The following is a 72,089-nucleotide window of genomic DNA, read 5'->3' as shown; positions in this document are numbered from 1 at the left end:
ACCTGATGATAACAAGGTCTTATCTTCTCTACAAGTAGTTCACAGCACTCAATAGAAATAATTGAATTTTTGTTGCTATTGACTTGACTGATTTATTAATTGGATCCATGTAAAAAGGAAAAAAAATATCTATATCTATATTTGAAGGGTTGTGTAGCAGAGCATACCAGATCTGTGAGTATATCAGGAGGCCTGGGTTGAAGTTCCAGAAATCTATTATTACCAACATAAACTTTTTTTAAAATTTATTTTTATTAAAGATATTATTTGACTTTTATAATTTTCCCCCAATCTTGCTTCCCTCCCCCCCCAAAAACACTCTGTCAGTCTTTACTTTGTTTCCATGTTGTCCCTTCATCCAAATTGGGTGTGATGAGAGAGAAATTATATCCATAAAGAGAAGAGAAGTCTAAGAGGTAACAAGATCAGACAATAAGCTATCTGTTTTTTTTTTCCTAAATTAAAGGGAATAGTCCTTGTACTTTGTTCAAACTCCATAGCTCCTTCTCTGGATACAGACCGTGCTCTCATTTGCAGACAGCCCAAAATCGTTCCCAATTGTTGCACTGATGGAATGAGCAAGTACTTCAAGGATGAACATCAATCCCATGTTGCTGTTAGGTTGTACAGTGTTTTTCTGGTTCTGCATCTCACTCAGCATCAGTTCATGCAAATCCCTCCAGGATTCCCTGAAATCCCATCCCTCCTGGTTTCTAATAGAACAATAGTGTTCCATGACATACATATACCACAGTTTGCTAAGCCATTCCCCAGTTGAAGGACATTTACTGGATTTCCAATTCTTTGCCACCACAAACAGGACTGCTATAAATATTTTTGTGCAAGTAATGTCTTTACCTTTTTTCCTTATCTCTTCAGGGTATAGACCCAGTAGTGGTATTGCTGGGTCAAAGGGTATGCACATTTTTGTTGCCCTTTGGGCATAGATCCAAATAGCTCTCCAGAAGGGCTGGATGAGTTCACAGCTCCACCAACAGTGTAATAGTGTCCCAGATTTCCCACATCCCTTCCAACAATGATCGTTATCCATCCTGGTCATACTGGCCAATCTGAGAGGTGTGAGGTGGTAACTAAGAGAAGCTTTAATTTGCATTTCTCTAATAATTAATGATTTAGAGCATTTTTTTTTCATATAGCTATGGATTACTTTGATCTCCTCATCTGTAATTTGCCTTTGCATATCCTTTGACCATTTCTCAATTGGGGAATGGCTTTTTGTTTTAAAAAATATGACTCAGTTCTCTGATTTTAGAAATGAGTCCTTTGTCAGGACCATTAGTTGTAAAGATTGTTTCCCAATTTACTACATTTCTTTTGATCTTGGTTACATTGGTTTTATCTGTGCAAAAGCTTTTTAATTTAATGTAATAGAAATCATCTAATTCATTTTTGCTGATGTTCTCCAACTCTTCCTTAGTCATAAACAGGTAGACTAGTCCTTGATCTTCTAATCTGCTTATAGTATTGTTTTTTATGTCTATGTCCTGTTACCATTTGGATCTTATCTTGGTAAAGGGTGTGAGGTGTTGGTCTAATCTAAGTTTCTTCCATACTGACTTCCAATTATCCCAGCAGTTTTTATCAAAGAGGGAGTTTTTATCCCAATGCCCGGGGGGAGTTTTTATCCCAATGGCCTGGCTATTTGGGTTTATCAAACAGCAGATTACTATAATCCTCTCCTGCTTTTACACCTCCTCTATTCCACTGGTCCACCTCTCTATTTCTTAGCCAATACCAAACAGTTTTGATGACTGATGCTTTATAATATAATTTTAGATCAGGTAGGGCTAAGCCACCTTCTTTTGCACTTTTTTTCATTAAGCTCTTGGCAATTTGTGACATTTTATTTCTCCATATGAATTTACTTACAATTTTTTCTAACTCATTAAAGTAATTTTTTGGAATTTTGATTGGTAGGGCACTAAACAGATAGTTCAGTTTTGGTAGAATTGTCATTTTTATTATATTAGCTCACCCTATCCATGAGCAGTTGATATTTGCCCAGTTATTTAACTCTGATTTAATTTGTGTGAGAAGTGTTTTATAATTGTTTTCAAAAAGATTCTGAGTCTGTCTTGGCAAATAGACTCCCAAATATTTTACACTGTCTGAGGTTACTTTGAATGGGATTTCTCTTTCTAGATCTTCCTGCTATTTCTTGCTAGACATATATAGAAAAGTTGAGGATTTATGAGGGTTTATTTTATAACCTGCAACTTTGCTAAAATTGCTAATTGTTTCTAGTAGTTTTTTAGTTAATTTCTTAGGATTTTCTAGGTAGACCATCATATCATCTGCAAAGAGCGAGAGTTTTGTCTCTTCCTTCACAGTTCTAATTCCTGAAATTTCTTTTTCTTCTCTAATTGCTGATGCTAACATTTCTAATACAATATTGAATAGTAGTGGTGATAATGGGCACCCTTGTTTCACCCCTGATCTTATTGGGAATGCCTCTAGCCTCTCCCCATTGAATATAATGCTTTTTGATGGTTTCAGATAGATACTGCTAATTATTTTAAGGAACAGTCCATTCATTCCTACACTCTCTAGTGTTTTTAATAGGAATGGATGCTGTATTTTGTCAAAACCTTTTTCAGCATCTGTTGATATGATCATATAATTTCTGATAGTTTTGTTGTTGAAGTAATTGAGTATACTAACAGTTTTCCCTATATTGAACCAACCCCCCACATTCCTGGAATAAATCCTACTTGATCATAATGTATTATCCTAGTCATGATTTGTTGTAATCATTTTGCTAAGATTTTATTTAGGATTTTTGCATCTATATTCATCAGGGAAATAGGTCTATAATTTTCTTTCTCTGTTTTAACTCTTCCTGGTTTAGGTAACAGTACTACATTGGTTTCATAGAAAGAGTTAGGCAGAGTTCCATCTTTCCCTATTTTTCCAGAGTTTATATCATTAGAACCAATTATTGTTTAAATGTTTGGTAGAATTCACTTGTGAATCAATCAGGCCCTGGAGATTTTTTCTTAGGTAGTTCAGTAATGGCTTGTTGATTTTCTTTTTCTGAGATAGGGTTGTTTAGGTATTTAATCTCTTCTTTATTTAATCTGGGCAACTTATTTTTTGTAAATATTCATCTATTTCACTTAGATTATCAAATATATTGACATAGAATTGGGCAGAATAATTTTGAATTATTACTTTAATTTCCTCCTCATTGAGTTCACCTTTTTCATTTATGATACTAGCAATTTGGTTTTCTTCTTTCTTTTTTTTTAATCAAATTGACCAGAGGTTTATCAATTTTATTGGTTTTTTCATAATACCAACTTTTGGTTTTATTTGTTATTTCAATAGTTTTTTGCCTTTCAATTTTATTAATTTCTCCTTTAATTTTTAGAATTTCTCATTTGGTATTTAATTGTGTATTTTTATTTGTTCTTTCTCTAATTTTTTTAGTTGCATGTTTAGTTCATTGATTTCCTCTTTCTCCAATTTATTCATATAAGCATTTAGAACTATAATATATTCCTTAAGAGTTGCTTTGAATGAATTCCATTGGTTTTGGTATGATCTTTCATTATTATCATTATCTAGGATAAAATGGTTAATTCTTTCTATAATTTGTTTATTGGTCCACTCATTTTTTAAAATGAGGTTATTCAGTTTCCAATTTGTTCTGGGTCTGTATCTCCTTGGTCCAGTATTGCATATGACTTTTATTGCATTGTGATATGAGAAAGATGTATTCACTATTTCTGCCTTTCTGCAGTTGATCATGAGGTTTTTATGTCCTAGTACATGGTCAATTTTTGTATAAGTTCCATGTACTGCAGAGAAAAAGGTATATTCCTTTCTATCCCCATTTAGTTTCCTCCATAAGTCTACCATATCTAATTTTTCTAACAATCTATTTACCTCCCTAATTTCTTTCTTGTTTATTTTATGGTTCGATTTATCTAGAGGGAGTTTCAGGGTCTCCTACTAGTAGAGTTTTGCTGTCTATGTCTTCCTGTATTTTTTTCAGCTTCTCCTCTAAGAATTACGGTGCTGTCCCACTGGGTGCATACATATTCAATACTGAAATGACTTTATTGTCTATGGTACCTTTTAGGAGGATAAAGTTCCTTCCTTATCTCTTTTAATGCTATCTATTTTTGCTGCTGCTTTGTCTGAGATAAGGATTGCTAACCCTGCTTTTTTTACTTCAGCTGAAGCAAAATATATTTTGCTTCAACCTTTTACCTTTACTCTATATGCATCTCTCTGCTTCAAATGAGTTTCTTGTAAGCAGCATATTGTAGGATTCTGGTTTTTAATCCACTCTGCTATTTGCTTACATTTTAAGAGAGAGTTCATCCCATTCACATTCAGGGTTAGGATTATTAATTCTTTATTGCCCTCTGTGCTATCTTCCCTCTGTTTGTATTCCCCCTGCTTCTATCTATATTCCCCAGTATTTTGTTTCTGTATACCACCCCCTTCAGTGTGTTTGCCCTCCTATATCACACCCTCCCCTTTCTTTTCCCTTTCCCTTTTCCCCTTTTCCCTTCCCTTCCTTTTGTTATTTCTCCTTATTTCCCCCACTCCACTTCCCTTTCTCCACCCCCCCTCCCCTTTTCCCCTTTTAATACTTGAAAAGTTAGATGTTTTATAAGTTAACTGAATATGTGTTGGTTGACTTTAAGCCAAGTCTGAAGAGAAGAAGATTCAAGTGTTTCTCCTCTGCTCCCTTCTACTCCACTATTACCATAGGTATTTTGTACCTCTTAGTGTAATGAGATATACCCCATTCAATCCCCTCCCTCCTCCCATCTCTTTCTTGTCATGCTTTTTAGGGAGGTAGTGTTTTTAGATCATTCTATCTAAGTCATAGAAAATTCTGAGTGTCTGTCCCTTCTAGTTCTTTATATTCTATCGAATAGAGTCAAAATTCCTGAGAGTTATTAGAGTCTTTCTCCCAAGTGGGGTTAAAGCCAGTTACATCCCATTAGATAGTAGTCTCATGGATACGTCATGAATGTCCATCATTTCTGGCTAGGTGTATTCTCTCTGTTAGAGTTACATTTCTCAGGGTTTATGAGAATCTTTTTTTCGCCCCATGCTGAGATATTGCCAGTTTCAACTTACTGGATTGCATTTTTTTTCTTTTACCACCCCCCCTTTTTTTTTACCTTTTCATGTGTCTCTTGAACCTCCTGTTTGATGTCCAAATTTTCTGTTTAGCTCTGATCTTTTCATCAGGAATGTTTGGAATTCTTCCATTTCTTTAAATGTCCATATTTTCCCTGGAAGAGAAGGCTCAGCTTTGCAGGAAAGTAGATTCTTGGCTGCATTCCAAGCTCCCACACTCTTTGAAATATCTCGTTCCAGGCCCTTCAGTCCCTTAAAGTTGATGTAGCCAGGTCCTGCATGATCCTTACTGTGGCTCCTTGACATTTAAATTGCTTCTTTCTGGCTGCTTGCAGGATTTTCTCTTTTATCTGATAGTTCTGGAGTTTGGCCACTACATTCCTTGCTGTTTTCATTTTAGGATCTTTTTCTGGTGGGGTTCAATGTACTCTTTCAATAACTACTTTGCCCTCTGATTCCATGATATCAGGGCAGTTTTCCATCACTAGATCCTGTAACATTAAGTACAGCCTTTTTTTTTCTCTTCAATGTTTTCAAGAAGTCCTATAATTTTCAGGTTCCCCCTCCTCAATCTATTCTCAAGGTCAGTGGTTTTGTTGATGAGGTATTTTACATTTGCTTCTATTTTTTCTATTTTTTGATTTTGTTTAACTGACTCTTGCTGTCTCATGGAGTCATTAGTTTCTGTAGACTCCATTATATTTGGGGGGAGGAGTTTTCTTCATTAACCTTTTGCAACTCCTTTTCCAATTGGTCAATTCTACTTTTTGAACGAGCTTTCTATTTGACCAATTGAGGTTTTGAGAGAATTAATTTCTTTTTGCATTTGCTCATTTGAGGATCTGAGAGAATTATTCTCATTTTGTAATTGTCCAATTGATGATCTGAGAGATTTATTCTCCTTTTGTGTTTTTCCAATTGTACTTTCTAAGGTTTTGTTTTCTTGTTGCAAAGTATTAATTGTCTCTCCCAAATTTTTAAACTCCTTCCTTATTTCTTCAAGGAAGTCTTTCTGTACTGGTGACCAGATTGTATTCTCCTCAGAGGTTCCAGGTCTCTCTGAGTTGGGGTCTTTCCTTTCCAGGAATTTTTCTATGGATCCACCTTTCCACTGACCCTTCTTCATTATGCTAAGACCTTGAGTTGGGGGGGGCTGGTTCACCTGGACTTGGGATCGCTAAAGGCTTTACTGAGTGCAGTTTCTCTGGCTGGCCAGTAGGAGGTGCTCGTTGCCCTCTCTGGAGTGTCTGTGACCTTGGTTGAGAGGCCTTCTCCCTTTGCTGGAAGGGAGGAGTTGGAGCTATTGAATTCTCTTGTCTTCAGTCAATGGTGGGCTTTACCCTGGCCTGAGGTCATTCCTCCTCTGGGCTGTTTCTTTTGCTCACACACCTGGGCCTGAGACAGAAGTAGTTTGCATTTCTTTGTTTAGGAAGAGGCCTCTGTGCAATGGAGACATGGACTCAAGATTTTCTCAGACCAAAGGAGCCTAGGGATGGTGTCCACAGCTCTCCTGCACCAGAACTCTCCCCCCAGCCTGGTCCCCAAGCTCCAGGGGGACGGCACCAACACCAGCACCTCTGCTTCCCCGCGGACCCAAGCCTCTTTTGTCCAGTCCCATTGTTGACCCAGCAGGTCTAGCTCTCAGACCCTCAGACTCCAGGTTCCAATTCAGCTGTTAATCTGGCTGATCCAGGGCTGATTCTCCCTCTGAGCCCAGACTCACCCACCGGAATTCTGCCAAAGCTGCTTTGGGAGACAAATCCTGAGGTAGATATTCTTTCTCCTGGCTTTTCTTTCTGCATTTTGTGGGTCGTATTTCTTTTAAGAAGTTTGTTTCATGTGATAGATGGGGAAGAGATCAGGAGACTTTAGAACTGTGCCTGTCTTCTCTCTGCCGTCTTGGCCAGAAGTCTCCCAACATAATCTTGGGAAAGATTCTTTCACCTACTTTGTACTCTTTCTTCATTGGTGAAATTAAATTGCCAAACCAACCTCTTAGGTACCTTCTAGAATTAAATCTTATATTCCTGAACTATAGAACACTATTATAATAGTTTGAAAATATTTAAATGTGTCCTTAACAACTACAAAAGAATCCAAATCACTGAGTTTCTATGTTTTAATACCCTAGAAATATCTTAAAGTCTATTTGCTATGATTTTAGATAGGAGGAAGCAGGAGCAGTCACCATCAGAACTGGATTCAAACTTTAGAGAGTTCTAATCCTTCATTGAGTATCACAATTCAAACCAAATCTAAACTGGGTAATTGGGAATGTTTCCAATAGGAAAACTACTATTTGTGCCCCAACTGAAAGTCAAGTGATAGAATCTAATAAGTCCCATTGGGACATTCTTTGGACTTCCCAACCTATTTGCACAATCACTTGAATCTCATAGAGCTATTGCTATTGCTACTGATAACATAGGAGCTTTTCTAAGGGGATGATGGTGTGAGGACAAAAAATTATAGGAATTCGTGAATGCATAACTAGGTCAAACATTTTCAAATTATAAAATTGGAACATGATTATTCTTCTTTCCTAGAATCTCAACCCTCAGGATCTCCTGAAAGTTTAACATTCCTAAATTTTCCTCCCATAGAATTACCTTTTTGATTCTCTGTGAAGAGTAGGCTGATGATGGGGAAGTATTTTAGTCTCCCACCATCATTGAATCCTTAGTAGTGTAAATTTCTCAAGATAAACATGAAACCATAGAGAGTGAGTTCTTAAACTCCTGAAGATCCTCAGGCTCAAGAAAGCTTTGAACCTATCTCAAAAGATCACCTTTCTAGGACATGCTCCAGTTTCCCTTATAGTCTGCCAGTGAGCAAACCCAGGTAACCTTATAACAATTAGCTTTGAGTTTTGAGCAAACAATTCCTTCTATCTAATTCTACGTACAATATGTCATTTGTTCTCACATTTCTTTATGTATTGAAAAGTACAGTGTTTGCTCCTTAATTTTTTAGCTTAAGAACAGGGCTCAAATAAAATTTATTGTAAAGGTTACATATATAAAATGTGAGCAAGGAGCTCTGGTAACTGATTTTTTTTAATGGGTAAGAAACATCTTTTGAAAATTCAGCAAACTATGATTTTAGGAGATGGAATGTGAGAGATTTATTTGTAAAAGACTATAACGCAATAAGCAATCCATGATTTCTTTGGGAGATATCAAGAAGTAGGACTTATGTTTGATATAAGAAAAAGTCATATTGTTAAAAGTTGGTATATAGGAATCAATTAATTGATAATATACATTTTGTTAAGTATCAATCACTTTTCAGCACCTTTAAATTAATTGGTGATAGAGAAAATATTTAGCATTCCTTATCTACAAGGAGCTTTGATTCTACTTGAGTTATTGAAAAATGACAAGTTATTAGTCTTTTCTATCTTATCCACTCAACTAATGTGCACAATATGTGTATGTATGTTTATGTATAAATACATATATATTTAAGTATATACCATTTAAACATGTACAAATACAGGTATAAGCATGTGTACACACAAATATATACATGTGTTTACCTATGGTTGTGCATGCATGCATATTTGATATACATTTACTTACATGTATGTGTGCCAAAGAGGCTATCTGGTCTAATGGATAGAGTCTGGTACAGTGAAACCTAGGTTCAGATCCATACCTCTAACCCATGTTGGTTCTAAAACCCTGAATATGCCATATAAGTGAGTATGGGATTTAGATCAACCTCTAAGACAACATGTGGAATCATCAGTGATCTGCATAATTGGAGAGTTTCCATACTTGGCCACTTCTAATAAATTACAACTCTTTGTAAACCATATTCATAGAAATACAAATGTACATAAAGTTTTGGAACATATACTGGATCATTATACATATATATACATATAGAAATAAATGTTCATATACATATGTTTGCATATATACACATATATATCTATAGTCATAGACATATTCTTAAGTATAAACACACATGTCTGTATACCTAGAAGTAGTTTATTCCTGTATCATTGCTGTGGGGAATTCTTGGTAAAGAAACTCTAGCAACATAAATCAAAAACTTTTCTTAAAGAGTTTCCAGGGTTACTATTGTTGTTCCTTTTAATGTGTGTTTCTCTTAATTTTATTTTTTTTAAATTCATATAAATATCACTCTTTGAGAATTTCAGAACAGCTACATTCCCCTTGTGTTTTGTTTTTTTCTGTTGTTTTCTTCAGTTTCAGTTCTTCTTCCATAAAGGACCCATATGTGTCAGAGGTGGAGAGCTGTGTCAGGATTGCATAGACTCTTTTATATACTAAATCAAGTTGTCTCCTAGGTTACAAAATATACACATGGTATGACATTGATTTATTCTCATAAAGATGTGAGGACAGGGTCCTAAGTATGCTGTGTGATGATAACAATTTAAAATTTGTAGGATTCTTTGTGATCTATATGAACTATTCTTATTCCTGACAACATATTTTCATCATAAAAGTGAAGTGAATTTTAGTGAGGATAAGAGCATTCTTTATTGGAGCTGGAAGAAAACTGAGGGTTTTACTGATCAAATCTCCAGTCCAATAGGAAAATTTTCACAAAATCTTATGTCAATGCTCACTGATCTCCCTTTATATATTCCAGGGCAGTTCTCCTTTAGCATTCAAATTGTTAAAGCTGTTTACCTATTAGTCTTCTGGAGCAGTCTAACAAAGTGGATTTCATTCCTTTATGACAGCGCATTAAAATTGATAAAGGGGAATTTTGGAGAAAGACTCAATGAAGACTGTGACTTTAAAAATGGTCAGGGAAATTAGTGAGCTGGAGAGATGACTAAAAGTGGATAGAGATTTCATGTGCTCTACAATAAGCATAGTATTTGAAAAATTTTCCATCTCAATGAATATATGGATTTTTGAAGATCCAGAATTTATTAGCAGTTTTACATTTGGATTGCCCAGTGCTTTAAATATTCATACTTATTTCAATTGGCTTTAATTTCTTCCTCTCACATTTAAAAGCTGCTTTAGGGCAAATGATAGAATTGGTGATAAAAGATGATCGAGTAAGATGAGTAAAAAATGTCATGATATTCTATATTTAGAGAAAACTATGAATATTAGATATGAAAGTGGATTCATTACATATGAGAAAGAGTTTGGTGGCTATAACTATAGCAAACATTTTGGTTTTTGGATCTTTGATACATAACAGGATATGAAGAGAGTTTATATCTTCTGCTATTTCCTAGACTTTGCTTTCTTAACTCTCAAAAGTATTGTTACTTGCCATACTCTTAAGCTTGTTGCTCTGCTTTTCCTTCATCCCCTACATGAGAAAGGCCTGGTTTCAATATTAATTAATGTCAGAATTTTATTCTTATGTTTAGATTTAAAATGAGTATTGCATGTGATGAAATAATATTTTGAAAAAATTCTGTCTCTTCTCTAGATTTCCTAGATGGGATAGGATATAAGGGGCTATAAATTTTAAAAGTTGCAATAATACCCTAATGACCTATTAATGCATTACAGAATAAAGAAGGTAGAAGATTTTATAATTTTTATTGAAGACTAAAGGGTCAAAATTATTGTGCTCATGAAAAAATATATTATTTCAGTTGACTTTTATGTTGAGTTTTTAAAAATTTTCCTGCTTATATTTACTTTAACATTTTATTTTATTTTTAATTTGTGGAATAAAACATTCATTTGTGAAAAATATAAAATGATAAATATGGAATTGCAAATAATCTGTGTACAATTTGATATTACTTTTAAATATAGAGAAAAGTTATCGTAAATTTTCTCCTTTCCATTCTCCCCCCAAGGCCTTGATATGGGCACAATAGACCTAAATATATACATACACACACACACAAATATATACACATACACATATGCAAAATTATCCTATATTTAGTTTTATTTATTAGTTCTATATCTGGATGCATCTTTTCTGGTCCATTGCAAGTCATTCTTTTTTACAAGGAAATGGGGTTAAGTGGCTTCCCCAAGGCCACACAGCTAAGTAATTATTAAGTGTCTAAGGCCTGATTTGAACTCAGGTACTCCTGGCTCTAAGGCTGGTGCTGTATCCACTGTGCCACCTAGCCTCCCCTGCAAGTCATTCTAAAACAATATTGATGTTACTGTATACAATGTCCTCTAAGTTCTTCTAATTGCACTCTTTACTGTGTGTACAAATCTTTCCATGTTTTGCTAAGATCACTGAGGATTTTATTCTTATTACAATAATATATCACAATTTACTCTGCCATTTCCAAAATTATGGACATCCTTGAAAAATTCAGTTCTTTGCCACCACAAAGAGAGCTGCTATAAATCTTTTAGTACATATATGTTCTTCTCCCCACCAGACCCCAATCTCTGTAGGAACTAGACATAGTAGTGGTATTACTGGATCAAAGATATAAGTAATTTAATAACTCTTTGGATATAATTCCAGATTGTTCTCCAAAATGATTGGATCAGTTCACAATTCTACCAACAATTAAATAGTGTTCCAATTTTTCCATCTATTCTCAAAGATTTATTGCTTTCCCTTTTGATTATTTTAACTAGTATGGTAAGGTCGAAAATGATGCCTCAAGGTTGATTTTTGGGCCTTTCTGATGTAGTGCATTTTTTCATATGATCAAAAATTGTTTTAAATTTCTTCATTGAAAATTGCCTTTTTTGAATCCTGGGCCAAGATGGTGGAGAGAACACAGGCACAGTTCTAAAGTCTCCTGATGTCTTCCCCATCTATTACATGAAATAAACCTCTTAAAAGAAATCCGAACCAGGAAACCCAGAAAGAAAAGCCAGAAGAGGAAAATCTACCTCAGGATTTGTCTCCTGCAGCAGCCTTGACTGAGTACCGGCAGGTGAGTCTGGGCCCTGAGAGAAGATCAGCCCGGGATCAGCCAGATTAACAGCTGAATTGGAACCTGGAGTCTGAGGGTCTGAGAGCTAGACCTGCTGGGTCAACAATGGGACTGGACAAAAGAGGCTTGGGTCCGCGGGGAAGCAGAGGTGCTGGTGTTGGTGCCGTCCCCCTGGAGCTTGGGGACCAGGCTGGGGGGAGAGTTCTGGTGCAGGAGAGCTGTGGACACCATCCCTAGGCTCCTTTGGTCTGAGAAAATCTTGAGTCCATGTCTCCATTGCACAGAGGCCTCTTCCTAAACAAAGAAATGCAAACTACTTCTGTCTCAGGCACAGGTGTGTGAGCAAAAGAAACAGCCCAGAGGAGGAATGACCTCAAGCCAGGGTAAAGCCCACCATTGACTGAAGACAAGAGAATTCAATAGCTCCAACTCCTCCCTTCCAGCAAAGGGAGAAGGCCTCTCAACCAAGGTCACAGACTCATTTGAAGCAGAGAGATGCATATAGAGTAAAGGTAAAAGGTTGAAGCAAAATATATTTTGCTTCAGCTGAAGTAAAAAAAAAGCAGGGGTAGCAATCCTTATCTCAGACAAAGCAGCAGCAAAAATAGATAGCATTAAAAGAGATAAGGAAGGAACTTTATCCTCCTAAAAGGTACCATAGACAATAAAGTCATTTCAGTATTGAATATGTATGCACCCAGTGGGACAGCACCCTAATTCTTAGAGGAGAAGCTGAAAAAAATACCGGAAGACATAGACAGCAAAACTCTACTAGTAGGAGACCTCAAACTCCCTCTAGATAAATCGAACCATAAAATAAACAAGAAAGAAATTAGGGAGGTAAATAGATTGTTAGAAAAATTAGATATGGTAGACTTATGGAGGAAACTAAATGGGGATAGAAAGGAATATACCTTTTTCTCTGCAGTACATGGAACTTAGCAAATTGGAAAAAGAACAACCTCATTTTAAAATCAAGTGGACCAAAATACGAATTATTTAAAGAATTAACCATTTTATCCTAGATAATGATAATAATGAAACAACATACCAAAACCTATGGGATTCATTCAAAGCAACTCTCAAGGGATAAGTTATAGCTCTAAATGGTGAGATGAATAAATTGGATAAAGAGGAAATCAATGAACTAAACATGCAACTAAAAAAATTAGAGAAAAAACAAATCAAAATCCCCAATTAAATACCAATTAGAAATTTTAAAAATCAAAGGAGAAATTAATAAAACTGAAAACAAAAAATCTATTGAATTAATGAATAAAATCAAAAGTTGGTATTATGAAAAAACCAACAAAATTGATAAATCTGGTCAATTTGATTAAAAAAAGAAAGAAGAAAATCAAATTGTTAGTATTATAAATGAAAAAGGTGAACTCACCACCAATGAGGAGGAAATTAAAGTAATAATTCAAAATTATTTTGCCCAACTCTATGCCAATAAATTTTACAATCTAAGTGAAATGGATGAATATTTCCAAAAATATAAGTTGTGCAGGTTAAATGAAGAAGAAATTAAATACCTAAACAATTCTATCTCAGAAAAAGAAATTCAACAAGCCATTATTGAACTCCCTAAAAAAAATCTCCAGGGCCTGATGGATTCACAAGTGAATTCTACCAAACATTTAAGGAACAATTGGTTCCAATCCTATATAAACTCTTTGGAAAAATAGGGAAAGATAGAACTCTGCCTATCTCTTTCTATGAAACCAATATAGTACTGTTACCTAAACCAGGAAGAGTTAAAACAGAGAAAGAAAATTATAGACCTATATCCCTGATGAATATAGATGCAAAAATCCTAAATAAAATCCTAGGAAAACGACTACAACAAGTCATCACTAGGATAATACATTATGATCAAGTAGGATTTATTCCAGGAATGCAGGGATGATTCAATATTAGGAAAACTGTTAGTATACTCAATTATATCAATAACAAACCTATCAGAGACCATATGATCATATCAATAGATGCTGAAAAAGCTTTTGACAAAATACAGCATCCATTCCTATTAAAAACACTAGAGAGTATAGGAATGAATGGACTGTTCCTTAAAATAATTAGCAGTATCTATCTGAAACCATCAACAAGCATTATATTCAATGGGGAGAGGCTAGAGGCATTCCCAATAAGATCAGGGGTGAAACAAGGGTGCCCATTATCACCACTACTATTCAATATTGTATTAGAAATGTTAGCATCAGCAATTAGAGAAGAAAAAGAAATTTCAGGAATTAGAATTGGGAAGGAAGAGACAAAACTCTCACTCTTCGCAGATGACATGATTTTCTACCTAGAGAATCCAACGAAATCTTCTAAAAAACTACTGGAAACAATTAGCAAGTTTAGCAAAGTTGCAGGTTATAAAATAAACCCCCATAAATCCTCAATTTTTCTATATATGTCTAGCAAGAAACAGCAGGAAGACCTAGAAAGAGATATCCCATTCAAAGTAACCTCAGACAGTGTAAAATATTTGGGAGTCTATTTGCCAAGACAGACTCAGAATCTTTTTGAAAACAATTATAAAACACTTCTCACACAAATTAAATCAGAGTTAAATAACTGGGCAAATATCAACTGCTCATGGATAGGGTGAGCTAATATAATAAAAATGATAATTCTACCAAAACTGAACTATCTGTTTAGTGCCCTACCAATCAAAATTCCAAAAAAATTACTTTAATGAGTTAGAAAAAATTGTAAGTAAATTCATATGGAGAAAGAAAAAGTCAATAATTTCCTAGAGCTTAATGAAAAAAATAATGCAAACAAAGGTGGCTTAGCACTTCCCGATCTAAAATTATATTAAAAAGTATCAGTCATCAAAACTGTTTGGTATTGGCTAGGAAATAGAGTGGTGGACCAGTGGAATAGACTAGGTGTAAAAGCAGGAGAGGATTATAGTAATCTGCTGTTTGATAAACCCAAAGAGTCCAGCCACTGGTACAAAAACTCCCTCTTTGATAAAAACTGCTGGGATAATTGGAAGTTAGTATCGAAGAAACTTAGATTAGCCCAACACCTCACACTCTTTACCAAGATCAGATCCAAATGGTTACAGGACATAGACATAAAAAACAATACTATAAGCAAATTAGAAGATCAAGGACTAGTCTACCTGTCAGATCTATGGAAAGGGGAAGAGTTTATGACCAAGGAAGAGCTGGTGAACATCACTAAAAACCAATTAGATGTTTTCGATTACATTAAATTAAAAAGCTTTTGCACAAATAAAACCAATGTAATCAAGATCAAAAGAAAAGTAGTAAATTGGGAAACAATTTTTACAATTTATGATTCTGACAAAGGACTCATTTCTAAAATCAGAGAACTGAGTCATATTTTTTAAAACAAAAAGCCATTCCCCAATTGACAAATGGTCAAAGGATATGCAAAGGCAAATTACAGATGAGGAGATCAAAGTAATCCATAGCTATATTAAAAAAATGGTCTAAATCATTAATTATTAGAGAAATGCAAATTAAAGCTTCTCTGAGGTATCACCTCACATCTCTCAGATTGGCCAGTATGACCAGGATGGATAATCATCATTATTGGAAGGGATGTGGGAAATTTGGGACACTATTACACTGTTGGTGGAGCTGTGAACTCATCCAACCCTTCTGGAGAGAAATTTGGAACTATGCCCAAAGGGCAACAAAAATGTGCATACCCTTTGACCCAGCAATACCACTACTGGGTCTATACCCTGAAAAGATGAGGAAAAAGTGTAAAAACATTACTTGTACAAAAATATTTATAGCAGCTCTGTTTGTGGTGGCAAATAATTGGAAATCCTGTAAATGTCCTTCAATTGGGGAATGGCTTAGCAAACTGTGGTATATGTATTTCATGGAACACTATTGTTCTATTAGAAATCAGGAGGGATGGGATTTCAGGGAAACCTGGATTGATTTGCATAAACTGATGCTGAGTGGGATGAGCAGAACCAGAAAAACACTGTACACCCTTAGCAACACGGGAGTGATGTTCAACCTTGAGGGACTTGCTCATTCCATCAGTGCAACAATTGGGAACAATTTTGGGCTGTCTGCAAAGGAGAGTACCATCTGTATCCAGATAAGGAGCTGTGGAGTTTGAACAAAGTACAAGGACTATTCCCTTTAATTCGGAAAAAAAAAAACCAGATATCTTATTGTCTGATCTGGTTACCTCTGAGAATTCTGTTCTCTTTTAGGATATGTTTTCTCTCTCATCACACCCAATTTGGATCAAGGTACAACATGGAAACAAAGTAAAGACTGAGGGAGTGCTATCTGTGGGGTGGGGGTGGGGTAGGGAAGCAAGATTGGGGGAAAATTGTGAAACTCAAATAATATCTTTAATAAAAAAAATTCTAACTGAAAAATAAATAAAATGTGTAAAAGAAAGAAAATTGCCTTTTTATATCTTTAAACATTATCAATTGGAGAATGAATCATATGTTTATAAATCTTGTAAAATTTTCTAATATATTTTTGATATGAGACCTTTAAATAAGAAATGTCTCTAACATTTTCCTAATTTTCTCTCTCTCTCTCTCTCTCTCTCTCTCTCTTTTTTGCAAGGCAAATGTGGTTAAGTGGCTTCCCCAAGGCTACACAAATAGGTAAATTATTAATTGTATGAGGCCTGATTTGAACTCAGGTACTCCTGACTCCAGGGCTGGTGCTCTGTCCACTGTGCCACCTAGCTGCCCCTCTGATTTTCTCCTTTCCTTCTCATAATGGGTACAAGTATTTCAGTTATATGAAAATATTTACATTTAATGGATGTTATGTATTTTATATATGTAACTTTGCTCTCTAATTTTTATTAATAAATTGTTTAACTTTTCATAATTCTGATAAATTATATAATTCTATGTTCTTCAACTTTTCTTATATTATTTCTTTAACTAGGACATGTTTCTGTTTCGATCTTCTGTTGATAAATTATGTAAGATATTGTTCTATACCAACTTCATGCCATAATGTTTCTCAGTTCCCCCCTCCAATTTTACTAAATAATGAATTCTTATCCCAAAATATTAAGCATCTACACTTGTCAAATACAAGGTTAATATAGTTATTTGGTACTGTAAATTGTATGTGTACTCTATTATATTGATTTGTCATTCTATTTTTGGTCAGTAAGATAGCTTTTATAATTACTGCCTTAAAACATAGTTTAAGATATAGTATTGTACAACCTCCTCCTTTTACATTTATTTAATTATTTCCTTTGATATTCTTGACATTTTTTGGAAGATTTTTACTTACTTATTCTTATTTTTGTACAAATGATTTTTTATACATTACTAAAATATTCTTGTTTAAGAGTAAATATAATACTCCCTCCCCCAAAATATAGACATTCATGAGCAATAAAATGAATATAAAAATTTAAAAGTAAAATTAAAAATAACAATAATAATAGGGGCAGGCAGGTGGTACAGTGGACAGAACATCAGCCCTGGAGCCAGAAGCACCTGGGTCCAAATCCAGCCTCAGATACCCAACAATCACCCAGCTGTGTGGTCCTGGACAAGCCAATCAACCCCATTTGCCCTGCAAACCACCCCAAAATAATAATAATAATGATAATGAATAAAAATGTTCTTCAGTCTGTGTTCCAACACCTACAGCTCGGTCACGGGTGGATCACATTTTTTAGAATTCCATCCCAAAAGCTACTTCCATATTTTTCCACCATTGCCATTGCTGATTGCAACTCCCTCTACTCGTACTTCCCCGCAACGATATACTATATTTTCTCTATCCTTTAACTCTGTCCCTCTTCTTAAATGTACTGTAGGGTAGCTGAGTGGCACAGCAGACAGATCCCCAGCCCTGGGGCCAAGAGGCCTCAAGCCCACATACCACCCCTGAGACCCAGTAACCACCTGGCCCTGTGGTCCTGGACAGGCCATCCAATCTCCAATCCCAGTCCCTCGCAAGAAGTGAAAAAGAAAATGTGTTAAATTTGACCACTCTCCCCCATGGTACACCCTCTCCTCCATCACTCACATCCCCCCTCCCCCCTGTCCCCTTTCTCTCCTTCTTACTCTCGATGTATCTACCCCATTGAATATATATATATATATATATATATATATATATATATATATATATAGATGCTGTTTCCTCTCTTAGCCACCTCTGATGAGAGCGAAGGTTCCCTCATTCCCCCTTACCTTCACACTTTCCATAATATTTCAATAGCTCATTGCAATAAAAAATCTTATTATATGAAATATCTTAGCTTATTCCACCTCTAATTTCTCTTACTCCCATTACATTTCCCTTTTAGCCATTGACTCCATTTTTACAATATATTATACCTTCAAATTCAGCTCTCTCCTGTGCTTCATCTTTAAAAAACTCCTTCTACCTGCTCTATTAGATGACAAGTTTCATATGAGTATTTTCAGTATCATGTTTTTTCTATGCAGGAATAAAGTAGTTCATCATCATTAAGTCCCTCATATTTTCCCCTTCTCCTCCACTCTCTATGCTTCACCTGAGTCCTGTATTTGAAGATCAAACTTTCTGTTTAGCTCTGGCCATTCCAACAGGAACATTTGAAATTATCCTGCTTCATTGAAAGTCTATCTTTTTCCCTGGAAGAGGATGTTCAGTTTTGCTGGGTGTCTGATTCTTGGTTGCATTCTGAGCTGTTTTGCCTTCTGGAATATTATATTCCAAGCCCTGCAAGCCCTTAATATAGTTGCTACTAAGTCCTGTGTGATCCTGACTGCAGCTCCACAATATTTGAATTGTGGCTTTCTGGCTGCTTGTAATATTTTCTCTTTGGCTTGTGAGCTCTGGAACTTGGTTATAATATACCTGGGGGTTGTTTTTTTTGGATCTCTTTCTGGGGGAGATCAATGAATTCTCTCAATTTCTATTTTGCCCTCTGCTTCTAGGATATCTGGGCAATTTTCATGTAGGAATTCTTTTAAAATTATGTCAAGGCTCTTTTCCTGATCATAACTTTCAGGTATCACAATTTTTAAATTATATTTCCTGAATCTGTTTTCCATATCAGTTGTTTTTCAATGAGATGTTTCACATTTTCTTCTAATTTTTTATTCTTTTGATTTTCAAGTATTGTGTCCTGACTTCTCATAAAGTCATCAGCTTCCCTCAGTTCAGTTCTACATCTGAAGGATTTGTTTTCCTCAAAGAGCTTTCTTATCTCTTTTCCCATATAGCCAATCATGCTTTTTAAAGCATTCTTCTCCTCATTAACTTTTTGAACTGTTTTATCCATTTGACCTATGCTGGTTTTTAACATGTTATTTTCTTCAGCATTTTTCAGATTGCCCTGACTAAGAAGCTGGCTTCTTTTTCAAGTTTTTCCTGCAACTCACTCATTTCTTTTCCCAATTATTCTTCTATCTCCCTTACTTGATTTTCAAAATCTTTTTTTGATTTTTTTCATAGCCTGAGCCCAATTTCTGTTTTTCTGCAGGAGGTTGTGCTTCCTCATCTTCCAATTGAGTATTTTGATCCTTCTTGGGATCATAGACAAAGTATTTCTCAGTGGTGTTCCTCTTTTTTCTCTGTTGACCCCATTTCCCCAGCCTGTGCGTGGTTTGGGGGTACTTCCTGAGTTTTTGAGTATTACTGGGATAGCCCCCACAAGGATCTCCTTATGTGAAGCTCGGTCTTCCCTCCTGGTCTGCAAATGACCACAAGCGCACCCCCTCTGCCATGGGACTGAGGTGGGGGGGGCCTGCTGTTCTATGGGGGGGCCTAGATTGCAATCAATATCTGATTGTGGTTATAGCTCCAGAGACCTGGGAAGTCTTTCTCCACTCCCCTACCCTAAGTAAGCTAAACATTCAAGCTTCTGTTGCCTGGGGGCTCCTGCTTACTGGCTCTGCCTGCTTCTGTTTCCTGGATTTGGGCTGTAGGGGCCACACTGCCCTGAGGGCTGGGTTTCACGGCTTTCTCTGTCAGAGGCCAGCCATTGATCATCCAGGTTGTGCCCAATGCTCCCTTGGATGTAGGTCAGGAAACTGCCTCCACTACTTCCAGGAGGCTGAAGTTCCTTCACCCTGCTGGGTCAACCCTCCAGCAAAGCCTTTCCACTATTTTCCAGGTTGCCTTGGTCTGGAGAACTGCCTCACTGTATCCCTCTGCAGGTTCTGGCTCTTGAAAATTTATTTAGAGTACTTATTTTATAAGTTTGGAAATACCAGAGAGAGAGAGAGAACTCTTAAGAAAGATGCTTCTCCTGTCCCCATCTTGGGTCTGCCCTCTTTTTGACTTATTCAAATGACATTTTCAGTCTCAGTTTTTGTATAAGCAAAATGAAATTTAAAAATATCACCATTTCTAGGAGTATAGTAAGGTTCAAATGACATAAAATGTGAAATGGTTTGCAAATTTTAAAGTTTTCTGTATAAACTTTAATTATTATTTTAGCTATTATTGTTTTACTAAAGATTTTGACAAACAAAAGTTTCATTAATTTTTTTCACAGAGGATTTTGAATGTGATAGAAAAGAAAAAGTTGCTCTAAGATAGATTAAAACTAATATATTCTCCCAGACACAATACCTTTTACTGTGACTAAAGAAAAATACATTACTCTGGTATAAGTTAATTTTCATAATGTAACATAGGTATAATATTTTGAGTACTTTTACATATTTCATTTTTTTCCTAAAGAAGTAATACAGTTAGGTAGTCCTAGATGTTATTTCTGTGTTATTCTATTTCTAACAAATGAAGAAGTATCTGAGTATCTGACAGTGATTCGTTTTCACTATTTAGTGGTTATTCCAATTCCATATGATAACATTAATTGGTGTTTTCTCATATTACGTTCTATATCAACAACATTTGACAATTTTCACTTATTTTCCTTCTCTCAATTTCAACCAATATAAGTTATATTGGCAAAACTAGTGCTTATGAGATTGATGAGAAATAGTGGGAGAAAATGAAATGTTAAGACAATATCCTTAGATGCAATTTTTGGCTATCTCTCAATAGAAAAAATTATATCATCCTTCATCATCAAAGTGATCTAGATTTTAAACAACCTTGATCTATTCATACAGCATAGTAACACAGTCATCCATTTTCAATTGACTTTGTACTCACAGAGATGGAATGAATGGTAAATGAATTTTATTGACCAGAATATTAGAGGCAGATCTACTTAAACTTACTTAATTGATGGCAGAAATAATAACTCCTCACTTCTTTCTGCCTCTGTCCCAGACCATTTATTCTAAAGACGGAGAAATAATTCATACTCTCTGTAATTATGACCAAGGAAGAAATAGAGGATATTATAAAAGAAAAATAGATCATTTTGATTAAATTAAATAGAACAGTTTTTGCCCAAACAAAACCAATGTAGTCAAGTTCAAAAGAATACGTCAAATTGAGAAACATTTTTTTTACAATTAGTGTTGTTTTATAAAGGATTCATTTCTAAAATATATAGAGAACTGAGGCAAATTTATAAGTGGTCAGGGATATGGAAAGGCAATTCTCATATGACAAAATTAAAGTTATCTGTAGTCATATGAAAAATAGTTCTAAATCATTATTGATTAGGGAAATGCAAATTAAAACAACTGTGAATTACCACTTCATACCTATCCAATTGACCAATATGACCAAAAAGGAAAGTTATCAGTGTTGTTATGGATATGGGAAAACTGGCACAGTGTTGGTAGAGTTGTAAATTAATCCAGTCTTTCTGGAGAGCAGTTTGGAATTATGCCCAAAGGGAAATCAAACTGTACCTACCCTTTGGCCCAGCAACACCACTACAAGATCCATATCCCAAAGACATCACCATAAAAGGGTAAAAAACACATACAAAAATATTCATAGCAGCTCTTTCCATGGTGGTGAAGAATTGCAAATTGAGGAAATGCCCATCAATTGTGGAATGGCCGAACAAAATGTGGTATGTGTTTGTGTGTGTGTGTGTGTGTGTGCTGGGACAATTGTTCAAAAAGGAATCAGGAGGGATAGGATTTCAGAAAAAAGGCTCAAGGTTTACTTGACTTGACGCTGAGTGCAATGAGCAGACCCAGAAAAATATTTTACACACCATCAACAAAATTGAGTGATGATCAACCAAGATGGACTTGTTCATTTCAGCAGTATGATAATCAAAGATAATTTAAAAAAACTTGTGATGAAAAATACTATCTATATCCAGAGAGGGAACTGTGAAGATTAAATGCAGACCAAAACTTACTATCTTCAATTTTCAAATGTTGTCTTACGTAGTATATCATTTTCCCCTCTCTAATGATTTTTCCCCTTCCATTTCGATTTGATTCTTCTTTCACAACAAGATTGATATGAATCTGCATTTAGTATAATTACACATATGGAGCTTATATTAGATTGTTTTCTGGTCAGGGAGAGAAGGGAGGGAATGGAGGGAGGGAGAGAAATTTAAAACTCAAAACCTTGCAAAAATGATTAGTGAAAACTTGTTGCATGTTGTTAGAAACACAATAAATAAAATATTTTTTATAAATAACTCATACTTAATGAAGATCTGAGGGAAATCACGACAATTAGAATAATCCCCTTTCCAAAGCTAATATTATAACAATCTTCCCCTCATAGGAGGCATAAGATCTTTTTACACTAAAACACTTACATAATCCTTCTATATCCTTGTGTTGCTGCACACACACATATTAAATAAATTCATTTAGAAGAGAGTAAGTCAAATAATCATTAGCTGTGCTTCTTACAGGTTTTAGTATCCTCCCTCTTTCCTCTTTCCCAAAATTATAAAAGAAATATAAACATAAAGTTCTATAGATATTTGTTTCAAAGAATTGCGTGGAAGTGTATTAAACTATGGATTTTAATATTACTTCAAAATTTTTGTTTTCATCATGAGGTTATGGAGAACAACCAGACTACAGTGACAGATTTCATTCTGATGGGATTTCTTGTTAGCCCTAAGATGCACATGGTTCTCTTTGGGTTCTTTTTCTTGCTCTACATCCTCACTCTGCTGGGAAATGGAGTCATCCTGGGACTTATTTGTCTTGACTCCAGACTCCACACTCCCATGTACTTCTTCCTCTCACAGTTGGCTATTGTTGACATTTCTTATGCCTCAAACACAGTGCCTCAGATGCTGGCAAATCTCATGGATCCAGCCAAGTCTATCCCCTTTGCAGGTTGCATAATGCAGACCTATCTCTTTATGATATTTGCCCACATAGAATGTCTTTTGTTGGTAATGATGAGCTATGACCGGTATGTGGCAATCTGCCATCCCCTCAGTTACACTCTCATGATGAACTGGAAAGTGTGTATTGCATTTGCCATCACATCTTGGGCATGTGGATCCCTCCTGGCACTAGTGCATGTGCTTCTCCTCCTTAGGCTGCCCTTCTGTGGACCTCGGGAAATCAATCACTTCTGTGAAATCCTATCTGTATTGAAACTTGCCTGTGCAGACATATGGCTCAACAAATTGATCATTTTTGTTGACTGTGTGTTTATAGTAGTTGGACCTCTCTGCTTAGTCCTAGTCTCTTATTCACATATCCTTCATACTATCTTGAGAATCCAGTCAGTAAAAGGAGGAAAGAAAGCTTTTTCCACCTGCTCCTCCCATTTCTGTGTGGTAGGGCTTATCTTTGGGATTGCCATCATCATGTATATGATTACAAATTCCAGGAACTTTGAAAAGCATCAGAAATTTTTTTCTTATTTTACAGCTTCTTTAATCCTACCCTGAACCCTTTGATCTATAGCCTGAGGAATGCAGAGGTAAAGGGTACCCTAAGGAGATTGTTTAGGAAGGAAAGAATAGAGTAAAGAATTGAATAGAATTTTCTATTTATGGAGGAAGGGAAAGGGGTTTATAACAAATTGAGAAGTGTCAGAAGATTAAATCAAATTTTCTTTTCTTTTTTTTATCCAAATCCTCATACTCCCTTTTTTCTTCTCATGTCCCCTTCCTGGAGCACTTCCATGTATGTGAATATCTCTATTTTTTCCCTACATTTCCCTTCTTTCTTTGACATGCCTCCACACAATACTTTGTCTCTTGTCCTATCTTATCAGACCTTGGATATCAGTGCAGGACAAGGAAACTAAATTTTTCTTAAAATCAATATTGATATAATTTCTTTTATATTATATTTCTTTTTCCTTTTTTCTTTTTTCCTTATATTAAGAGCCTTCATATGTTAAAAAGAATAAAAATTAAAAGAAAAATGCAGAAAGATTAACTGAAACCTGTGACAAGATTCACTATCTGCAATGTTCTACATACATATACATTTGCATAAGCACCAAAATCTTCAAATCATACAGAGAAGTTATTTTTCAAATTGTTTTTTTTCTGGGAACCACTTCAGTCATTCATTCATTTTTCATTCATTCAACAAGTATTTACTAGGTATTTATTATGTACCAGATACTATGCTTAGCACTGGGGATACATGGGAAAACAAAACAAGATTTCTACCATCAAACAGCTGATACTTAGCAGAGAAGACAATTTTCAAGTAATCATTTACCAATTTTCAGTGTAAATGGAAGAAGACCATCTTGTAGCATATAGAATTTTATCTGGGACTCAAGGAAAACCAATGAAGACAAGAGGAAGTGATCATAGGGGAATGCCACTAAAAAGACAAAAAGTCTAGAGATAATGTGTCTGGTACAAGAACAGGAAGAACAGTGTCTTTGCATCATAGATTCCATATGGGTAATAATGTATAAGAACACAACATTCAGTTGTGTTTCTATTGGATTTTCTTGGTTATAATTTATGTATAAATTGTTTTCCTAATTCTATTACCTTTATTTTGCTTCAGTCTATATACCTTCTCAGGTTCCTCTATATTCTTCATATTCATCATGTCTAACAGAGTAATAGTATCCTATTACATTCAAATGCCACAATTTGCTTAGACATTCTACATTTGAATTGTTTTTAGTGATTTGCTTCTACAAAAAGTGTAGCTATAAGCACTTGAGTACAAACAGCATTTGTTGGGTTTTTTAAAAAAAATCTTGTTGGGATATATTTATTCTTAGTAGTGAAATTTCTAATTGCAAAGGAATTAAAACTAGTTATTTTTAAATATAACTGTCTTTTATTTTTGGAATGGTTTGATCAATACATAATTACATTAACAACGTCTCTGTATAACGTCTTCAGTATTTATCTTGAATTTGTCTCCCAATTTCCATGGAGGTTGAATAGAAGAATAATTATATCACTAATAAGAAAATTGAAATAAAATTGATATTCTTGTTTTATTATTGACCTGAGTCTTTCATATGGTTAATGACTTGTGACATTTTTAAGATTCAATTTTTCAATTGACAAAATTTTTTTTCTACTTCTAATATCTCTCCCACTGAAAGAAAGAAAAAACTTCAGATGCTTGTAACAAATTTAAATAGTCAATGACAATTTCACATTTTGGCCACATTAAAATAAATATCTTGTTCTTCCCCGTTAGTCTCTCATCCTCTGTCAGAAAATGAGTAGCATAATTCCAATTGAAATCATGACTGCCCATTTTGTTGTTCAGATTTTTTAAGTCTTTCAAAGTTTTTTTTTCTTTACAATAATGTGAAAATTTTTCTAATGGTACTGTTCATATCATTCTGGGAAAGTTTAAAGTACCTGGACCAGATATTTCTCACAAAGTAACTTTTATAATTATTTAATGCAAAATAACATTTGATCACACTCATATACATCAAGTTCCCAAATTGAAAGGAATCCCTCAAATGAATATCTTAGTATGGGTGGTTCTTTTACCTCTTTCTTTAACCCTTCGAGGGAGAGATGTAATGATAGCTTTTCTGGGTCAAAAGGTATTCACAATTTTGCAACATTTTTAGCTTAGTTCCAAAAAAACTTTTCCAGAATGAGTTTATCAATTCAAGACTACCAAACAGAATATTGTGTCCATTTCCCCAGTCTCCAATAAAATTTCCCCTTTTTTTCACTTTTTTTGTGAATCTGATGATTACTTTAATAATTGTATATTTTTGATGCTGGGCAACTAGGTGGTGCAGTGAATAGAGCACTGGCCTTGAATTCAGGAGGACAGGAATTTGAATTCAGCTTCACACATTTACCACTTTACTCACTGTGTGACCTTTGGCAAGTCACTTAACTCTGATAATCCCCCATGCAGGATTGTCTCCAGTTGTCCTGATTCATATCTGTCCACTACTCAGATGGCCTGGAGGAGAAAGTGAGGCTGGTGACTTAGTACAGAATCCTCCTCACTCAAATGCTTGTCAAAGCATCAGCTCCCTGATGTTGTGGTCTTCTTTGAAAATGAAGGACAAGCAAACATTATTATTTTTGATGGTAGATTGACTGATGGTAGAAAATATTAAATATTTAACTATTTAAACACATTTTTGATGATTCAGGATAAAGAGCCTATTTCAAAAGTTATTTTACAAATATCTTAAACTTCTTTGAAAATTAACTTGTTTTTGATATCTTAAAAATTTATCAATTTTGAAATGGTCATTCCTATTAGAAATTTGAATGAATTTCTTATATATCTTGAAAATGATATTCCAAATAAATTTGTGTCAATTTTTTCGGTTGCCTTTTTCTAATTTTGTTTCCATTTGAGTTCTCATATTTTAAAAATATGTAATTATCATTGACTATTTAATCTTCTGTTTCCATCCATATTTTTTCTCTGAGGGGTCATGAGCTATTGTTTTTCAATGGACAAACTTGAAAAATAATTTCATCTTTATTACTCTAATATTTTTCTTTTTTGTTATAAATAATTTGGGAGTTTATCCTACTATAGAGAATAATGTTTAACTGTACTTAATTTTGAATTTTATCATGGTATTCTGACTGATATATTCATGGATTCCTGTTGTCTGTGCTATTCAAGAACCTCTTTTTCCAGTTTTCTAGTTTTCTCAAAATTTTTATGTAGATAGGCAAGTTAACTTTGATCAACAATGGGTTTTTGTGTTCATTAAGCTGCTATAGGTTTTTTTTAAAGTTAATATGTTCTACTCATCAACTTCTACATTTCTATCCATTTACCAGTTATGAAAATATAACTTACAACCACTATAATCACTGCTAGGGAGATCTTACTGACCTTAAAAGAAATATAATGTCTTCAAAATGTCCTAGAATCTTCAATGGTCAAATATAAATATGATATATTGCATATGTCTGTTTTTATCAACTCAGTATTTTTTGTCTGGCAGCAGTGTTTGCATTAATTTATGGATAGAACAAGTAATTTTATTTATTTAAGGTAATGGAGTGAAGTGACTTGTCCAAGGTCACACAGTTAGGCAATTATTAAGGGCCTGAGGCCTGAATTGAACTCAGGTCCTCCTGATTCCAGGGTCAGTACTCTATCCACTGCACCACCTAGCTGCCCCAACTTTGTTTTCTTTTAAAAAATAAGAATAATTTTATCCATTTGCCAGTTTTGAAAAATAAAACTTTCAACTACTGCAATCACTGCTAGGGAGAACTTATTAACTTAAAGAAGTCAAATCAATGCCGTCAAATTCTTATCTCTTGACCACAAGTAGTGTACAGCACTCACTGGCATGCACTGATTCTTTGTTACCTAGTGGGTTGACTGATTAATTAGCTGGATTCTTGAAAAAAGAATTTAGTTTCCATTGAAGTTTTGTGGAGCAGATCTGATCAGGGGGCTGGGTTTGTATTTTAGATTTGCTGTTTATTACCAACATAGACTTGAGCAAGACTCATTCAACTCTTGGCCAGTATCTTCATTGGTGAAAAAAGTGTCTAAGGAAATGTCTTGGGCCCTTTCTAGAATTGTCTTATGATCCTATACTATAAAATCCTGCTTTAATAGATTGAACATATTTAGATTGTTACTTAGCAAATACAAAAACACCAATGGCACTGAGTTTCTATTTTTTATACTCTAGAGTGATCTCAGAGTTTATTTAAAGAGGAAGAAGCAGGATTAGTTACTCTTATGGATGGACCCAAGCTTTGGAGAGAGTTTTAAACCTTCCCTGGGGGTCACAATTTAGAGTACATCTAATTGCAGAATTGGAAATATTTCCAATGGGAAACCTGCTACTTGAGTCCCAATTGAAAGTTAAGTGACAGAATCTAATAAACCCCATTGGGATGTAGAGTTCTTTAGACTCCCCTTTCTACTTGCAAAATCACTTGGATCACAAGAGGTTGTAGCTGTTGCTACTAATAACATGTGAGTTATGCCTTCCCTCAATTTACACTTAATTCTTAGGGGAGGGTGGTATGAGGTAAAAATAAATTGTAGCAATGTATGGATACATAACATATATGCATATATAAGTAGTTTATTCAGATTTCACAGCTATAGTAAGTTCTTGATTAAGAAATTCTAGCAATATAAACAATAGACTGTTCTCAGAGAATTTCCAGGTTTATTATCAGGCTATACTATTACTTTTAAATTTTGTTTAATTTAAAATTTTGCACAAATATCATTCTTGGAGAATTTCAGAACTATTTTTCCCCTTTAATTTTTTTGCTCTATTTTCTATAATTTAAGAACTTCCTCTAGTACCTAGAACCAACAAATTTCAGATATATGCCTTGTAGAGGAAAACAAAACAAAATCAAACAGTGATATCTGTTCAGAAGAAATTGTATCCCAATTAGATGAAAAAAAGTTTGGTTCTTTCTCATTTCTTCTCTAAGTTCCTGTCCTATCAATTCCATGCCCTCCTCTCAGTATTTCTCACCATGGTAATATTTTCCAGGCCCATTACTACTAGGGTATCTGAGATGGAGAATACCATCTCTATCCAGAGAGAATAATACTAATCAACAAAGAAACAAAATGGACTAAGTAATATATAAGTTGATGAATAGAAGATATTAGCTTTTAAAAACCATATAGCAGCTTATGAAGACATTAATCTAGTGATGACTGAGGTTGCCCTGCCTAGCTACCCCCCAAATTTTGCAAAAACATGAAAATAGGAAAAAGAAACAGATAAGAATAGATAATATATTATTCAGCATATCAGTCATATTCAGATATATTATAATACATCTTTCAGCATATCAGTTTTTTTTAAAGAGAAAAGTGAATATTAGATAACTGAAAGACTATCAGGTATTTATTTATAAGAAAAAGACTAGAACTCAAAGGAAAATTTGATTTAAGGAATTGAGAAAAAATAAAAAGAAGATATTAAAGACTGATTATAAGGCACTCATTAAGGTCTTTAATTATGATACATGGTCTTTACTTATGATACATGGATATTTTATCAGTATTTTTAAAACTGTCATCATCACTCAGGAAGTTTGAAAGAAAGATTGGGACAAATTATAAGAAATAAAATTGTGTAGAAATGGTGGAAAAGAGCAATTGTCTCATAAAATGGACCATGAAAAGAAGAACTAATACAGGGAAATCAGGTACAGGTGGATGGCTGGTCATGTTGGACCCTCACTGTCATCTGGATTGCAGAGTAAAAACTTGGACATCTGGAGAACTTTAGAAATTTTCTGAACTTATAAAGAGGTATCAATACAGGGACAAATTGAAGGACAGACTTTTACAAGAGTGTGAAAATTTAAAATTAGTGGAGTGGGGGCAAAGCAAAGGGAGGGACTTTTAGAGGGGTGGGTACAATGAGGAATAATTGGTTAAGGTAGGAGATAGGGTAACAAGGATAGAGTGAAAAGAGGCTGAAATGAAAATAATAATTGAATAAATGGAGGGTAATTCAAAAATAGTCATTATTATAACTTTGAATGTAAATGAATGTAAATGAATGAACACACACATAAAATGGAAATAGGAGATGGATTAAAACTCAGAATCCAACAATATGTTGTTTTACAAGAAATACATTCAAGAATGAGACTTGCATACAGAATTAAAATGGTGCATTACAATGGAATTTATTGAAGCAAAAAAAGACAAGATCAGCATTTATGATCTCAGAGAAAGTTCTGACTGAAATGAAAGATATAATTAAAAGCGATAAATAGGGTAATTTTTTTTAATAAAAAGTACCACAGGCAATGAAGCAACATCAATTATGAACCTAAATTCATCAAATATTATAGCATCTAATTAAAAAAACTTAAATAATTTATAGGAGGAGATAGATAGTAGTACTATAATAGTAGACTTTAATCTTCCCCTTTTCAGAGCTAAATGAATATAACAAAAAAATAAATAAGAAGTCAAGGAAGTGAATAGAATTTTAGATAAGCTAGATATGAGAGATAAATGGAGAGAACTGAATGGAAATAGAAAAGAATGCACCTTTATACATATTTATCTCAATGGTTTCTGGTACCTATTCAAAGACTGACAATTTATTAATACATAAAATTTTTATTGGTAAAATTAGAAAAGAATAAATATTAAAATATTATTTAAATCATAGTACAATCAAATTATATTTAATAAAGGAACATCAAAACATTAAATTAGAAACTAAATGAGAAAAACAACTTAATCTAAAAGAGTGCTGCTTAAAGAATAAATCATATATACAATAATTTCATTAAAAAGAATGAAAATGGGGGACAGAGCCAAGATGGTTGCATGACGGAAGGAATTCCTAAGAAACTCATTCCCTCCAAAGCTACAAAAGTCATTAGATTATGACTCTAGCCAAAATTTAGAGGGGCAGAACCCACAGAAAGACTGAGTGATAAAATTTCAGAGTCCAAGACAACTTAGATGTTCCACAGGAAAGGTCTGTTTCCCCAGGACCAGGGGTTGGAAAAAGCTGCAGTTATAGCACAGCCCAGGGATCACCCAGAACAGCTTGAAGGGATGGTAAGAGAGCTCTATCACACCAGAGTGAGTGCAAAGTGAGCAACAGCCTCAGAGCAGCCCTGTGGTGAGAAGCTGCAGTGGGAAGTGGGGAAGCCAGCCTGAATATCTAGTGCACAGCCCACAGAGAGTAAGGGGGTTGGGGAAGACTACAGAGGTCTCTCTGCTCTCCTTGGGGCAGGACTCAGCTGTATGCCCACACTCAGATCTAGGTTGCAATTTGCGTCCACATACATAGCCAAGCAGGGTCTCTCCTCACAGCTGCAGGGCAGAGATATCCATCCATGTGCATGGATATGGCCATCCACATATCAAAGCATAGGCAATAAAGCATTCAGAGCCTCTCAGAAGACCTTGGAGGAATTAAAGTCCTAGTGGGATATCCTCACCCCCTCCCCAAACCTTGGAAGTGCGGTAATTCAATCATAGGGTGAGGAAATGAGCAAACAACAGAAAAAAGAAGAATCTGACCATAGGAAAGTACTTTGGTTCCATGGAGGATCAAAATACATACTCAGATGATGACAAAATAGAAGCTTCTGTATCCAAAACCTCCAAAAGGAATAGAAAATGCGTTCAGGCTATGGATAAGCTCAAAAAAAGACTTTGAAAAGCAATTAAAGTAGGAGAGGCTAGGTGGTGCAGTGGATAGAGCACCGGCCCTGGAGTCAGAAGTACCTGAGTTCAAATTCGGCCTCAGACACTTAATAATTACCTAGCTGTGTGGCCTTGGACAAGCCATTTAACCCCATTTGCCTTGCAAAAAAAACCTAATAAAAAGAAAAGCAATTAAGGGAGGTGGAGGAAAAACTGGGAAGAGAAATGAAAGCAGTGCAGATAAATCATGAAAACCAAATCAGCAGCTTGATGAAAGAAATATAAAAAATTACTGAAAAAAATAATATGTTAAAAATCAGTTTAGTCCAAAATGGAAAAAGCAACTCAAAAGGCAAGTGAGAAGAATGCCTTAAAAAAGCAGAATTCGCCAGCTGGAAAAGGAGATAAAAAAACTTTCCTGAAGAAAATAGCTCCTCAAATACAGAATGGAACTAAAGGAAGCCAATGACTTTACAAGTAATCAGGAAGAAATACAACTATTCCAAAAAAAATCCCCCAAATTAGAAGAAAATATGAAATATTTCATTGGAAAAACAACCAAACTCAAAAACAGATCCAGAAGAGATAATTTAAAAATTATTGGTCTACCTGAAAGTCATGACTAGGATAAGAGCCTAGAATTTATTTTTCAAGAAATAATACAGCAAAATTGTCCTGAGATCCTAGAAGCAGAGGATAAAATAGAAATTGAGGGAATTCACTGATCACCTCCTGAAAGAGATCCTTAAAGAAAAACTTCCAGGAATATTATGGCCAAATTCCAAAACTCCCAAGTATACTAAAAGCTACCAGAAACAAACAATTCAACTACCATGGTTCTATTGTCAGGATTACACAGGATCTGGCAGCATCTACTTAAGGGCTTATAGGACTTAGACTATGATATTCTGGAGGGCAAAAGATTTTGGTTTATAACCAAGAATCAACTACCCAGAAAAACTGGATGTCCTCTTTCAGAGGAAAAAATGGACTTTCTTACTTTTTTTATTTTTTGAAAGGTTTTATTATTTTGAATTTTACAATTTTCCCCCTAATCTTACTTCCCTCCCTCTCCCGGCAGAAGGCAGTCTGTTAGTCTTTACATTGTTCCCATGCTATACATTCATCTAAATTGAAAGTGTTGAGAGAGAAATCATATTCTTAAGAAGAAAAAAAAATAAAATATAAGCAATAGCAATTACTTCTCTGAATTCAAATGGTATTCTCCATCTCAGATACCTCAAAATTGTGCTTGATTGTTGCACTGATAGAATGAGCAAGTCCATTAAGGTTGATCATCACCCCCATGATGCTGTTAGGGCATACAATGTTTTTCTGGTTCTGCTCATTTCGATCAGCATGAGTTCATGAAAATCCTTCCAGGCTTCCCTGAATTCCCATTCCTCCTGGTTTCTAATAGCACAATAGCATTCCATAACATACATATACAACAGTTTGTTAAGTCATTCCCCAATTGAAGGGCATTCACTCAATTTTTCAATTCTTTGCCACCACAAATAGGGCTGCTATGAATATTTTTGTATGTGATGTTTTTACCCTTTATCATAATCTCTTCAGGGTATAGACCATAAAAAGATGAACTTTCAATGAAACAGAGGACTTTCCATCTTTCCTATTGAAACAACCAGAGTTGAACAGAGAGTTTGATCTCCAAGTATAGGACCCAGGTAAAACATAGAGAGGGTGAATGAATGAGAAGGACTAATTAAGACAAACTTAATGATGTTGAATTGTTTGAATTCCTGCATGGGAAGAAAGTACTGGTAAGTCACATGAACTTTATCATTTATAAGAGCAATGAGAAGGAGCATATATATACATGCATACACACACACACACACACACACACACACACACACACACATATATATATATATATTATGTGTGTGTGTGTGTGTAGACAAGTCAAGGCACCAGAGAGAGCTGAATATAATAGTATAATATAGTAAAAAGATGGAGTCAATGAGTGATAAAGGAAAGTAATGGGAGGGAGAGAAAAGAGAGGAAGAAGGGGCTAAGATATTTCACATGAGTCAAGAAAAAGTTTTTTCAATCACATGGCATGGGGGAAGGTGGGGTAGAATGAGCAAGCCTTCATTCTCATCAGAAATGGCTCAGAGAAGAATTAACATACACACTTAATAGGGTATCTTACCCTAAAGACAAATTAGAAGAAAGGGATAGGTTAATGGGGGCATGGGGGGACAGGAGGGAGGAGTAAGTGATAACAGACAGGGAAGATTGTGGGAGAGGGTACTCAGATACTGCATCTTTTTGAACAGTGACAGGGTGAAAGGAGAAAAGGAATAGAATAAATGAGAGTGTGAATCTCGTTATAGCAATTGTTGGAAAAACATTGAAGCAACTTCTTTGGTGGGCTTATGATAAAGAAGGCAACTCACCCCAGAGAAAGAGCCATAGGAATCTGAACACAAACTGAAGTATATTTTTTCTCTCTCACTATTCTTGAGGTTTCTTATCTTCATGGGGGGGGGGTTATTGTTACAAGATTATTGTAATAATATAAAATAAAAAAAACAAATAAAGAATGACAATAATAAAAAAAGAAATCAAAACCTATAGGATCAGTAGAAGCAATGATTAAAAGAAAATTTATATCTCTAAATAATCAAGAAATTAAAGAGCAAAATAATGAATTCTGTATGCTATGTAAAAAATTAGAAAATTAACAAATTACAAGAGAGATTAATAAAATTGAGAGAAAAAACATTGAATAAATAAATCTAGAAGTTTAAAAAAGCAAATAAAACAGAAAAACTATTGGTAAATTCAATTTTAAGGAAATATAAAGGCAAACCAAATTGCTATTATTAAAAATGAAAGGGTGAATATACCACTAATGTAAATGAAATTAAAGTATTTATGAGAAGTAATTTTGCCCAATTATATGCCAATAAATTTAACAATTTAATTGAAGTGGAAGAATATTTACAAAATATAAATTGCCTGCATTAACAGAAGAAATAGTATATCTTATTATAACTATTTTAGAACATGAAATTGAACAGGCATAAATGTGCTTTTTAAGAAAAAACACAAGTGTGAGATAAATTTATGAATTCTGTTAAACCTTATAAAGATCAACTAATCCCAATATTAAATAATGTTTAAGAACATGTACAGAAGGAATCCTATCAAATTTCTTTTATGAAACAAATATGATAATGATGCTCAAACCAGGAGGAATAAATATAGTCCAATATAGAGAAAATATTATAATCCTATTGCATTTATTAATATGGTTGCAAAAGTAATGACTAAAGATTATAATAATATATTACAGACATTGTACATTGTGATCATATAGGATTTATAATAGGAACACAGGGATGCTTTAATAAAAGCAAAATATTTGTATAATTGATTAATTCAACAATAAAAGGGTAAAAATCTTATAGTTTTAAAATAACTACAGAAAATGATTTTTGATAAAATTCAAAACTCATTTCTAGTAAAAACACTGGAAGAAACACATTGGTATAAGTGAATTTTTCCCTAAATTAGTGAAAAAAAAATTTATCTAAAGCCATCAGCAAGCGTTATTTGTAATGGGGATAAACAAGAACTCTTCCTAGTAATATCAGATATGAAACAAGAATACTCACTATCACCAATACTGTTCAAAATTGTTTTGGATATGGTAGCAACAACAATAAGAGGGGGAAAAGAAATAGAAGGAATCAGAATAAAGAATGAATAATCAGAGTACCTCTTTTTGCAGACAATAAGGTGATGTACTTATAAAACCCCAAAGATTCAACTGAAAAGATAATTGAAAAACACTTTAGAAAAGTAGCAGAAATAAATACAAATAAACAAAACACTGAAAGAAGAAATAGTAAGAGATAACCCATTTAAAACAACTCTGGACATTATAAAATGTCAATTTGCCAAAAACAAATCCTAGAACTATGTAAACAAAATTGTAAAAAAAATCTCATTATAGAAATAAAGATCCAGTTTGAATAATTTTAGAAATATGAATTGTTCATGGGTAGGCAGGGCCAACATAATTTTAGAATTATAATTTTATCCAAACTCATTTAGACATTCAATATTACCTCAGATAAATTATCAAAATATTTCATTGAATTAGAAAATCATAACAGAATTCCTTTGAAAGAACAATAGGGTTCGTGATATAGTTCCTTTGAAGTTACAATTACAGAAATATTGAATGAAAAAATATTTTCTCTTTTTTAAAAGAAATTTAAAATAGATTTAAAATAATATTTTTTATAATTCTGTGTAAAAATATAACATTTTTTTTTAAATTTAAGTTTCAGATTCTATCCAAGCCTTTCTCCTATTCTTTAGAAGCAGCTAGAACTGTGTTATGAATTCCACTTGTATCACAAGTTTTGGGACTTAAAAAGAAAAAAAAATATGATACAGCAATTCTTTCTCTGGATAGAGATGGTATTCTCCATCTCAGATACCCCAGTAGTAATGGCCCTGGAAAATATTACCATGGTGAGAAATACTGAGAGGAGGGCATGGAATTGATAGGACAGGATCTTAGAGAAGAAATGAGAAAGAACCAAACATTTTTCATCTAATTGGGATACAATTTCTTCTGAACAGATATCACTGTTTGATTTTGTTTTATTTTCCTGAAGAAAGCATGAACATTTGTTACTATCTATTGATCCAAACACTACAGCAAGAACAAAAAAATCTTCAGTTGATAAAAACATACATATTCAATACCCCATATTTATATCTGATCATTGAAGATTTCTCTTCTGAGAGGCTGTAATTCATCTGCTTGATCTGATATAATTTTCAACAGACTAAATTAAGTGAGTCCCTGCTCTGATATAAAATGAGAACCGATTTAAGTAGTAAATCATTGTAACAATATTAAAATACTGAAAACAAAGTTTCAAAAATTGAGTTGATTACATTCTTTGGATTTATAAAGATTTCAATACCCTGTTATGTGACATTTCAAATATATATGTATATATATACATATGTATGTATATATATATACATATATATATATATATGTTGAAGAGAATCTTACAAATCTGAACAAAAAGGGTGAAATATTAATAAAAAGTAAAATATGTTCAAAACCAACACTACTGTGCATCACATATGCTATAGTTCAGTTTGTTTAAAACTTTTTTTTCTTTATCAATCTTAAAGAAAAATCTGAATAGCCCTCAATATCATATGCCCACTTTGAACTGAACACACTTTCTCAATTATTTATTTATTCAGAGCTGCACATTTTAATATACTTCATTCCCTCCCCACCCCCTGTAAGGTAAACAATTTTCAATAACAATTCAGTTCACTTACAAAGGCACCAACTTCCTAAAGCTTGCTTTTTTGGGGGAAACTATAAACTAGTAAAATCACCCTACCCTTTTTTGGATTTTTTAATAGGTATGTAAAAACCATTAAACAAATCCGTGGGAAGTAAACAATAAATTAATTCTACCTTATGAAGAGATTTTTAAAATCCCAACTATCAAGAAAATCCCAAGATTAAAGAAAGCATAAAATAAATTTTGGAAAACTTGTATTATTGGTGACCAATATTTTTAGGGTTTGGGGCATTTTATACCCTGCATAGATAAAATATCAAAAATATTTGAAGTTCAATACATGAAATTTCTTTGGTATAATCCAGTATATAAGTAGAAAGAGTACCATTACACAGTACCCTCACAAAGTCATCCTGTCAAAACAGATAATTCTAGAATGATAAGAGACTCTAGGACATTTTGAAGGCATTGATTTGACTTCTTTAGGTTAATAAGTTCTCCCTAGCAGTGATTGCAATAGTTGAAAGTTTTATTTTTCAAAACTGGCAAATGGATAAAATTATTCTTATTTTTTAAAAGAAAACAAAGTTGGGGCAGCTAGGTGGTGCAGTGGATAGAGCACTGACCCTGGAATCAGGAGGACCTGAGTTCAATTCAGGCCTCAGGCCCTTTATAATTGCCTAATTGTATGACCTTGGGCAAGTCACTTCACTCCATTACCTTAAATAAATAAAATTAAATAAAATTTTGTAAAAAGAAAACAAAGTGAATGGTGAGCGCTCTGAAAATGTTTCAGACAAGATTTTGTACAGGTTTGGATCTGGAATTTGCAGAATTACTTCTGGCATTCTTCCTTTTGAATTCCATTTGAATTCAAATGTTGAAAAAAGCATTTTTTAAAGATTCTTAGTACCAATATTTCAAAGAAGATGGAATTCAGAGCTGTGGCCTGTTATTTGTTGATGCTAGTTCTGCATTGCTGTGGAGTTGTTCACTAGGGTCCTAATTCTCACTGCAATTAAACCAAGACTTCTAATAATTCATGAGTGACAATCATTTCTGACCAGAATTGCTGTAGTTCATTGAGGAGATCTTAAATAGCACTTGGGCTATATTGGTTTTGACACTGAAACTGATCCAGCATTAGTTAACTGCTTGCCATAATTCTGCTTCCTAGAAATTTACTTCACAAACATTACACTGTATAGAGACAAGCATATTGACTGTTCATAGAGCTGAGCTTTAATCTGGTCCATGACCTCATTTTCTAATATAATTTGTTTTTTCTTAGGAGTCAAGCATTCAAAGTGATACTGTAGATCATCAGCAATAGAAGCCACTAGAAACTTAATTCATGATTCAACTCTGCCTATATGCAAAGCTGGTAGGAAAACCCTTCCTGGTTGTGCAATAATCTCCTTTAAGAGTTTTTGAGCTTTTGACACTTATTTTTTTAGCTCTACTCCCTCTCTTCTGGGTCTATATATCTGATCTAAAAGCTCTCTTTTCTGATGACCTAGAGATTTAACCGATTTGGCATTTTTGGCAGGGATATCTTTGGTAATAGCACCTTTTAAAACTTGTGTTTGGGTAGTATTTAGTACTAGAACTTCCACTGCTTTGTCAATGCTAATCTTGCCCAGCTGAAGCATTCATGGAGTCAGTGATGGAACAAGTTTATTTGGTAGACTTCCCTGGCTTTGGGGGTGGGTTCCAGGGACAACTTCCACAGATAAGTGCTCAGTTTCCATTCCAACTCCAGGTCCATGTACTGGGACTGAAGAATTTGCTTTGACTTCAGTGCTTTCAAAGGAAGTCATTTTTCCTTGACCAAAGGACTTTAATCTGAAGACCACCACTGAAGAATCAGATTGAACTGAGTGGTTTCTTCCACTTTTCTTCCTGCCTGTGATGCACAATCACCCTTATCACTAAGACTGCTATTGACTTTGTAATAGGTACAAGATCAGAAAACAGAGAAAGAAACTTGATGGACTACAGAGCTTTATCTTGACCATAAGTAGTTTACAGCACTCATTGGCATGCACTGATTTTTTATTACCTAGTGGGTTGACTGATTAATTAGTTGGATTCTTGAAAAAAAGAGTTTAGGGCTGGCTAGGTTGCATAGTGGATAGAGTATTTGCCCTGGAGTCAGGAGTACCTGAGTTCAAATCCGGCCTCAGACACTTAATAATTATCTAGCTGTGTGGCCTTGGGCAAGCCACTTAACCCCATTGCCTTACAAAAAAAAAGTTTAGTTGTAGTTGAAGGGTGGGGATGTCAAACTGATCAGGAAACCTGGACTCAAGTTTCAGATCTGCTGTTTATTACCAATAAAGGACTTGAAGGTTCTTTCAACTCTGGATTCCAATTTATTCATTGCTGATAAAGGGTCTAAATAAATCTCTTGGGACAGCTAGGTGGCCCAGGGGATAGAGTATCTGCCCAGTAGTCAGGAGGACCTGAGTTCAAATATAACATCAATCACTTAATAATTGCTTAGCTGTGTGACCTTGGGCAAGTCATTTAAACCCATTGCCTTTAATAAATAAAAAAAAATTAAAAAATCTCTTAGACCCCTTCTCAAACTAAACTCTATGCTATAAAATCCTATTATAATAGATTGAACATATTGAAATAGATACTAAGCAACTACAAAAGAACCGAAGTCACTGAGTTTCTATGTTTTATTCTCTAAAATCTCAGAGTTGGCTATGATTCTAGACAGGAGGAAGGAGGAACAGTTACTATTTTAGATGTCCCAGGCTTGGAAGAGATTTTTTTAAATCCTTCTCTGAGGGTCACAACTGAGAGTACATCATCTAAATTGCAGAACTGGGAATGTTTCCAATGGGAAACCTACTATTTGTGTCCCAATTGAAAGTCAAGTGATAAATTCTAATAAGTCCCATTGGGATGTAGAGTTTTTGGACTCCCCATACTACTTGCAAAAGCACATGAATCACATAGGGCTACTGATACTATATGAGTTATGCCTTACCTCAAATTTTACTTAATTCTAAGGGGATGGTGACAATAGTTAAAAAAAATATAGGAGTTTCTAGATGAACAAAAGTCAAATATTTTCAGATATAAATTTATAATGTGCTTCTTCCACTCACCTGGAATTTCTACTGGCCAGTGTTTCATGAAAAAAGTCTTAAATTTTCCTTACACAGAATTCTTTTCTTCTCTGTGAGGAGGAGGAGGATTGGGAAATTTTATGGACTTCTACCTACACTGAAACCTTAGGAGATTAAGTCAGAGCTAATTAAAGAAGAAAACCTTTGGTGCTAAAGGACACAGGATAACTTCCTCAAGCTGAAAAAGAAGCCACAGAAAGTGACCCAGAATCTCCTCTTAAGGATCCTAGTGACAATAGAAGCTTTAATACCATCTCAAAGGACACCTGTCTAGAACTTACTCCAGGATCCTGTATAGCCTTCACATGAGCATACCCAGGTAGCCTTCCAGCCCTTGGCTATGAATTACATAAAAACAATTCGCAGCATCTATGACTTTTATTCTCATACTTCTTTATTCAATGGAAAGGGCAGTTTTGTTTATTAATGACTTTAGATAAGAAGATGAATCAAAGGTTTCATGAACAAAATGTGGGAAAATGGTTCTAGTGAGTTTATTACTTGACTTTTTTAAAGAGGTAGAAAGATCTTTTGAAAATTCAGCAAACTTATTTTGAGAAATGGAGTCAGAGATTTACTTGTAAAAGATAACAGGAGAATTTGGAATTCAGTTTTTTCTGAGGTATTGAGCAAGAGGAATTATGTTTCATATAAAAAATGTTCTATTGGTAAAAAAATAGTATATAGAGATCAAATGAGAATTAACTTCAAGAATTTGTTAAATACCTAATAGAGTTCAAGTACTTTGCTACTTTCTGGGGATTCACATATGATATATTTAACAATCCCAATCCTAAAGTACCTTATATTCCATTTAAATGAAAATGACAAAAAATTGTTGATTTTTTTTCTATCTTATTCCCATTTTATTTTATATCTATCATATGCATGTATGTGTGTGGATATATATGCTTTTGCATACATATATTCATTAAACATATGTGTGTGTTTTTGTTCACCCAAAAGACTTTCAAGAAATAGCTTTTAAGTCAGTGGAATTCTCTGATATATATTCCTTCTTGAACTCGGGGAAAGTCACTTAAACTGGCAAGGTACTTAGATAACTTTCTAAGACAATAATATATCAAGACAGTCAAATATCTCTATAAGAATAAGAAGTTTCCTCCCTGGGCTTTCTTATTTGGTCAAATAATGACTTTTTGTAAAATATATACATTTACAAATAGACTTGTACATAGACTGTGATACTGTATACCTTTAAAATATATGTATACATGCATATATATGTTTGTGTATACACATATATACCTATACATACATATATTTTTATGTAAATATTGACACATAAATGTGTGTATAAGTAGTTTATTCAGATTTCATAGCCATAGGGAATTCTTGGTTAAGAACCTCTTTAGCAATATAAATCAAAAATTGTTCTCAGAGAGTTTCCAGGCTTACTATCAGACTATTTTAATTTTTAATTTTGTTTATTTTAAAATTTCATACAAATATCATTCATTGAGAATTCCAAAAGAACCATTTTCCCCTTTTGATTTTTCTGCTGTGTTTTCTAAAGTTTAAGAACTTTCTCCAGGAACACAGAACCAATATGTTTTAGAGGTGAAAACTTGTATCTGAATTGCAGATATCACTGGTGTTAGAAAATCTCATGAAATGAGAGTGGTTTTCTTCTCACTGAGACGTATAAATGGGGTCCTACCTAAATCTAATGGGGAAAGTGTAGGCTATGTTGTCAAGAAGTGGTGCAGTACTTGATTTACAGGAATTTTTGTGATCTATGTGAACTATACTACCTTTTCACCTGAAATCTAAAGTGAATTCAGTAAGGCCAATAGCATTCCTTGTTGCCTAGCTTTAGATCTCCTCATATTAGAGCTGGAAAAAGTCTGAGGATTATATTCATCCAATATCCTACCTATTGGGAGAATTTCTACCACAACATCTCTTGCCTATAGTCATGTGATTCCATTTAAAGTCCTGCTTGAAATTCAATTTAGTAGATATTTCTACCTATACTCATATAAGAGATGCTAAATAATTATAAAAATACTAAAACTTTTATGAGCATATAGTATTTTTTGTTTGTTTATGATTTTTGCAAAGCAATGGGGTTACAACTTTCTCAGGGTCACACAGCTGAATATGAATTAAGTGGCTAAGGTCAAGATTTGAACTGAGACTTTCCTGACTCCAGGATGGGTGCTCTATCCATTGTACCCCCAGTTGTCCCTGAGCACATAGTCTTTTAAGAAAGCCTATAACACATGCTATACAAGACGTAACCATAGGTTTTTCGTGATTATATATACATATATATACATATATATATATATATATACATATATATTATGTAGTATTTTCTGGAATATGCATTGAAAGTCTGTTATAGATCATAGTAATTTTCCAGATGTCAAATCCAAGATTTAAGCCATAGTAATTATTTAAGCTTTTTTATATATAATCAGTATTGCTATAAATGGCAATTTCCCTCTCAGTATAAAGTCTTTAAGACATTCTCTGACCAAAAATTAGATCATACTTTAACCCACCTAGTAATGAGCCTCTTCACACTCAACAGTTCTTGAAAGAAAAGTATGGAGTCCATTATCAAGCTCTCTTCTAAAGTCATTCTGATTAGACAGAACTAGCCAGGTGGCTCTTGTGAGGGGCTGGTACAGCCTTTTTGGAATCCAGGAAATATTCAGTTTTCAACTGAATACATTTTAACTTTGGCACAATATTTAAATTCCAAGATTGAATTTTTTATTCTATATTCGACATGAATTAATATTTTAAATACCCAATGGGTCCAGTTATTTTTTTTCTGACACTAATAAAAAGCATTGAAACCATCAGTCTTCTAACAAACCTCAGAAAACCTTTTTTTTTCAGTAACAATCAGAAACAAATAATAGATTTTGAACAATGGATTTTTTTATTCTACTCAGCTTTGAAACATAGTGGTTAAGTGTTTGACTGGGAGTTTCAGATGCTCTCAGCTTAAATCCTAACACACACCAGCTATATGATCCTGAGACTTTCTCAGTTTCAATTTCTGTATCTTCAAAATGTGTATAATGATATCACTTACTTTCTAAGAGAGTTGTTAAGATCAAATGAGAATGCATAGGCAAAACATCTTGCAAATACTAAAGTATTCTCTTTAAATATTAATTATTATTTTAATTCTTACCAAAGCTGTTACTAAAGAAAAATTGTTTATCTATGAGTGCTCACTGAGGATGTCAAACCAGGTTGAGAATACTCTATAAATTCATTTAGAAGAGAACAAGTTAAATAATCATTAGATGTGCTTCTTACTGGTTTAAGCTTCCTCCCTCTTTCCTCTTTCCCAAAATTAAAAAAGAAAGATGACCATAAAGATCTATAGATATTTGTTTCAAAGAATTGCATGGAAGTGAATTAAACTATGAATTTTAATTTTATTTCAAAATCTTTGTTTTAATCATAAGGTTATGAAGAGCAACCAGACGACAGCGACAGATTTCATTCTGATGGGATTTCTTGTTAGCCCTAAGATGCACATAGTTCTCTTTGGGTTCTTTTTCTTGCTGTACATCCTCACTCTGCTGGGAAATGGAGTCATCCTGGGACTTATTTGTCTTGACTCCAGACTCCACACTCCCATGTACTTCTTCCTCTCACAGCTGGCTATTGTTGATATTTCTTATGCCTCAAACACAGTCCCTCAGATGCTGGCAAATCTCATAGATCCAGCCAAGTCTATCCCCTTTGCAGGTTGCATAATGCAGACCTATCTCTTTATGGTATTTGCCCACATAGAATGTCTTTTGTTGGTAATGATGAGCTTTGACCGGTATGTGGCAATCTGCCATCCCCTCAGTTACACCCTCATGATGAACTGGAAAGTGTGTATTGCACTTGCAATCACATCTTGGGCATGTGGATCCTTCCTGGCACTGGTGCATGTGCTTCTCCTCCTTAGGCTGCCCTTCTGTGGACCTCGGGAAATCAACCACTTCTTCTGTGAAATCCTATCTGTATTGAAACTTGCCTGTGCAGATATATGGCTCAACAAATTGGTCATCTTTGTTGCCTGTGTGTTTATCTTAGTTGGACCTCTCTGCTTAGTCCTAATCTCCTACACACATATCCTTGGTGCTGTTTTGAGAATCCAGTCAGGGGAAGGAAGAAAGAAAGCTTTCTCCACCTGCTCCTCCCATCTCTGTGTGGTTGGGATTTTCTTTGGTAGTGCCATCATCACTTATATGTCCCCTAAATCCAAGAATTTTGAGGAGCAACAGAAAATTCTTTTCTTATTTTACAGTTTCTTTAATCCTACTCTGAACCCTTTGATCTATAGCTTGAGAAATTCAGAGGTAAAAGGTGCGCTGAGAAGAGTGCTTAGAAGGGAGAGGTCAGTTTGAGAGACTGCATGAAGCTTTCTTTATGGAGGAAAGAACAGGAAATGGACCCATGGACTCTCTAACTATTTAAAAAGTAGAATAGAATTAAATCATCCTGGGTTTTGTTTTGTTTTGAATTCAGAATCTTCATATTGCTTTTTTCTACTAGTGTTTCAAGTTGGAATGATTCCATACTCCTTACTTTATTGTTTGCTTCATCTTCCTTTCTTCCTTTTGACACAACCCAATCCATTCTATGCTCCCATTAATCCTCATTTGTTCACAGTTCCCTTCCCCAGAACTTGGATATTAGTACTGTCAGTTAAGAAATTAAATGCATAAATGGATATTCTCTTATTTTTATTCTTTTAAAATTGTTAGATTTTAACTTTTTTATTTGTATACCTCCTTATTCCTTACTAGAATCATCACTTTTTATAAAGAATAAAAAGAATTCAGAAAAACTAGCACATTGATTGTCATTTATAGCTTTGTTACAAATGAATAATTGCCCCCTTTAAAATTTTATTTTTTTAATTTATGGAATAAAACATGCATTTCCATAACATTGTACAATGAAAAAATGATTGTATATGAAACTTGAAATCTACTAAATACAAATTGTTTATTCCTTTCAATTGTACAAAAAAATTATCATGTCAATTTTCTTCTTTATCTTCCCTCTCCTATGCCCTCAAGATGGCTACTTTAAGACACAAATAAGCACATATGTATACACACAGAAACACACACACAATGAATAAAATTATTTTATACATACTTCTATTTATCAATTTTTTTCCTCTGGATGTAGACAGCATTTTTCTTCATATGTACTTCACAGATAATTTGGGTATTTATAATAGAAAAAATAATTTATTCATCCAAAGTCATTATTAAAATAGCATTGTTAATGTATACAATATTCTCTTGGCTCTGCTCATTTGACTCTTCAGTATTTCATATAAGACTTACCATATTTTACTAAGATCATTGAGATCTTCATTTCTTATGGCAGAGTGGTATTTCATCACAATTATATGCTACAGCTTATTCAGTTATTCCCCAAATTGTTGGGAATCCCTGAAATTTAGTGCTTTGCCAAAACAAATAAAGCTGCCATACAGGTTCTTTTTCTTTTTACCTAATCATTTTTTAAATAGTTCTTTTTTTAATAGTCAAAGAGTATAGGTAGTTTAATAATTCAGGGCATAATTCCAGATTGCTCTACAAAATAGTTGAATTACTTTACAATTCCACTCACAATGAATTAGTGTCCTAATTTTTCCACATACAAATAAACACCTTTTTCAAAATTTATATAGAATAAAATTTCTCATCTCTTTCAAAGTCAAATTTGGTTATTGTATCTGAAGTTTTCAGTGACATTTCTGTTGCTACTTTTGTTTTTGGAAATTATTATGATTATATATATATATATATATACATATATATATATATTTACATTTATAAGTAGCAATGCTTGATTGTTTACTTTGAATCATTTTGCTTCTATTCCTTCCCATGTATAAGTGTATTCTTCATTTTCATTGTCTGTTATGGTGCTATAAAACTATTAAATTTGAGTGTAACTGTTTGTTTAGACATTGTTTTTCCCCCAGAAATTTGTATTTATAAAAAATATTGCCACAAAGATATTGAACTATATGGTATTTTTCTGTTTATCTTTTATTTATTTTGAATATATACCCTGCAGTGAAATATCTAGAGAAAAGATACAGATATTTTTATTATTTTAGCATAATTCTCAATTCATAGCTCCACTACCATTGTATAATATGCTTATCCTATCACAATTCCTTCAGTATTGACTAAGCCTCTCCTTTTTTTAGTTGCGTTCATCATATTGCTGGACCTAAGGATAGAGATCAGAATTTTTCAGTTTCACTTTTCTTCTTATAATTAATTCACAAAAATATTTTTATCATTAATAGCTCATTATCTGTTCAAAAAGGTTTATTCATATTTGACCTCTTATCCATTTAGGAATAGCACTTAGTCTTCTATAACATAGATAGTTAAGTTAGTTCTTTACATAATTTGAATATCATACTTTTTCAGATAAATTTTCTGTGTAAGTAACCTTGCTCCCATTTAGATTTCCCCTTAATATATTAACTTCAATTATTTGTTTATGACTTTTAATTTCATGTAACTGAAATGATCCTTTTCATCGAGTGTGATGATCTTTAATTCTTGATTAAGAACTCTTCCTATTTATAGCTAGAAAATAAGTCTGATTATTCAGTTCCTACATTGTGCATATTCAAGACATATATTCCAGTTTGACCTTATAATGGTATATGTTGAAAGAAATTTCTTAATGCATTTTGGTTTTCTGAGTCTTCTAATCAACATTGGCATTTTTATCATATACTTAGAAAAAGGTCATAAAAAAGTTAGTTACCCATTAAAAGATGGCCAATAGGGGCAGAGCCATGATGGTGACAAGAACAGATGTTGTCTTAGGCGCTCTCTCATAAATCTTCGAAACTAAGGACTCTAACTAAATTTTCGAGAGACAGAACCCACAGAGGGACCCAGTGAAGCAGTGCTCCTACTCAACGTAACCTGGAAAAGAGGAAAAAGGCTCTGCTCCCCAGGGTTGGAGGGGCAGCCCGCCAGACAGGTGGCCCACCAGAGCGAAAAAACTTCAGCCTCTGGGAGTCAGCCCCAGGGAGCTGGGAGCCATGGCTAACAGCAGCGGGGGAGTTTCCTGACTTATGCCCTGGGACCACCAGGCAAAAATTGGGGGAACAGCGGGGGGGACCTCTGTCAGAGCAACATGAAACCCGGCCCTCTGGGCACACAGCAAGCAGTGAGGCCACTTCAGTCCAGATCCAGGAAACAGAGAAGCAGGTGGAGCAGGTAAGCAGGAGCCCCCAGAGCATGAGCCCATTGAACCTAGGGAGGAGGGTGAAGAGAGAGAGACTGCAGAGCTCTGCCCCTGGAACAGGACTCTGGGGGCTCTGACCACATTCAGATCCTGATCACAGTCTAGGTCCCCCAAAAGAACAGCAGACCCCCCACCTCAGGCCTGTGGCAGAGGGGTGGGCAAATATGGTCATTCACAGACCAGGAGGGAGGACAGAGCCTCACACACTGAGATCCTTGTGGGAGTGTCCCAAAAGCTCAGGAAGCACCCCCAAAAAGGCTTAGGCTGGGAAAATGAGCAAGCAGAGAAAAAAGAGGAACACCATTGAGAAATATTTAGCATATGAGTCCAAGAAGGATCAAAACACTCAGTCTGAAGATGAAGAAGCACAAGCTCCAGCAACTAAAGCCTCCAAGAAAAACAGAAATTGGGCTCAGGCTATGACAGAGCTCAAAAAAGACTTTGAAAATCAAATGAGGGAGTTAGAAGAAACACTGGGAAAAGAAATGAGAGAGGCAGGAAAAACATGAAAATGAAGTCAGCAACTTAGTCAAGGAAATCCAAAAATATACTGAAGAAAATAGCATGCTAAAACCCAGCTTAGGTCAAATGGATAAAACAGTTCAAAAAGTTATTGAGGAGAAGAATGCTTTAAAAAGCAAAATTGGCCAGATGGAAAAAGAGATAAGAAAACTCTCTGAGGAAAATAAATCCTTCATACAAAGATTAGAACTCAAGGAGATTGATGAATTTAAGAGAAATCAGGACACAATACTTCAAAAACCAAGAAAATGAAAAATTAGAAGAAAATGTGAAACATCTCACTGAAAAACAACTGATGGAAAATAGGTTTAGAAAAGATAATTTAAAAATTATTGGAATACCTGAAAGTCATGATCAGGAAAACAGCCTTGACATCATTGTCAAAGATTTACTACAAGAAAATTTCCCTGGTATCCTAGAAGCAGAGGGCAAAATAGAAATGGAGAGAATCCACCGATCCCCCCGAGAAAGAGATCCCAAACAATCAACCCCTAGGAATATTATAGCCAAGTTCCTGAACTCCCAAGCAAAGAGAAAATATTACAAGCAGCCAGAAGGACACAATTCAAATATTGTGGAGCTGCAGTCAGGATCATACAGGTGTTAGCAGCAACTACATTAAAAGCTCATAGGGCAAAAGAGCTTAGAATGCAAACGAGAATCAACTACCCAGCCCAAATGAATTTCCTCTTCCAGGAAAAAAAGATGGACTTTCAATGAACCAGGGGAATTTCAAATGTTCCTGTTAGAATGGCCAGAACTGAACAGAAGGTTTGATTTTCAAATACAGAACTCAGGTGAAGCATAGAGATTGGAGGAGAAGGGGAAAATATGAGGGACTTAATAATGATGAACTGCATGTATTCCTGCATAGAAAAAATGACACTGACAATACTCATATGAACCTTCTCAGTTAATAGAGCAGGTAGAAGGAGCTTTTATAGATGAAGCACAGGAGAAAGCTGAATTTGAAGATAAAATATTGTGTAAAAATGGAGTCAATAGAAAAAAAGGGTAATGTAAAGGGACAAAAAAAAGGAGAGAGGCCAAGATATTGCATATAATAAGATTTTTCTTTATTACAATGAGCTGTTGCAATGATATGGAAGGGGGAAAGGCAAGGGGGAATGAGGGAATCTTCACTCTCATCAGAGGTGGCTAGGAGAGGAAACAACATATATATTCAACGGGGCATAGGCATATGGAGTAAGAAGGGGAGGCAGGGGAAAGGGTGGTGATGTGAGTGGTGGAGGAGAGGATGGGCCATGAGGGAGAGTGGTCAGATATAACATATTTTCTTTTTTACTTCTTTCAAGGGGCTGGGATTGGAAGGCCTGTCTGGAACCATAGGGCCAGGTGGATGCTGGGCCTAAGGGGTAGTATGGCAGCTCAGGGCCTCTTGGCCCTAGAGCCGGGGATCTCTCTGCTGGGCCACTCAGCTACCCTACAGCAGAGTCAGAGTGAAAGGAGAGAAAAAATATAGTACATGGTAGCGCAGAAATATGAAAGGAGGGAGTTGCGATCAGCAATGGCAACAGTGGAAATATATGGAAGTAACTTTTGTGATGGACTTATCATAAAGAATGTGATCCATCTGTGACAGAGTTGTTGGTGTTGGAACAAAGACTGAAGCACATTTTTATTATTATTTTTGGGGGGGGTGCAGGGCAAATGGGGCTGGGTGGCCTGCCTGGGTCCGCATAGCAGGGTGATTGTTGGGTGTCTGAGGCTGGATTTGGACCCAGGTGCTCCTGGATCAAGGAGCAATGTTCTATCCACCACCCAGCCAACCCTACTATTATTAATATTTTATTTTATTTTGGGTCTATTTTTTCTTTTTTTTTGGTTTTTGCAGGGCAGTGGGGTTGGGGTGGCTTGCATGTCACACAGCTAGGTGATTGTTGGGTATATGGGGCCAGATGTGGGCTCAGGTGAGCATGGCTCCTCGGCTGGTGCTCCATCCACTATGCCACCTGGCCATAGCTACAATTATTACTATTATTTTCTTAATTTTAATTTTTTTCTCTCCCGCTTATTGCTCAAGTGAGTCTATATTTTGGGGGGAAAGGGGTATTTTGTTTACTCTTAAACAAGAATATTTTATTAATGTATAAAAACATTATTTGTACAAAATGAGAATAAATAAATATTAAATATAGAATCAAAAAAATATCTTTGTGACACTTTATAAAAATAAAAAGATGACCAGTATTCAGGGATAATGAAATTCAGATATAAAACACAAAAATAAAATCTTTAGAACTGTGTAATCTTTCCCTCAAAATAATGAAGACCACAATTTTCAAAACAGGAGAGAGGGAGTCCAAGGAGTGAATGAGACAGAGAGTGAAATAGAGAAAGACAGAGACAGAGACACGCACAGATAGAAAGAATTTTGGTGTGAATAAAGAATATATGTTAAATGCAAAGTAATAGGTTAGTGTGAGGAACTCATTAATGATTGAGAAAATCTGGAAAGGCAATTTGTAGAAAATAGCACTTTTGTTGAGCCTCAGAGAACAATTGGTTCTCAGAGTCAAGTGGAAGTAAAGAATGCCTTAGAAGCATATTAGATATTGTCGTACTTGTGAAGGATGGAAAAAGGAAATGACTTGTAAAGTTATTGGCAAGTATCAGCTTGATCAAAGAATATGATGAGAAATGCTGGTATAGTCACTTTTAAACAAAGTAATAGGTGCTGAAAGCATTCCACAGTCAGCATCTCTTAGGGAAATACATTAGAACCTATAGCTACTATGACTTATGACTGGCAAGGCAAAGAAATCTCATCCCCCTTACCTTTATTATGTTAGCCTGAGTAAGTGATTTTTCTTCATTCTCCTTTAGGAGTCACATGTGTGAATATTTAAGAAATATTCCTATCCACATAGAAATACTGGGATGCAGGCAATGTCTTAAAGTGACTTTATGATAGCTTTTGCATTCAATTCCATGTAATTAAGACTATATAATACCATATAATAAAAGTCCAATTTTATAAAGAGAGCACCTGGGTGATGCAGTAGAAAGTCAAACCTCAAGTCCAGAGGAACTGAGTTCAAATCTGAACTCAAACACTAACTAGCTGTGTGACCTGGACAAATTGCTTAATATTGTTTGCCTACTTTTTCTCGTCTGAGAAGGAAATGGAAAACCACTTAAGTATCTGCCAAGAAAATCCCAAATGAGGTCATGAGGATTCAGGCATGACTAATCAACTAAAGAATGATAAGAAATTCACTAAAAAGTAGAAGTAATAAATAGTAAATGTCTTGATGATGATTATGTTATGCCCTTTATTCACAAAGAAGACCATGATGACATCAGGGAGGTGCTGCCATATAAATACCTGAATTGGATTTGAGTGAGGGTGTGCTGTGCCACATCATCAGCCTCACTTTCTTCTCCAGAACCATCTCAGTCCATTGGAAGGATATGAATCAGGACGACTAGATATGTCCCTGGAGGCAATCAGGGTTAAGTGATTGCAGAAGGCCACCCAGTTAGTAAATAGCATGTCTGAGATTGGATTTAAACTCAGGTCCTCCTGACTCCAGGGCTGGTGAAAGAACGTTCAAAATGTTAGGTCCAACATCACTCGATCTGGTCTCATTCCATTATCTTTATTCCAGTCAGCAAGCTATATCTCTGCCTTAGGGTAGATCCATAGTGTTTCAAGGCAGAATATCTAACACTGAGGACACCTTCTTACCCTCATTAACTCTGAAGAGTAGGGCTGCAATAGTAGCCTGGTCCCAGGCTACAAAACTTCTGCCTCACTTCATCAAGACCAGACTCAGTATACCCAGTTCATGGATCATGTCTGTTATCACAAGACTGTGAAGACATGAGGATTTTAAAGAGGATGAAATCATCCCAGATAAAAGGTCCATCATTTGGATTATCTAACATTTGAGGAGTTTTGTTTCTCAGTTTTCAGAACTAAAAATTATCCACCTGGAACTTTGAAAGTTGGTATAAATGAACTGAACACCAAACAATATTTTTAAAGGCTAATCAGTGGTGGGGACTAGTGTTGGGGAGAGTAGAATGTGAAGGCCATAATTATATACTGCCTTAGATAAGTCCTTAACAACTAATTACTTTTCCTTAGAGTCCCATTGAAAGTCTATTCATTATTTCCTAAGATACCATTCTCTTATATGACTTTGTGCATCGCCCATAGAAACATTAGAAACTATGTATCCTTTAATGAAAAGGAACTGGCTGTCCAGTTAAATAAGATCAAGGGGAATACTTTCTTCAGATGCCCAGAAAAATACAATTTCCCTAACTGCTACTGCAGGCACTAAAGTCACAACAATGCCTATGGAACTCTAGGAATTTAGACAGGGGAGGAGGGAGAGGTACCAAGACATAGGCTGCAGTATGGGGTGCTGTAGGTGAAGAAGCTAAGCAGGCATCTGACATACAAATGGATGAGGGACAATCATGGCGCAATCAGCATGGCTTCAGGTGGAGCTTACAAGGACAGTCTGGCTCAATCCTAACATATCTCCCCTCTATTATAACAGCGGCAAAACAGGATACAGAATAGAAAAACAGATATTCTGTCCCACCAATAAGTCCCCTTCGCTAATGGACTAAGTTGTCAGCTTCCTAAGTGTATGCTGAGTAGCCAAGTGTTTGGCTACTAGTTTTTTTACTTCCTGCTAAATTTGAATTGTGTGTGTGTGTGTGTGTGTGTGTGTGTGTGTGTGTGTGTGTGTGTGTGAATTTGTGTGTGAGGTGGATGGGCGTCTGAAGAAAGTATTCCCCTTGATCTTATTTAACTGGACAGCCAGTTCCTTTTCATTTAAGGATACATAGCTTCTAATGTTTTTATGGGCATTGCACAAAGTCATATAAGAGAATGGTATCTTAAGAAATAATGAATAGACTTTCAATGGGACTCTAAGGAAAAGTAACTAGTTGTTAAGGACTTATCTAAGGCAGTATGTAATTATTCTGATGAAGAAACTGTAATTTGTAATTTAATGATTTAGGTTTTGTCTTTAATGAGAATTTCCATCTAGACATTTGGGGATAGGTCAGCCCAGAAGGAGACTATTTCCTGACTCCCACTTTTTCTAAGGAGACCCATGGATAGAAAGATAATTCATAATGTTTTATGTATTTTGAGATTGATAGACTAATAGAATTCTTTGAGGGTAAAGAATGTTTTGTTCTTTTTTCTTTGTAGTGCTTAACATATTGTTGACTACTTTCATTAACATAGGTAAGAATAAGTAATAAAATTTGATTAGAAGCTAGTAAAGATTTACATAGTTTTCATTCACTGATTAAAGACAGTATTTTAATTTTTCCTATTGCTTCCATAATGTTTTCATCTGATTTTCCCAACTTCTTCCTTTCTCTAGTTATAAGAATCCATGAGACTTGAATTTTCCCTAGTGCTACCACTTTTGCTGATAAAAATTATTTTCCCTCTCCATAGATTTGTTTTTGCGCTGTTTTTGTGCCTATTATTTTCCTTTTTTGCTTTTCACCACAAAGCTCTTTTCTCACATTTTAATTTTCACAGATCTTTCCCATGGTGTTGTATCAAGTAAAAAGTTCTGTTTTAAATAATTCTATCTTGTCTTTCTTTATGTGTATCATATCCTATATCATTTGTCTTAGCATGACTCTTTTGCCCTTTTAATTTATCTTAAAAGACTGTTTTTAACCTAAAACTGTTGTTGATATAATTTCATTATTTCATTCTTTGGATTATTTTATGCTTATTTATCCTAAAGTATTTTGGATATTTATTTTCTTATTGATTCTTTAATTTCCAGACCTATATTTTACTCTTTATGAGTCTATTCTCTTTTAAGATTCTTTAATTTCTCATATTTCCATACCATTCAATTTGGGTTGTTTATGTTTTAATATTTCAGAGAATTTTTGTACTGTTTGTCTCATATGACATCTCATTTCATCACCTTGCCAAATGTCTTTCTTACTTTCTGTATTATCTGCCATATCACCCTAGTTCTAAAAATTTTTTAATCTTTAATTTATTTCTTTTGATTTTTTTCTTAGCATCTTTCCCCAATAAATCCTCTAGACTCATCACTTTTAACAGTGGGTTAAGAGAGGAGAAAAAAATATTTTAATAAGCTAACAATAAAGCAAATCTGACATTTACAGTGTTTCATATCCATTGTACCAAATTCAATAAAAACAAAATAATTCAATTATCATAACTCATCTTTGTAGCCAAGCATGAGCTATATAATTTAAGAGTAGTTTTTATTTTTACTGTTCTTTTCAATTTCATTGTTGTATTTTGGGGGGTCTATTATTTTTCTAGTTCTGCTTAATTTGCTTTGCATCAGTTCATATCAACTGTTTCTTTTCTTAATATTCATCATTTCTTCATGTACTATTCCACTGCACTTATGTACCTTAATTTGTTTAGTCATTTGTCAATTAATGGACTTTGTTTGCAGTTCTTTCTTATTACAAAAAAGGATACAAGTATTTCTTACTCTTGAGTTACAACTTTCAAAGTTACAAACATATTTTGTCCATCACTAGTTGAATGTTTGCACAATAATACAAAATAGAAACATGCAGGGATTCAAGAACTCTAGGTGGGTTGAGATAGAGAAAGATGAGCACATATTGACTTAGAGCCACAGCCACCCATCTACATTTTTCATTGTCAATGGCTATGACAGTTGAGGTATTTTTGCAAGCAAAGAGGAGTGGGTAGGATGTAGCCTTATATTTGGTTATGCTAGACCTGTTACATCCATGATGTACCATCTGTTTTGGACATATTTAAGTTAGGTCTATGTAAATTAACCATAGGAAAATCCATCAGGCTTTCAATTCTCTTTCATCAGGATCTAAAGATTCTTTATGTAGATGTTCAGATGATGTTTTTTAGCTTGCCCAAATCTCTCTCCTCAACCTAAATCACATCACTCCAAATGTTCCAGTGATATGATAACTTCATTTCAATTTTCTTAGCTGTTTCCATCTCTATAAGGTCAAAATTATATTCCATTCTCAACTTGTTTCTCCTCTTAACTTCCTTTTTTCTGATCAAGGAACTAATATTTTCCCAAGTCCCCAGGTTCCTAATCTAGGAGCTACCTCCACCCTCGATTCTCATTTATACATGGTATCTAAGCAATTTTCAAATTTTGTTGATTCTGCATTCTCATTCTCTTTTATGTCTTTTTCCTTGTCTTGACTTAGTCCACAACCACTATATTCCAGGAACCTGTGGTCTGGACTGTTACATTAATCTTCTAATTAATTAACCCTGCTTCCAAGCTCTGCCCTCTAGAACCCCATTCTGTGCATGACTACCAAACTGATATTCCTTAAGAACAGAAATTACAATATCACTGCTATTTGCAGGCAACTTCGTTGATTCCCCAATGCCTATAGGATAAAATACAAACACCTCTCTTCATATTTTCAAAGGCTTTAGATCTGACTCTGCTGTAGCTTTCTAAGAGTATATTATCATATTCTAATTCTACATTCTTTACTCCAGTCAGACTAGCCTATTAGCTATTCCCTATATATGGCATAACTTCCCCCCAACTCTTAGCCCTTGTCCACATAGTCTTCTATGCCTAAAATATTCTTCCTTCTTTCCTCTGTTTGTTGTGACTCCTAAGCCTTTCTTAAGTGACATCTCCTTCAAGATTTCCTAATTCTCCTGGTTATTAGTTCTCCTCCAAACCTTGTATTTCTTCTTTGTGAAATATTCCATTTTTAGTTACTTGTGAACATATTATGAAATCCTAGTAGAATATAAACTTGAGTCCAAGGAAGTCCAGACTACTGCATTTTTATTCCTAGAACTTAGTACCATTGATGTCATATTTTAAATGCATAGTAATAGACATGAAGAAAGCCTAGTGGATTGCCTCATTTACAAACCAGATAATAGCAACTACCTTCAGAGTTGTTCTGAAGATCAAATGAGGTAGCATTTGAAAATGATTTGCCAATATTAATACATTTCATACACACACACACATATATATGCATATATATATACACACACACACACACACATATATATATATATATATACATCTTTTCCCAGATCTTTTTATTTATTTTTAAATTTTTCTCCCATCATGTTTTAACATTTTCTTCCAAAATCTTGACTTCCAACTTCAGTCCCTTCCTCCCACCCCACTCCTACCACTGGGAAAGCAAATTACTTGGTGTAAGTTAAAAATGTGTAGTCATGAAAAACATTCCTAGGATAGTCATGTTGTAAAAGTAAATAAAAAGGAAGAGAAAGTGAGGGAAAAAAAGTTTGCTTCAGTCTGTATTCAGACACATTTTTTATTATAAGTCCATCAGAGAAATTGCTTCACTATATTTCCCACAATTGCTATTGTTAGCTATATGTCTCTGAATCCTATTCCCCATCCCCATTTATTCTGTTCTCTCTCTTCTTTCCCTAACCCTCCTCAAAAGTGTCTTGCATCTGACTGCAAACTCCCATGATCTTCCCTCTCTTCTATCACTTACATTCCCTCTCCAATCCCCCTCTTACCTTTCTCTCATTCCCTTCCTCTCCAATTGTCCTTTAGGGTAAGATGTATTTCTATACTCAATTGAATGCATATGCTATAACCTCTTTGAACCTAACTCTGATAGCTAGGCTCTCTCACTCCCCCTCCCCTTCCACTTCTACTGCACCACTGCAAAAGCTTTATCTTGCTTCTTATTTGAAATAACTTACCCATTCTGCCTCTACTTTCCCTTTCTCTCAGTACATTTCCCTCTCCCCCATTACCTCCAACTTTTCAAATATATTATACCTTTAAATCCAACTCCCTCCTGTATCTTATCTATATTTGCTCATTCTAACTAACATAATAATTAGTGTTTCATATATCAGAATCATTTTCCCATGTGGGAATACAAACAATTAAAACATTAATTCCATCATGATTTGGCCTTCTCATTGACCCTCTCTAAGCTTCACCTGAGTCCTATTCTCGAAGATCAAACATTTTGTGCAACTATATATTATTTACCTGAAAAGTTTGAAAGTCCCCTATTTCACTGAATGTCCATCTTTTCCCATAAAAGAATATGTTCAGTTTTGGGCTTAAGCCAAGATGGCAGTATAAAGACAGGTATTCCTGGAAACTCATTCCCTCCAAAACTCCATAACCATCAAATCATGACTTTACCCAAAACTTAGAGGAGCAGAACCCACAGAACAACTGAGTGATACAATTTCTCAATCCAAGGCAATGTAGAAGTTGTGCATGAAAGATCTGTTTCACCTGTAATAAGGGATTAGAACACATCACAGCACAACCACAGCACAGCACAGCCTGGCCAGACCAAACAATCCAGCCTTCCAGGAATAGCCTTTGTGGTACCTGAATACCTGGCGGTACCTGAGTTCATGGCAGAGAGGGAGGTTTCTAGACCTCTTAGCCCAGGTGTCACAAGGGATAGCTTGAAGAGATGGTGAGAAAACTCTGCTGCACCAGAGTGAGTACAGAGTCAAGTGCTGGCTTTAGAGCAGTCCTAAAATGAGAATCTGCAGTGGGAATAAGAAAGCCATTTAGCACTTCCAGAGCTCTCATCACATGGTTGGTAAGGGGGTTGGGGGAGACTGCAGAGGGGCTCTCTGCTCTCCCTGGGGCAGGACTATGTTGTATACCCATACTCACATCCAGGTTGGAGTTTGGGCTCCCATACCACCATAGTCAAGCAGGGAAACTCCTCACAGCTCCAGGACAGAGGGGAGGGCCTGTGGTCATCCACATAACAGAGCACAGTCCAGAGAACAGTCAGAGCCTCTCATAAGACCTTGGAGGAATTAAGATCTCTGTGGGGTAACCTAGCCACCACCCCACGTACACACACACACACACACACACACACACACACACACACACACAGCAGGGCATGGCAGTGCAGTAAATCAGTCACAGGTTGAGTAGATGAGCAAACAGCAGAAAAAGAAGAATTTAACCATAGAAAATTATTTTGGTCCCATGAGAATCAGAATACATATTCAGAAGATGACAAAGTTGAAGCATCTGTATCTAAAACCTTCAAGACAATTAGAAAATGGGTTCAAGCTATGAATGAGCTCAAAAAAGACTTTGCAACTAATGGAGGTAGAGGAAAAATTTGGGAGGAGAAATAAGAGCAATGCAGAAAAATCATGAAAACCAATTCAGAAGTTTGGTGAAAGGAATATGAATAAATACTGAAAAAAATAATATGTCAAGAACAAGTTTAGGTCAAATGGAAAAAAAAAACAACCAAAAAGACAAACGAGGAGAACAATGCCTTAAAAAAGAAGAATTTACCAGCTTGAAAAAGATATTTAAAAACACTCTCTGAAGGAAATGACTCCTTCAAATGTAGAATGGAACTAAAGGAAGCTGATGACTGTGTGAGAAATCAGAAAGAAATAAAATAATAACAAAATAACCAACAAATAGTAGAAAATGTGAAATATCTCATTGGAAAAAACAACTGACCTTGAAAACGGATCCAAGAGAGATAATTTAAACATTATTGGGTTACCTGAAAGTCAAGACCAGGAAAAGAGCCTAAACTTCATTTTTCAAGAAATAATGCAGCAAAATTGCCCTGAGATCCTAGAAACAGAGGGTAAAATAAAAATTGAGGGACTTCACAGATCACCTCCTGAAAAAAAGATCACAAAAGAAATACTCCCAGGAATATTATAACCAAATTCCCAAACTCCCAAGTCAAAGGGAAAATACTAAAAGCTGCCAAAAACAAACAATTCAGCTACTGTGACTCTATAGACAGGATTACACAGGATCTGGCAGCATCTACATTAAGGGCTTGTAGGGTTTGGAATATGAAATCCCAGAAGGCAAAAGAGCTTGGATTACAACCAACAGTCAACTACCCGGCAAAACTGAACATCCTCTTTCAGGGGAAAAGATGGACTTTAAATGAAACAGCAGACTTTCAGAATTTCCTATTGAAACAACCAGAGCTGCAAAGAAACTTTGATCTCCAAGTACAGGACTCTGTTGAGCCATAGAGGGGGTGGATGAGAAGGACTAATTATAAAAATCTTAATTGTGTTGAACTGTTTGTATTCCTGAATAAGATGAACATACTGATAACTCATATGAACCTTCTCATTTATTAAATGCTCTTGCATTTAGAAGGAGCACATATAGGCATGGCACAAGAAGAAGCTGAATGTAATGGTATAATATAGTAAAATGATCGAGTCAATGAGCAATAAAGGAATGTGTTGCGAAGGAGAGAAAGGAGAAGAGGAAGGGACAAAGATATTTCATATAAAAGAGTCAAGAAAAAGCTTTTTCAATGTAGTGGAATGGGGAAATGTGAGGGGGAATGGTAAGCCTTCATTCTCACCAGAAATGGCTCAGAGAGGAAATAACATGTAGATTTAATAGGGTATAGAAATCTATCTTACCCTAGAGAAAAATGAGAGGAAAGGGATTGGATAAAGGGGAATGGGTGATAGAAGAGAAGGAAGATTATGGGAGGGTGCTCAAATACAGCACACTTCTGAACAGGGAAGAGGTTGGGAGAGAGAGAGAAAACAATAAATGAGAGAGGGGAGGAAAATACAGCTAGTAATAGCAACAGTTGGAAACATATTGAAGCAATTTCTCTTTTGGACTTTTTGGGAAAGAGCACAATTCATTCCAGAGAAGAGTCATTGGAATCTGGAGAGACTGAAGTACATTTTTTTCTTTCTCACTATCCTTGAGGTTTCTCTATCTTTTGGGGGGATGGAAGGGGGTTTATGCTTACTCTCTGTACAAGAATATTATAATACTATAAAATAAATAAACAAAAAATAAATGTTTGAAATGTTAAAAAAGGATATGTTCTCTCTCACTGGGTCGTTTATTTTGGATTTAACCCAAATTTCCTTCTTCAATATCATAATAGAAGCCTTACAAGCCCTAATATAGCCCTTAACTTGTGTTATCCTCACTGTAGTTTCATGATGTTTGAATAGTTTCTGACTACTTGTAATATTTTCTCCATGGGAGTTCTGAAATTTGGCTATAATATCCTTTGCAGTTTTCACTTTAGGTGAAGGAGGTGATTGGTGGATTCTTTCCATTTTTATTTATTCTGCTTCACAGATAGCATGGCAGTTTTCCTGGAGAATTTTTTGACATATGACATCTAGGCTATTTTTTTGATCACAATTGTCATGTAGTCCAATAATTTTTAAATTATCTCTTCAGGATCTGTTTTCTAGGTAGGTCATTTTCCCAACAAGATATTTCACATTTTAAAAAAGTTTTCCATTCTTTTTGTTTTGTTTTATTGTTTCTCTGTAGCTCATAAAGATATCAGCTTCCCTTAGCTTCATTCTAAATATGAAGGGATTATTTTCCTCAGAGAACTTTTGTATCTCCTTTCCCATCTGACAAGCTCTAATTTTTAAAAGCATTATTTTCCATTTGGAATGGATTTTTTTTTCCATTTGACCCAAGATTCATCTATTCCTTTCATCTGGAAGGTTTGAAAGTCTCCTATTGCATTGAATGTTCATCTTTTCCCTTGAAAGAATATGTTCAGTTTTGCTTGTTAGTTTATTCCTCGTTGTGATCTAGGCTCTTTTGCCTTCTGCAATATCATAATTTAAGTCCTACAAACCATAATATAACCCTTAACTTGTTTTTTTTTTTACATTTTATTTATTTAAGGCAATGGGATTAAAGTGACCTTCCCAAGGTCACACAGCCAGGCAATTATTAAGTGTGTGAGGATGGATCTCAACTCAGATCCTTCTGACTCCAGGGCCAATGCTCTATCCACTGTGCCACCTAACTGTACCCCTTAACTTATTTTTAAGATGTTATGTTCTTTACTATTTGTATCTCCTTCACCAAGCTGATGGCTTGATTTTCATAATTTTGAATTTCTTCAGAGAACAGAAAATCCTATTATACAATTCTATTATAAAGGATTGAACATATTGAAATAGATACTTAACAACTACAAAAGAAGCCAAGTCACTGAGTTTCCATGTTTTATATTCTAGAATAATCTCACACACACAGGAGGAAGCAGGAGAAGTTACTATATAAATGGCCCAGGTTTTGAAGAGATTTTTTTAATCCTTCCCTGAGGGTCACAAGTGAGAGAACATTTAAATTGCAAAATTGGGAATGTTTCCAATGAGAAACCTGCTATTTGTGTCCCAATTGAAAGTCAAGTGACAAAAACCTAATAAGCCCCATAGGGATGTAGAGTGCTTTGGACTCCCCATTCTGCTTGTAAAAGCAATTGAATCACTTAGGGCCTCGGATTACATATGAGTTATGCCTTACCTCAACTTACACTTAATTCTAAGGGGATGGTGGAAAGAGGTAAAAAAATATAGGGCTTCATAGTTGCATAGCTAAGTCAAACATTTTCAGATATAAATTTGTAATGTGTTTCTTCCACTTACATGGAATTCCTACTGGTCAGTGTCTCATGAAAGAAAGTCATAAATTTTCCTCATGCAGAATTATTTGCTTTTCTGTGAGGAGGAGGAGGATGACTGGGAAGTTTTATGGGCTTCTACTTGCACTGAATCCTTAGGACTTTAAGTCAGAGGTAATTAAAAAAAAAAAACCTTTGGTGCTAAAGGACACAGGATAACTTGCTCAAGCTGAATAAGAAACCACAGAGACTGATCCAGAATCTCCTCCTAAGGATCCTAGTGATAGTGGAACCTTTAATTTCATCTCAAAGATCAACTCTCTAGAACTTGCTCCAGGATCCTGTATAGCCTTCACATGAGCATTCACAGGTAGCCTTATAACCATTGGGTATGAATTACATAGAAACAACATCTATGCAGCATCTATGACTTTTATTCTCATACTTCTTTATTAAAATGAAAGGATGGTTTTGTTTATTAATGACATTAGATAAGGAGATGAATCAAAGGTTTCATGACCAAAGTATGGGAAAATTTTTCTAGTGCATTTATTACTTGATCTTTTTTTGAAGTGGTGAAATGATTTTTTGAAAATTCAGCAAATTTATTTTGAGAAATGGAGACAGAGATTTACTTGTAAAAGATAATAGGAGAACATGGAATCCAGTTTCTTCTGAACTATTGAGGAATAGCAATTATGCTTCATATAAAAAATATTCTATTGGTAACAAAATAGTATAAAGAGATCAATTGAGTATTAACTTCAAGGATTTGTTAAATAGCTAATAGATTTCAAGCACTCTGCTACTTTCTGGGAATTCACATACGATATTTAGCAATCCTAATCATAAAGGACCTTATATTCCATTTAAATCAACATGACAAATATGTTGTTAATGTTTTTTCTATCTTATTCCCGATTTATCTTATACCTGTCATATGCATATTTGTGTTTCATATGCATATATACTTCTGCATACATATACTCATTAAACCTATGTGTGTGTGTGTTTGTGTACCCAAAAGACTTTCAAGAGATAGCTTTTGTCAGTGGAATTCTCTGATATATATTCCTTCTTGAAATCAGGGAAAGTCACTTAAACTTGCAGGGTTCTTAGATAACTTTCTAAGACAATAATATAGTAGAAGAGTCAAATATCTATATAAGAATAAGAAGTTTCCTCCTTGTGCTTTCTTATTTGGTCAAATAATGACTTTTTGTAAAATATATAAATTTACAAATAGACTTTGTACATAGGCTTTGATACCTTATACCTTTATATGTATACATACATATATAAGTTTGTATATACACAAATACCTACACATACATGTATTTTTATGTAAATCTTGACATATATATATGTATGTATAAGTAGTTCATTTAGATTTTGTAGCCATAGGGATGTCTTAGTTAATAAGTACCTCTTTAGCAATATAAATCAAAAACTGTTCTCAGAGAATTTCCAGGCTTACTATCAGGATATTCTAATTTTCAATTTTGTTTATTTTAAAATTTTGTACAACTATCATTCTTTGAGAACTTCAAAAGAACTAGTTTCCCCTTTTAATTTTTTTGCTGTATTTTCTAAAATTTAAGAACTTCCTCCAGGAATGTAGAACCAATCTGTTTTAGAGGTGAAAACTTGTATCTCAATTGCAGACATAATCCATTAGATCAGACTATCTCTGGTGTTACAAAATTTCATGAAATGATATTGTTTTTCTTCTCACTGTTAAACTGGTTCCTACCTAAATATAACAGGGAAAATATAGGCTATGTTCTCAAGAAGTGGTACAGAGGGGCAGCTAGGTAGTGCAGAGGATAAAGCACTGGCCCTGGAGTCAGGAGGACCCAAGTTCAAATCCGACCTCAAACACTTCATAATGACCTAGCTGTGTGGCCTTGGGCAAACCACTTAACCCCATTGCCATGCAAAAACTAAAAAATAACAGTAACAACAACAACAAAGAAGTGGTACAGTACCACATTTACAGAAATTTTTGTGATCTATGTGAACTACACCACATTTTTACCTGAAAACTATAGTGAATTCAGTAAGGAAAATAACATTCTTGTTGCCTAGCTTTAGAACTCAGCATCTTAGATTTCAACTCAGATTTTCCTGAATCCAGGATGAGTGCTCTATCCACTGCTCCCCCCTTAGCTGCCCCTGAGATTATAGTCTTTTAAGAAACCCTATACACATGCTATTCAAGACTTACTGCAATTTTTAAAAAATTATTCTCTCTCTCTCTCTCTGTATATATATATATATATATTTATATTTATATTATATTTTGTAATATACATTGAAAGTCTGTTATAGATCACAATAATTTGCCAGATGTCAAATCCAAGATTTAAACTATAGTTATTTTTTAAGGTTTTTATATATAATCAGTATTGCTAAAAATGACAATTTCTCTCTCAGTATAAAGTTTTTAAGATGTTCTCTGATCAAAAATTATATCTTCCTTTAACCCACCTATTAATGAACCTCCTCACACTCAAGTCTTTCCTATTAGACAGGACTAGCCAGATGTCTCTTGTGAGGAACTGGTACAGCCTTCTTGGAAATTATGAAATGTTCAGTTTTCAACTGAATACATTTTAACTTTGGAACAATATTTAAATTCCAAGAGAGAATATTTTATTCTATTTTCTGCATGAATTTAATTTTTAAATCATCATTGACTCCAGTTATTGTTTTCTGCAAATAATAAAAAGCATTGAAACCATCAGCCCTCTTCTAACAAACCTCAGAAAAACTTTTTTTTCAGTAACAATCAGAAACAAGTAATCGCTATCAAACAATGGCTTTTTTATCTACTCAGCTCCAAAGCACAGTGTTAGGATGCTCTCAGCTTGAATCCTAACACATACACCAGTTATATGATCCTGAGGCTTTCTCAGTCTCAATTTCTGTATCTGCAAAATGAGGATAACGATATCACTTACTTTCTAGGAAAGTTGTTTAGATCAAATGAGAATGCATAGGCAAAACATCTTGCAAATCTTAAAGCATTCTCTTTAAATATAAATTATTATTTTAACTACTACCAAATATAAATTTGTTTATCTGTTATTGCTCACTGAGTTTGTCAATTCGGATAGAATGCCAAAAGTTACTATATCTCCAACAGTATGAAAATAATACTTTCCCCCAGACATAACATATTTTACTATCATGAAAGAAAAATTCATTGCTCTGGTATCAATTATTCTTTAAAAGGTCATATAAATTATCACCTAGTATTTGGTGTTGGTCTAGATATTTCATCATTTGTTCTAAAGAACTGGTATAAATTAGGTATTCCTGGACATTTTCCCATTGTCATTACTCTTCTTGGGAAAAAGTATCTGATCTTGGCTGTATTGATCACTGACTAGATCATAGTAATTTGTGTTTTCTCATATTGTGTTCTGTATTGTAATATCTGATAATTGCACATATTTAGCATCTCTCATTCTATATTTTAATCATATTAACTCATTTTATTTGAGCTTACTTGATTGCTGAGAAATTGGTGAGTGGGAGAAATTATAAAGTTAATGTGCTTAGATGCCATTCTTTGTTACCTCTCAATAAAAATAATTATGTGACCCTTCTTCATCAAAATCACCTGGGCTTTTAAGAACTTTAACCTATTCATTATATATACCAATAGAATTATCCATTCCCCATTAAGCTAAGGCTCACAGGACAAGTTGAACAGTACATTTGTATTTTTGAGCATGGTGTCAAAGGCAGGTCTCCTCATATTTAATGAGTGGAAGTAATAACACATTCTCACTTCTCTCTGCCTCTACACCAGACCAATTGTTCTAAAGATCTTGATATAATTTATGCTCTTGATGAAAATTTTAGGGCAACCACAATAAATGGAATAATTTTCTTTACTAAGATATTATAACATTCTCTCTTCTGATTGCAAGAGACATAATCTTTTTTATATAGTATAGCAGTTAACATAGTGCTTTTATATGCTTGTATAGCTTCATACATAGTGAGTTTCCTGTATTTACCAATTATTAAAGTTTAATTTTGAAGATCCAAGAATCATAATCAGATCAATATATTAAATAAATTCATTTAGAAGAGAGAAAGTCAAATAATCATTAGCTGTGCTTCTTACAGGTTTTAGTATCCTCCCTCTTTCCTCTTTCCCAAAATTATGAAAGAAATATAAACATAAAGTTCTATAGATATTTGTTTCAAAGAATTGAGTGGAAGTGCATTAAACTATGAATTTTAATATTACTTCAAAATTTTTGTTTTCATCACGAGGTTATGGAGAACAACCAGACTACAGTGACAGATTTCATTCTGCTGGGATTTCTTGTTAGCCCTAAGATGCACATGGTTCTCTTTGGGTTCTTTTTCTTGCTCTACATCCTCACTCTGCTGGGAAATGGAGTCATCCTGGGACTTATTTGTCTTGACTCCAGACTCCACACTCCCATGTACTTCTTCCTCTCACAACTGGCTATTGTTGACATTTCTTATGCCTCAAACACAGTCCCTCAGATGCTGGCAAATCTCCTGGATCCAACCAAGCCTATCTCCTTTGGAGGTTGCATAATTCAGACCTATCTGTTTTTAGTGTTTGCCCTCACAGAATGCCTTCTGTTGGTAATGATGAGCTATGACCGGTATGTGGCAATCTGCCATCCCCTCAGATACACTATCATGATGAGCTGGAAAGTGTGTATTGGACTTGCAATCACATCTTGGGCATGTGGATCCCTCCTGGCACTGGTGCATGTGCTTCTCCTCCTTAGGCTGCCCTTCTGTGGACCTCGGGAAATCAACCACTTCTTCTGTGAAATCCTATCTGTATTGAAACTTGCCTGTGCAGATATATGGCTCAACAAATTGGTCATCTTTGTTGCCTGTGTGTTTATCTTAGTTGGACCTCTCTGCTTAGTCCTAATCTCCTACACACATATCCTTGGTGCTATTTTGAGAATCCAGTCAGGGGAAGGAAGAAAGAAAGCTTTCTCCACCTGCTCCTCTCATCTCTGTGTAGTTGGGCTTTTCTTTGGTAGTGCCATCATCACTTATATGTCCCCTAACTCCAAGAATTTTGAGAAGCAACAGAAAATTCTTTTCTTATTTTACAGTTTCTTTAATCCTACCCTGAACCCTTTTATCTATAGCCTGAGAAATGCAGAGGTAAAAGGTGCTCTGAGAAGAGTGCTTAGAAGGGAGAGGTCAGTTTGAGAGATTGCATGAAGGTTTATTTATGGAGGAAAGAACAGGAAATGGATCTATGGACTCTCTAACTATTTAAAGAGTAAGCAAAATAGAATTAAATCATCCTAATTTTTTTTCATTTTGTTTTGCTTTGAATTCATAATCTTCATATTGCTTTTTTTTCTACTATGCTCCAAGTTGGAATGATTCCATACTCCTGACTTTATGGTTTGATTCATCCTCCTTTCTTTCCTTGACAGCCAATCCATTCTATGCTCCCATTAATCCTCACTGATTTCCAGTCCCCTTCCCCAGATCTTGGATATTAGTACAGTCAGTTAAGAAATTAAATGCATAAATGGCTATTCTCTTATTTTTATTCTTCTAAAATTGTTAGATTTCAACTTTTTTACTTGTATACCTCCCCATTCCTTACTAGACAGCCATCACTTTTTAAAAAGAATAAAAAGAATTCAGAAAAACTAACAAATCAATTGTCATTTATACTCTTTGTTACAAATTAATAATTGCCCCCTTTTAAATTTTACTTTATTTTTAATTTATGGAATAAAGCATGCATTTCCATAACAAGGTACAGTGGAAAAATGATTATACATGAAACTACAAATCTACTAAGTACAACTTGTTTATTCCTTTCAAATGTAAAAAAAATTATCATCAATTTTTTTTTTATTCCTTCCTTTGCTCATGCCCTCAAGATGGCGACTTTAAGACACAAATAAGCATATATATATATATATATATATATATATATATATATAAACACACACACATGCACACACACACACACACACACATATATATAATAACTTTATACATACTTCTTTTTCTCATTTCTTTCTCTGGTTGTATATAGCATTTTTCTTCATATGTACTTCACAGATAATTTGGGTATTTATAATAGAAAAATAATTTATTCACCCAAAGTTATTATTAAAATAATATTGCTACTGTGTACAATATTCTCTTGGTTCTGCTCATGTAACTCTTCATTATTTCTTATAAAACTTACCGTATTTTTGCTAAGATCATTGAGATCTCTATTTCTTATGGTAGAGTGGTATTCCATCAAAATTATTTCCCACAGCTTGTTCAGCCGTTCCTCAGTTGTTTGGAATCCCTGCAATTTAGTTCTTTGATGAAAAAAAGAAAGCTGCTATATAGGTTCTTTTTCTTTTTTTAAATAATCATTTCTGAAACAGTTCTTTTTATTTAATGGTCAAAGCATATAGGTAGTTTAATAATTCAGGGCATAAATTTCAGATTGCCCTACAAAATAGCTGAATTACTTTACAATTCCACTAACAATGAATTAGTGTCTTAATTTTTCCACATACACATAATCACTTTTCCAAAGTTTATATGGAATAAAATTCTCTCATCTCTTTCAAAGTCAGATTTGGTTATTGTAAGTGAAATGGTCAGTGGCATTTCTATTGCTACTTTGGGTTTTGATAATTATTATGTTATATATATATATATATATATATAAATTTATAAAGAGTGGTCCTTGATTGTTTACTTTTCTTTGAATCATTTTGTTTCTATTCCTTTCCATATGTATACTTCATTTTCATTGCCTGTTATGGTGCTATAAAACTATTAAATTTGTGTGTAACAGTTTGTTTAGACATTATTTTTCCCCAGGAATTTGTATTTATAAAAAATGTTACTACAAATATATTGAACTATATGGGATTTTTCTGATTATCTTTTATTTATCTTGAATATATGCAAAGCAGTGAAATATCTAAAGAAAAGATATACTTTTATTATTTTTAGCATAATTCTCCATTCATAGCTCCACTTACCAGTGTATAACATGCTTATGCTATCATAATTTCTTCAGCATTTACTATGCCCATTCTTTTTTCAACACATTCATCATTTTACAGGACCTAAAGTTGGATATCAGAATTTTTCAATTACATTTTTCTTATTATTAGTAATTCAGAAAAATATTTTTATCATTAATAGCTCATAATCTTTTGATAAAAGTTTATTCATATTTGACCTCTTATCCACTGAGGAATAGCACTTGGTCTTATATAAGTTATATATAGTTATGTTAGTTCCTTACATATTTTGAATATCAGACTTTTTCAGATAAATTTTCTGTAAAAGTAAGCTTGCTTGCATTTCTATTTTCCCCTTTATATATATATTAACTTCAATTATTTGCTTGTGACTTTTAATTTTATGTAAGTGAATTGTTATTTTTCATCATATGATGATGTTCATGTCTTGATTGCTTAAGAACTCTTTTCCTATTCATATATATAAAACAAGCCTCATTGGGTTCTCTTATAAGGTTCCTACATTGTGACATATTCAAGACATACATCCTGGTTTGATCTTAAGATGGCATATTTTGAAAGCTATTTCTCAAAACAAAATTTCTTCTTATTGCATTTTGGTTTTCCCAGCATTCTAATCAACATTTGTATTTTTATCATATTCTTAGAAAAAGGTCATAAAAAGTTACCCATTAAAAGATAACCAATATTCAGTGATAATGAAATTCAGATATAAAACACAAAAATCAAATCTTTAGAACAGAACTAAAAATTGTCCACCTGAAACTTTGGAAGTTGGTATAGAATAATTGAACACCAAACAATATTTTCAAAGCCTAATTATTGGTGGGGACTACCGTTGGGGGAGGGCAGAATGTGAAGGCCACAGTCAGAAAAATACCATTTCCCTAACTGCTACTACAAGCACTGAAGTCACAATAATGCCTATGGAACTCTAGGAACTTAGGGGAGGAGGAAGAGGTACCTAGACACAGATTGAGTCATGGGGTGCTGTAAGTGAAGAGGGTAATCAGGCATCTGGAATACAAATGGATGGGGCGACAATCATAGCCAAATCACTATGTCTGGTGAAGTTTGCAGACAATCTGGCTCAACTGTGATGTATCTCCCCTCAATTACAGCAGTGACAAAACAGTAAATAGAAGAGAAAAAACAGTTGTTTGTCTTGCCAATAAATCCCCTTCACTAATCGGCTAAGTTGTCAGCTTCCCAAGTGTATGCTGGGAATCCAGGAGGATGGCTACTGGTTATTTTTACTGAAATTTGAAGTGCCTGTATTTGTGTTGTGTGTGTGTGTGTGTGTGTGTGTGTGTGTGTGTGTGTGTGTGTATTTCTGGGAGTGTGTGGGATGGAAAATTGAAGAATGTATTGCCCTTGATCTTCTACCCACTGCAGATTTCTTTAACTGAACAGCCATCTCCTTTTCATATAGGGATACTTAGTTTCTAATGTTTCTAAAGTTGGAGATGGGATTAGTTGTATATACGCCATATATGGGGCTATGCACAAAGTCATATAAGAGAATGGTATCCTAAGAAGTGATGAATAGACTTTCAACAGGACTCTAAGGAAAAGGTACTAGTTGTTCAGGAATTATCTAAACCAGTATGTAATGATTCAGATGGAGAAACTATACATTGTAATTTAATGACTTAGGTGTGGTCCTTAATGAGAATTTCCATCTAGAGATTTGAGGATGATTCAACCCAGAAGGAGATTATTTCCTGAAGCCCACTTTTTCTAAGGAGACCCATGGTTTAGAAAGATAATTCATAATGTTTTGTGTATTTTGAGATTAATAGACTAATATAATTCTTTGAGGGTAAAGAATGTTTTGTTCTTTTTTCTTTGTATCTTTTTATCTTGTGCTTAACATATTGTTAACTACATTCATTAACTTAGGTAAGAATAACTAATAAAATTTGATTAGAACCTAGTAACAACTTGATATAGTTATTATTGATTGGTTAAAGGTAGTATTTTAATTTTTTACTATTGCTTCCATAATATTTTCTTTTTTTAGGGTTTTTTTTGCAAGTCAATGGTGTTAAGTGGCTTGTCCAAGGCCCCACAGCTAGGCAAGTAAGTGTCTGAGGCCGGATTTGAACTCAAGGACTCCTGACTCCAGGGCCAGTGCTCTGCCCCCCATGATATTTTCAAGTTTGATTTTCCCAACTTCTACCTTTCTCTAGATATAAGGATCTATAAGACTTAAATTTTCCCTAGTGTTATCATTTTTGCTGAGAAAAATTATTTTCTTTCTCCATTGATTTGTTTTTGATCTGTTTTTGTGCCTATTATTTTCCTTTTTGCCTTTCATCAAAATAGCTCTTTTCTCGCGTTTTAATTTTCACAAATCTTTTCATGGTGTTGTGTCAAGTAAAAAGTTCTGTTCTAAATCTATCTTCTTTTTCTTTATGTGTATCATATCCTCTATCATTTGTCCTAGTATGCTTGTTTTGCCCTGTTAATTTATCTTAAGAGAATGTCATCTTTGTTTTTAACCTAAAACTGTTGTTCATGCTATTTCATTCTTTGGATTTTTTATACTTATTTCTCTTGAAGTATTTTGAATATTTGTTTTTTACTGTTTCTTTATTTTCTAGATCATATTTTACTCTTTATGAGTATATTCTCTTTTAATAATCTTTAATTACTCATATTTCCATACCCTTTTTAATCTGGTTTTATGTTTTTGATATTTCATATAATTTTTTGTATTGTCTCATATGACATCTCATTTCATCACCTTGTCAAATGTCTTTCTACCTTTCTGAACATGTATTATCTGCCATATCACCCTAGTTCTAAAATTTTTTAATCTTTAATTTATTTATTTTGTTTTTTCTTAGCATCTTTCCCCAATAAATCCTTCTCTAAAGTACAGTCATCACTTTTTTTAGGTTTTTGCAAGGCAAATGGGGTTAAGTGGCTTGCCCAAGGCCACACAGCTAGGTAATTATTAAGTGTCTGAGACCAGATTTGAACCCAGGTACTCCTGACTCCAAGGCCGGTGCTTTATCCACTATGCCACCTAGCTGCCCCTAGTCATCACTTTTAACAGTAGATTAAGAAGAGGAGGAAAATATTTCAATAACCTAGCAATAAACCAAATCTGAAATTTACAGTATTTCATATCCATTGAACCCAATTCAATAAAAAGGAAAATAATTCAATTATCATAACGCATCTTTGTGGCCAAGCTTGAACTATATAATTTAAGAGTACAGTTTTTATTTTTAATGTTTTTCTTTTCACTTTCATTGTTGAAGTTATTGTGTATATTATTTTTCTGCTCCTGCTTAATTCAATTTGCATCTGTTCATGTCAGCTGTTTCTTTTCTTCATATTCATCATTTCTTCCTGTACTATTCCACTGCATTTATGTACTTTAATTTGTGTAGTCATTTGTCAATTAATGGATTTTGTTTTGCTGTTCTTTCTTATTACAAATAAAGGATACAAGTATTTATTACTATTGAGTTACAACTTTCAAAGATACAAACATATTTCGTCCATCACTAGTTGAGTGTTTGCACAATAATTCAAAATAGAAACATGCAGGGATTCAAGAAGTCTAGGTGGGTTGAGATAGAGAAAGATGAGCATATATATTGACTTAGAGCCACAGCCAGCCAACAACATTTTTCATTGTTAATGGCTATGACAGTTGAGGTATTTTTGCAAGCAAAGAGGAGTGGGTAGGACATTGTCTTATATTTGGTTCTGTTACATCCATTTGGACTGTTACATCTATGATGTACCACCTGTTTTGAACATATTTACATTAGGTCTATATAAATTAACCATGGGGAAAGTCATTATGCTTTCAATTCTCTTTCACCAGGACCCATGTATTCTTTATGTAGATATTCAAAGGATGTTTTTAGCTAGCCCAAATCTCTCTCTTCAGCCTAAGTCACATGACCCAAATGT

General features: G+C 34.4%; 3 protein-coding genes across 3 annotated transcripts; all 3 read left to right on the top strand.

Annotated features, from left to right (window-relative positions):
- The first annotated feature begins 22,900 nt into the window (after nucleotides 1-22,900).
- Nucleotides 22,901-23,749, top strand: LOC141493765 (olfactory receptor 2A1/2A42-like). Its single transcript, XM_074195103.1, has one exon. The coding sequence runs from the start codon at nucleotides 22,901-22,903 to the stop codon at nucleotides 23,747-23,749; it is 849 nt and encodes a 282-aa protein (XP_074051204.1).
- Nucleotides 23,750-43,322: 19,573 nt separating this feature from the next.
- Nucleotides 43,323-44,270, top strand: LOC141493764 (olfactory receptor 2A1/2A42-like). Its single transcript, XM_074195102.1, has one exon. It carries the CDS (start codon nucleotides 43,338-43,340, stop codon nucleotides 44,268-44,270), a length of 933 nt encoding a protein of 310 aa, XP_074051203.1. The 5' UTR covers nucleotides 43,323-43,337.
- Nucleotides 44,271-65,367: 21,097 nt separating this feature from the next.
- Nucleotides 65,368-66,342, top strand: LOC141493763 (olfactory receptor 2A1/2A42-like). The gene has a single exon (XM_074195101.1). It carries the CDS (start codon nucleotides 65,410-65,412, stop codon nucleotides 66,340-66,342), a length of 933 nt encoding a protein of 310 aa, XP_074051202.1. The 5' UTR covers nucleotides 65,368-65,409.
- The last annotated feature ends 5,747 nt before the right edge of the window (nucleotides 66,343-72,089 follow it).

Source organism: Macrotis lagotis, chromosome 7, assembly GCF_037893015.1.
Source record: "Macrotis lagotis isolate mMagLag1 chromosome 7, bilby.v1.9.chrom.fasta, whole genome shotgun sequence".
Lineage (NCBI taxonomy): Eukaryota > Metazoa > Chordata > Mammalia > Peramelemorphia > Peramelidae > Macrotis > Macrotis lagotis.
This window is presented reverse-complemented; position numbering and strand designations above follow the sequence as displayed.

What these genes read in the sequence shown, in the direction of transcription:
- LOC141493765 (XM_074195103.1), top strand. Translation starts at nt 22,901, where the DNA reads ATGGAGAACAACCAGACTACAGTGACAGATTTCATTCTGATGGGATTT.
- LOC141493764 (XM_074195102.1), top strand. Translation starts at nt 43,338, where the DNA reads ATGAAGAGCAACCAGACGACAGCGACAGATTTCATTCTGATGGGATTT.
- LOC141493763 (XM_074195101.1), top strand. Translation starts at nt 65,410, where the DNA reads ATGGAGAACAACCAGACTACAGTGACAGATTTCATTCTGCTGGGATTT.